At 33.0% G+C, this 72,089-nt stretch overlaps 2 protein-coding genes across 10 annotated transcripts; one reads left to right on the forward strand and one right to left on the reverse strand.

Annotated features, from left to right (window-relative positions):
- Positions 1 to 4,933: 4,933 nt before the first annotated feature.
- On the forward strand, positions 4,934 to 20,194 carry LOC121124449 (uncharacterized). 4 transcript variants are annotated; one of them, XM_071891002.1, is made up of 19 exons: positions 4,934 to 5,193; positions 5,256 to 5,439; positions 10,405 to 10,543; positions 12,111 to 12,474; positions 12,543 to 12,981; positions 13,051 to 13,110; positions 13,180 to 13,557; positions 13,611 to 14,045; positions 14,106 to 14,222; positions 14,286 to 14,636; positions 14,694 to 14,738; positions 14,805 to 15,263; positions 15,328 to 15,489; positions 15,556 to 16,095; positions 16,153 to 16,422; positions 16,482 to 17,262; positions 17,331 to 17,509; positions 17,575 to 17,790; positions 19,372 to 20,194. In XM_071891002.1, the coding sequence occupies exons 3-19, from the start codon at positions 10,441 to 10,443 to the stop codon at positions 19,513 to 19,515; spliced, it is 5,043 nt and encodes a 1,680-aa protein (XP_071747103.1). In that variant the 5' UTR covers positions 4,934 to 5,193; positions 5,256 to 5,439; positions 10,405 to 10,440; the 3' UTR covers positions 19,516 to 20,194. The 4 variants fall into 4 exon arrangements, with proteins under 4 accessions (XP_071747103.1, XP_071747104.1, XP_040575536.1 ...); XM_071891003.1 differs by having other exon boundaries at positions 4,934 to 5,134; XM_040719602.2 differs by lacking the exon at positions 4,934 to 5,193 and having other exon boundaries at positions 5,222 to 5,439.
- Positions 20,195 to 26,687: 6,493 nt separating this feature from the next.
- LOC121123933 (kinesin light chain 1) lies at positions 26,688 to 46,966 on the reverse strand. Of its 6 annotated transcripts, none has more exons than XM_040718999.2 (3): positions 46,656 to 46,858; positions 29,061 to 29,367; positions 26,688 to 29,004 (listed from the first exon to the last, which is right to left on the reverse strand). In XM_040718999.2, the coding sequence occupies exon 3, from the start codon at positions 28,892 to 28,894 to the stop codon at positions 28,106 to 28,108; it is 789 nt and encodes a 262-aa protein (XP_040574933.1). In that variant the 5' UTR covers positions 28,895 to 29,004; positions 29,061 to 29,367; positions 46,656 to 46,858; the 3' UTR covers positions 26,688 to 28,105. The 6 variants fall into 6 exon arrangements, with proteins under 6 accessions (XP_040574933.1, XP_040574932.1, XP_071746928.1 ...); XM_040718998.2 differs by adding an exon at positions 38,924 to 38,958 and having other exon boundaries at positions 26,688 to 29,367; XM_071890827.1 differs by lacking the exon at positions 46,656 to 46,858 and adding an exon at positions 29,612 to 29,734.
- Positions 46,967 to 72,089: the final 25,123 nt, after the last annotated feature.

Below are 72,089 nucleotides of genomic sequence, written 5' to 3' on the forward strand. Positions count from 1 at the left end.
ATAAGTGGCCCACTTTTTACAACCAGTAACCATCCGTTCAGACATGGATAGATTTTGTTGCGATTAAGCCCAGTGAGTTTTTATATTAGTTAATACATAGAGCTTCTTTTTTAATCCAGCCTTATTTAAGTAATTCCAAACGGTTTTTTTGTGCAAAACTATCTATCGGCTGGTTTCGAAAAATCGATCTTTCCGATCAGACTTATACAATGCTTTGTGATTACTAAAACTATCTATTAATTTTCTTTTTCTATTATTTCGATGTTTAATCCTAGTAATTTATTGTAAACAATTGTCTAAAGAAACAGTTGACAAACAATTACCAAAGTCAACCTAGAAATAAAAGTATCATAACCAACAACATGGATCAACACAGAGCCACAATTCTGGAGGTATCATTGAGTAAAAAATTACCATAAGAGATCTTTAAAGTGCTGGACTCTAACCGATTTACTGTGTAACCACGAGAGGCACACCAAAAGCTTCCACAATGTCCAAATCAAGACCAAAAGAATTTTTTGAGATGGTTCAATTGACCATTGAAGGCAGAAGAGGTAAGGTGACCGTCAATGCCAATGATAATGAATTGTTTGTTGAAGCAAGACTTAAACTCTTCGTCAGTGTTTGTAGCTATTGGATCGAGTATAGCGTGTGGACCGGTGCTAAATCTAAAAAATTTGGCCCTACTTTGGTATTTTTGGTCACCTCAAGGAGAGACTTTCAGGGGTCCAATATGCAAGAAAAGGTCAATTGAAAGCCCCCATCATCACTGCTGGAGCCAAACTAGAGCAAAGCTTTGTTAAGAACTGCTATGCAAAGCTACAAACCAGGCTGGAAGTGGGCATTAAGGTAAAATGCGGCTATATTTATTAGGAATATCAATAATTAGATGTACATTTTACAAATTTGATGATACAAAATGAATTACTCAAATCACATAGGGATTTTCAGTACTTATTAACTTGATAATATTCAAATATAACTGTTTATCATTGACATCAAGTAGTTTTTTTATGGATGTTTAGTTTTTTTAGGCATTTGATGGATTTTCTTCATTATTTTTTTTCGGAAGTTTATTTTAATTATTTCATTTGCAAGGATCAAATAATTTTCTTAGACTATTTTACTTTTCTCATCCTTAATCCATCAAAAAGAGAGTTAATTACACAAAAGTAATCATTCATGAGTGATTTTTAGTACTTATTAATTTAATTGTATGTAAATATCCCTGTCTGTTATCCTTCGGCATCTAATAGTTTCTATCAAAAAGACAAAACTGGAACCTGAGGAGTTAAAGAAACAAAATTTCCTCAGGTCCCTGAGAGCCCATGCAAGTGATCTCAGATTTTCACAATAGACTTTCCAAAGAACTACTAAAAAAGTGGGTGGAAAGAACCTTTTGAGGGTGGAGGGCCCCCTTTTGACACCGACAATGAAAGAAACCCATCTCCTCCGTTCCAAGACTGTCTTGAATGAGTCTTTTTAACTCTTTTTTGACACTTTGGCTCCCCCCTAAAGTGTTGATACCAACTCTCTCAACTACACCTTTTGAGTGCATGTAGAGGCGAAGGTAAGCAGTTGCAGTTTACGTCATGCAAACACCGAGACCCTCAATGCCACTGTCAGCCAGCACTAGGACGCCATGGCGGAGAACTAAATCCACAGCGGCTGCCAGGCCTTTCACCACCACCTGGTAGCCATCATTACCCTTAAAGGCGGCTACATTAATGATTAAAAGAGCTCAGACACATATTTATTTGTAATATTAATTTTGGTGAAATTCTATTGGTTATTAATAAATAAATTTTAAAATTCAATGTGTTCCAATCTTAATAGACCACTCAGTATTAGCCCCCAAAAATAGCGTCTCATGCAAGTACTAGCATAATTGAAAATGCTCTATTTAATACAAATATAAACTATGAGCCCCCAAAATGGCGTCGTCTTCGTCAATTATGATGGAATGATTGACGCCAGTGAAAATTCTCTATTAATTACAGATATCTACTATAATCCCGCAAGATGGCGTCTCCTTTGCTCAATTATGATGCAATCCATGACGTCAGTAAAAATACTTAACAACTATATGTATATTTTTGAATCAATCACTCCTTCCAAATCCCCTCACGTCATCGTATTGATTCTCACCAGTCCCCATTATTATTCATCATTCTGTCAAAGGAGCAAATTTTTAACACCCTCTCAAATTACGAAGAAATGCGATAAATAAATCCTTGACAAAATGCTTCTCCATAGTACTCACATTCATCATATATATATGAACACATATGATCTCTTGAGATGTGTTCACCACATGTGCAATAAGAGAGCAAAATAATCTTTTATTTTTTGCTCTGCCCTAGTTTAATTCTAATTATTTGTTTGAATCTATCATATGTATGTCGAAGCAATTCATACATATACAAAAATAGAAAATGAATCTTGTCAAAACGAGAAATTGATTCAATGACGTGTATTGGGTGTAAATAAATTTATGAAATGACTTTGTTTCGTACATGCGGATTATGTACGTATAGGGTTCGTTCTTTTGCAATGGATTTAAGCAATCTCACTTATTTTTGCCAATATGATGACACTTGATGTCCTTCAAATTTATATATGAGTTATATAAATAATCATATTAATACACTGTCCTTGGAACTTAGACATTGGAGCTCTGTAATTAAACATCCTTGCCAATCACGGCGATACCTCACTAATACAAATAACAATTTGTTGTAGGCTATCGATGTGTCTGCTTCTTTTTCTATTAACATTGATTGGGCCCAATTTGAAGTTCTATTGTTAAGATGTGAACTATTTTCTACAATGGTTCAATAGAGACGAATTAACTAACTGCCAACTGATTTTGGGCCTATTTTTCTGTCCTTTTTTTTTTTTTTTTGAAAGACAATGTTATGAGATACGGAGTGGTCCATTAAAATCTGAACACTTTGATTTTTAAACTACAACAAGTTATAATTTATTAATAAACAATAGAATTTCAACCAGCCACATGAATGAAATAAAGGCTTTAAATTATAGTTAAAATTCTTGGATCTATATCAACTTAATCCCCCCCCCCATTTGACCATAAAGCCCATAATTGTCTCATATATGTGTATTTAGTTCGGGGGTATATGTACTGCAGGGGGTATCCGCAGGGGATGGGCTAGAGGGCTGTAGCCCTTCCCCAAAATTAAATTTTTTTTGCTTTTTAATAGAAATTTTATATTTGATATTTAATCTAATTTTTCAAATTTTTCTCCACAAAAATAAATTTTCTTTGAATACCAATTAATTTTTCAAATTTTGCGTTAAAAAATAATATTACATTTTTTTTTCAAAATTTTTTTTTATTTGAAATATATTTTTTTGTAATTTTTGGCAAAAAAATTAATTTTTTGTGAACATCTGTAGATTTTCGAATTTATTTTATAATAAATTAAATTTTTTGTGAATAGCTGTGGACTTTTTATTCTTTTTTTTTTTTAATGTAATAATTGAAATTTTGTTTTTGAAAAATTTTATATTTGAAATATATTTTTGCAAATTTCTTTTGTGAACAGCTGTAGATTTTTGAATTTAATTTCACTAAATTATTTTCTTTTAATAACTGTGGATTTCTAATTTTTTTTTTAATATTTTAAATTTAATTTTTGGAAAATTTTGATTTTGATACATTTCTTGTAGATTTTCGAATTTTTTTTCCACTAAATTAAACTTTTTATGAATAACCATAGATTTTTGATTTTTTTTTCAAAAAATGTAACATTTGAAGTTAAATTTTTGAAATTTTTTAGATTAGAAATATATGTTTTGTAATTTAATTTTTCAAAAAAATTAAATTATTTGTGAACAGCTGTGGGCTTTCTAATTTTTACCCAAAAAACTTATTATTTTTTTTTTGAGAAAATAAAATTAATTTTGAATTTTTTTGATAAAAAATTCAAAAAATCAAGTGGAGTACATTTGTATTTTGGACGAATTATCTTCAATTTCTGTCGATAAATGATTATTGTTAACACTTTGTGTGTTCTGCAAATTGCATAACTCAAAGTGGTTAAAATAGATAAATGGATTGATTCATTTCATAATATGGTTAATCATATAATTATTTGTCAACTTTCTGTCTGTCTCTTTTTGAAACTGGACATCAGACGAATTATCTTGGGATTATATCAGCAAATTATTCTTATGAACTCATTTTGGTGTGTGGTAAATTGCACTATTTAAAGTAGCCAAAATGAATCGCCACAATAAAAGGAGGATAAATTCTTGGGGTCATTTGGAAGAACGGCAATGTCATGACCTACAATCTACTTTGAGAAGTTAGAGAGGAAGGTTTTTGACAATTCAACCAAAAGCATCGACTCCTAGAAGCCCTCAATTATCAATTACTTGGACAAACTCTCCCTTGCAGACGGGGTCAAGGCCTGCAAATCCTCCCGTATATAGCGAATGATTGAACAAAGATGGCGGTCACATTGAAATCTTAAATAATATTTTAAACCTCTACTTACTTCTTGATCAGGAATCAGTTAAAGGTGGTCCGGATTTACCGGAAGGATCCTGTATGTATTGTAATGGACCATATTGGGCCCATGTTAGTCTCTTCAATCAAATAAAGGTTATGAACAATTGTTATTATTCTTGGGTATTTGAATGATTAACACAAATTAGATTGCAAATCCTACAGTTACATGAAGTAAAATTGGGATTATGTTCTTTTCTTGATTTTTGTATTATATGTTATTTTTGGAGTGAATTTATTTCCCTTCAAAAAACTGTGATTCTCTTCTCAAAAGAGATCAAATATGATGTTGGTTCCCCTGTTCTGTTTATTTTTTTTCCCCCTTGGTTCTTCTTTTGGGGTATCTGTTCCCTTATGTAATTAATCTGACTTATGTTTAGTGATTTAATTAGTATCGCCATTAGTATCATGTGTATGAATAAGGAGATTTATATTTTTTTTAAATTAAAGATCAGTCATCTGGATGATTTGTTGATAAATAACTAGTACAGTCGACACATAAAATAACGCTCACTCTTCACCCAAAGAAACAAATTTAATTATTTTCTTAAGATATGTAAAGTGCAATAGATTGGCTTAGCTTCTACCAGATGTAATAAGGCAAGACAACAACGACGCTGTTTCAATTCTTCTTGTTATTATTTTTATTTGTTTTTGGGGTGCCTAGAAATCTATGTTTTAGGAGATGAGTTATCCAGTCATTTTTCGTATTTCTTTTCAGTTGGCCCCATGTTAGCCACCGGGGAAGGAGGAGAAGAGCTCTTGCTCCCGGAATTTATAGGGGCATTACAGAAAATCTATTAGTTAGAGATAGTGTGAAGCACCCTTCACATCTGTCCCCCACACAACGCCCCCTGCCTTTGCAAAAGGCTAGCCAATGTTGAAGAATGTCGGATACTGGACAGGTAAGTTCCTCATTCTCACAATATTATAATGTTTGTTGTGTCCACTTGAAGAATATTCTACTCAAATGTCGTGAGTCGATGCTGTGTCCACTCGAAGAATATTTGACTCAAATGTGGTGAGTCTATTTTCAAATTTGAAACAAATCGAGCGGGCGTAAGCGATGTTAGCACATCTATCATGCGTGTACACGCATGATAGATGTGCTAACATTCATGAATTAGCAAAGTTTGATGGAAATTGGACAACACATAGAAGTAGTTCAACGGCCTCAAAGTTTTGAAAATTGGCAACTTCTTTCTCAATTATTGGGATAACAGTTGACAATATATCTTTTATAATCTAGAAAAAGAAAAGAAAAAAGGTGTATTATGAACTGTTTCTATGATAATCGAGAAAAAAGAATTGGCAGTTTTAAAAACTTTGACCCCCTTGATCTACCTCTTTAAATTGTTCAATTTCCCTCAAACTTTCCCAAAAGGAAATGATTTTGACCCGTTGAGTTGGAAACTTAAACAAAATGAAACGGCCTAGTGTAACTGGAATTAATTCTGAAGAACTTTGCATATAACTTACAAAGGGGTTTCAAGAAGTTGATTCCTCAAGGTTAGAGAGGAGGATAAAATGATGAAGTCAGTGTTTTAGTATGGAGAGAAGTCGTACAATTACCTTAATATTCTTCATATATCTTAGAAATTGCATCTTATGACGAGTGAGGGAGCCATATTGAGGGATAATGTTTACCAACATCTCATGATAGATCCCAAGTATATTAGTTAGATCCCTTAAACCTCCTAGAACATGTCTTGTCTTAAAACTCCTTAAAAAAATCTATAAAAAGGGTGACTAAGGGCGTCCATAGTATTATATTTTGGGGGATGCTTTTTTTAGAAAAGACAAATAACCTTTTGGATTTCAATTTCAGTGTTATTTTTTGTGAAAAGTACAAATTTGACTGAATGACAATTTTTGCAAAGGCTTTTATATTTTCATTTTCTAAAAATATAATAACTTTATACAGAATTTAGGATTTGAGGGGGGGTGGGGGTAAAATAGAGGAATTTGATTTTCAACTTTTTGCTAATTTCGATTGATTGTAGTGTGAAATAGTTATACTTTGGTATAAAAATTATCTAAGCAAAAATGCATTTTAAGGGCGCACATCTCGTTCATATTATGAATTAGTTATTTGGCAGATATTTGATAAATATTTGTTTTACCTATGAAAAATGTTTATCAAGTCTTTTTCTAAAATTGTCCCATTGAGTAAATAAAGAGAAAATAGTTAGGAAAATTTGATGATCCGTGTATCCTTTTTTTACATTTTCGGAAAGGAAATATCCAAATTTCTGATGTAATTCTCTCTTTTTGCTACATACGGTAGCTTTAGAAAAAAAAACTTCATAAAAGTTTTTTTATGGGTGCGAACAATGTATATCATAGTTTATTTGTGTAAAATAATTATTGATGCTGTAATTTAATCTGAATTGACAAAGTACTTTTGTCTCCTTTCAAACTTGGAATGGGATGTTCCACGTAAAGATGACATTTTTGGAAAATGAAATTTTGCAAATACCAATCCGAAAAAAGTAAAAAAAAAAAAAAAAACTGGCCTAGGCTACAACCCTCCAAGCTCTCACTCCTAGAGATTTAGTAATTAGAATCACTAAATCTGGGCTGCAAAATATGTCATACCCCTATAAAGAATTTATCTCAACAAACGGATCCCATTAAAATCTTCAAAACCTAAACAACTAACCCTTATAAAATGAAGAAGTTTTTTTAGTTCAATTGTTTTTTATTTGTAGGAGATAAAACTCCATGATAAATTAAATTCTGGAAGCACAAAAATGATTAATTTGGCATTTCCTCTCCTCCAAACACAAAAGTGATTATAAATCACAAAATTATTCGACACTGAGAGTTGTTAAGCTTTAAGGATTATAATATCGAGGGTTGACGGCCAAATTGTCATAACTCTTATATTTACTTTAGATAATTATGCTTAGAAATCAGGACTCCGGAGTTGGTGTATGAAATGCCCGACAGTGACTCGCCTCCAGTATTTTGAATGTAGCCGACTCAGATTCCGACATGCACTATTTTTATATTATATATTTTATAGCCTATACAAGTACTAATGATACATTTGAGTCTAGAGACTATATACATAGATTTAATTTATAGTATTAGGTAGTTATTAGTTATATGTAGTAAATAATTGTCCCAGGCAATAAAGAAATAGTTGGAATATAATATAACTAAGAATTATTGGCAATATATTTATAAGTTTTTAAACATATTTGATTCACTCGTAACCGTGGAACTATAATATAATCAACCTCCCAGAGATGTTTGGGAATTTTGATTGTGAAGACTACAGAGTATTTTATGAAATTTGTTAAGTAAACTTATTAATGAGTTAACTTTCAAGTCTTATAAATTAATAGAACTTAAGTCCTATTATTTTATAAACATATAGAAAAAAAAAAAAACTTTACAAACTCTCAATGTAAGCCAAAATAACTTACAATTATAATAACTTTTGCAGCCAGCGTTGCTGATGATTTTTCGACTCCACAGCCCTGTTAGAAAATTCCTTTATTTCATTATAAATCATTGTGTTTTACAATTTTTACAATAAGATGCATCTGAGAAATTTTATTCAGCAGTCTTAATTCCTCTTTTTAAATACATATTAACTTCTAGGATGGGAAAATACACTAATATTTGTACCGTTTGAAGTACAACTTAACCCCCGATATTTTAATCTTCAAACCATAAGAGCTCTCCTTTCAAAGTAAAGAGGTGTCTTATTTGGGGGAGAGAACATGATTCATAAGTCATTTTTGTGCTTCTCGGATTTCATGAGTCATGGCATTTTATCTCCTACAAACACGGTACATTTTTTTATTATTTTTATTACAAAACCTCTTTATTTTGATGGATTATAACACCTTGTTGAAATAAATTCTTGATGCACGTATGATTGACTTTATTACCTCCAATTACTGATTTTTAATACTAAATCTTATCTAATGATGTTGTGGGTTTTGGAGCCACGATATCCTTAAGAGATGTTTCAATCAGTCAAAATTATGGTTTCCGTTTTCGTCATAAGATGCAATTTCTCAGATATATGAAGAATATTAAGGCTATTTTCACGACTTTTTCCAGGCCAGAACAATAAAACCATTCATTTTATGTCATAATTTATTAGATCCATTGTCAAAATTGAAAAATCAGTAATACGCTATAAAGTAAAAATTTGAGTTACGACAATTTGGCTATCAGATCACGATTTATGAGTTGTGTAAATATGATTTATGCAAGTCATTCAGCTTCATTTGAAGATATTAGTAGTTTGATAAAAAGTTAATCTATAGAATACGTCTAGACCTGGGACGTCTAACCCGTAGCCCACGTGCCGCATTCTGGCCCGTTTTATTTCTAAGTGCAGCCCACTACTCTTTCTCACTTGAAGTAGTAGTTTTTGTATCAAAATTGTCACAATATCATCAACACGCGTAGATTATTTATAATGCCTACAAAAATTGAAAAAAATATTTCCCAATTTATGGAATTATTGAAAAATGATTGCAAATAAATTTTATTGAGAAAACAGAGAAAAAATTTTGAGGAAAATTTTTATTTTTTCAAAGAATTAAATATATAATATATATATATATAACGCGGCGAAATTCGCTAATACAAAAATATCCTATGTGATGTATTATTTAATTAGCTGTCGATCACCTCATCTCACTTGATACGCCATGGGTATTTCATAATTTATTCTCTTTGGACGATATACGAACTAATAAGTTATTATCAAGGTTAGACCTTCATGTAATCGGTCTTGCTCAATCTGATGTATTGTACCGACTGCTGGGCCAAACAGGCCGATTTTTACAAAACACGCATCACCTTATAGTCTATAACGTCACTATATAATGTATTGTACCCATTGCTAATTTTTTTTTTTTAAATTGTCGTGGATTTTTTTACAATTTTCCAAACAAACTTTGTTTAAATTTTTTTTTTCAAAAAATTAAATTTTTTGCAAATAGCTGTGGATTTTTATTTTTTTTAAACCGTTGTATTTTTGATTTTTTTAAAGTGGTGTATTTTTGAAATTATTTCTCAAAAATTGAATTTTATATTGAATAACCGTGGATTTCTGATTTTTTTTTCTCCAAAAATTTTAATATTTGAAATTTAATTTTTTTCTTAATTTTTTTTTAATAATTATGGATTTTTGAAACTTTTTTCAAAAAAATGTAGTGTTTTCCATTTTTTTCCAAAAATTTAACATAAAAAATTTGATTTTTGTAATGTTCTTTTCAAAAAAAAAAAAAAAAATTAGGATTTATTTTGAATTAAAAAAATCCCCCCCCACAAATATATATATATATAATCCTGCGGACGCCCCTGAGTCCAAATTTTTCTATATGGCCGTCCAAACGGAACTTCTTAAAAGGACCGTATCAGTTCAGTCTATTAAAAAAACATCAAGATCTCTGGATCAGTCTGGGGGTTTCAGACCAAATCCCAATATTAGTAGCTAGATAAATTATTATCTAGCTTTTTTCTTTCTTTTTCTAATTCATTGACTCGATTCGACTCAAGTCGACACAACAGTACATTATTTATCTTTTGGTCAACTCAATTTGTACAATTTCCCCTCCCAACAACCTCAAAAATAAACAAAATGGCAGCCTTTTTAAAGAAGTTATTATTTTCGTAGTTGGGAGGGAGATAGTCTGAGGATTGATCCTATCATCAACCAATTGAAGACACCCCATTTTTTCATTTCAAATTATATACTTTTAACTTAAAGCAATACTAATTAAGCCATATTTCCCATATCTACTATTATTTTTTGTTTGGGAAAATTTTTTTACCTAACTAAAATATGTTAGAACAACAAGGATAATTTTCTTCTGATACTCAAATGTCCTTCTCAGATAAACAGATCAACCATCACATAAGGATCAATCAATATGAAAATGAAAAAGAATTCAGCATGTTGGCAACACCTAGCACAGCTCATTCTAACAACCTTCCTAGTTTTGATCAATGCTGGGAATGCCGCGAACATCGAAGGTAAGAAGTCATACTTACAGCACTCCAATTACATATTTATATCTAAAGGACTCTAGGGAACGAATGGACATGCCTATTAAAAAAATAGTTATCCTCTATTTTCTGATTGGTTTAAAAGTGTCAATTGTAGATTGCTCAAAATTTTGAGTATTTCCACTATATAAATTCCATTCTTTCACCCAATTTAAAAGATAATAAAATAATTTATTATAAAAAATCAATTTTATTATTTTCATGATTATTAAAACAATGCTTGTTAGTTTGTCAGGACTCTGTGCAATGCCGGATACTACCGTTAGTATATTTTTAAGTTTACTATTGATTTTATCACAAATGGAATCCAAAAGGGTCAAACAAATCAGTCTAAAATTTAGCAAGTAGACGTATAAAATGATCCTACCATGTTTTTTTTAAGGCTCCGAATACTATTTTTTTATAACTAGTGGTAATACCCGGCATTGACCAGATTTAGTAGGTGTCCACGAAGATACAAATTTTGCTTTAATAATATAAAAGGTAAATCCCCTACAAATCCCTGGTTTTACTCACTGGTTTTCATGACTACACTCACATGTAGCTACTCCCTAAAAACTTGGACATTGTCTCCTCAAAAATAAAACAATAATAGAAAAAAGTTAGAGATTTAAAAAAATGATTTGATGAGCCAGGGAGTACTTAAGCTAGTTGCTGAAGTTCATTTAAAGTCTTTTTTTTTTTTTTTTTAAACTTTTATAGAAAGTACATTTTTCTTTCTTTTTTAATATGAGTTGAACTCAACACCTGGTAGGTTTGATTCATTTTATACAGTCCTCTCTCTATCTTAAACTCCTTTTTTCCCTTTATACTGTATTGGTATATAATATCCATCAGGGAGCCCTATATACCGTTCATACTCTGATTTTTTCCCCCATTATGTATATAAATAACATACATATTTGATGGCTCATGCACACACCGGCTATATTTTCCTAGATTGATATTGCTTAGAACAAAAATATATTTGATATACATCAGGGAGCACTATTTGCAGTGCACCCTATGACTTTTTTGCAGACATTCTTACATACATAACAAAGGGCTGAAAAGTCATAAACGGATCACCTTATTTTTTTTTTAATTCACCTCATTTTTAGTGTATGGTGAACCTTCAAAAGACAGCTGTCAAAATTTAATGACAATTTGTTCATTACTTTATGAGTTAGTATAGTAAGTGTGACGAAACTTTGTAATTTCCAAAACAATTTCATATTTGTATTTTGCACTGCTTTTTGATGGGGATAAACAGAGTTGAAGCTATGCAAATGCTTGGAAAGCGAAATGGGGACTCCAGTGTTTTCATTGTTAATCCGGAGATTGTTAACCTATGTCACAGACAGATAGACTTTGCTTTATTAATAAAATAATATTTATTATTAAATTCTTCCTTTTTATTACGCAAGATTTCTAACTTTTCATCCTTCAATTTTTTTTTATTTGAGGCAGAATTTCGAATCTCCACTCTTTTCAAAGAGTCCTTGACCTTTACTTATCCCAAAAAGTATAAATTACATATATCTCTATTTTATAGGACTTACGGACTTGGTGGATATTCTGAATCTTCGCGACATCCCTCCAGGTATAACTGGAGCAACAGGGATGTGCGAAAAAAGACCAGATGGATCCACGGACAAGGCCTATAAAATCAACAAACGTAAGATTGCAAGCATTCCCACTGCTAACGTTTTTCAAGATGGATTTCCTTCCGACTTTTCTATCTTGACTACGTTTAGAGCAAATCAAAACTCGAGATCCATGCTCTTCACTCTCTACAGCTCGGAGGGTGAAGAAGTCATGTCTCTCAAAATTGCTAGGAGGCTTAGAATGACTTATATAGGCGAAAACGGACGTATAAAGAATCGAATTAAATTTGGAATGAATCTTGCTGATGGAAAGTAAGAGTACTCTTGAAATGATTCTTCATTTTATAACTGGGTTTTTTCTTTCTTCTTCTTAATGTTAGATGGCATCGTCTGGGCCTGAGTATCAAAGGAAATACAATCACTGCCCTTGCAGACTGTGGTCGACGACAACAAAATCAAGAAATCAAAAGACCTGATGGTGAAACCCTTTCTAACTCAGGGATCATACTTCTTGGACAACAAATCGATGATAACTCATTTTTCGAAGGAGAAATCCAACAGTTGTCTATCTTGAGTAATCCAGAAGCGGCTTATGATATTTGCAAATCGGAGTTCATGCCAGACTGTGACACAGATCTACCTCCGCATGTTCTTCAGAATGATGCTGATCCATACAGAGGTATCGATGAAGGAGATTTATTGAATAGAGAGGGACTAACACCTGAAGAATATCTTGAATTCACCGAGAGAGTTCGTGAAATCCCACCACCTCCCAGAGCACCCCTTACTCCTGTACCAGCAGTTCCTCAACCGGAGGAGGTATTAAATTCTTATTATTTCCAACTCTTGTAAATATATACTCCTTTTTTTACTTCTTACTGTACACAGTCTCCAGCTGAGGAAGAAGCACGTCCTACTTCACTACCAGCAGTTCCTCAACCAGAAGAGGTATTACACTCTGATTATTTCCAACTCTTGTAAATATATTCCCATTTTCTTACTTCTTGCTCACTACAGCCCCCAGTTGAAGATGACTATGATTATGTTTTAAACGAGAACGATAGTCGTGGTGGCAGAGGTAGTCCTGGTGATCCTGGTCAACCAGGACACCCAGGATTATCTGGAGAACCTGGAAGAGATGGATTGGATGGTATGCAAGGTATCCAAGGTCCACCTGGAAATGTTCTCATAATTCCAACAAGTATGGGGTCCACAAAAGGACCTGATAACTCATTGCAAGAAATGATTTCTCAGGCCATGACGAACTTAATTGGACCAAGAGGCCCTATGGGCCTCACAGGATTGCCTGGTCTAACAGGAATGATTGGGACATCTGGTATTAAAGGAGAAGAAGGTCAACAAGGAGATATGGGACCTCGTGGTATACGAGGAATGGTATATAACTCTTCATTTTAATAAATATATACTCATAATTGAACTGTATTAAGGTTGGTTCTCCTGGACTTGAAGGAAAAAGAGGAAGACCAGGGCGAGATGGCGAAAGAGGATTATCAGGACCAGTTGGACCAAAAGGAGAGTCAGGTATCAGAGGCCTTCCAGGACTTCCAGGAGATAAAGGAGATAGAGGATACAAGGGATCACAAGGTCAAAAGGGATCATCTGGACCTTCAGGATTAGCAGGAGATGATGGTCCACCTGGACTACCGGGTGTTCCTGGAGAAATGGGAGCGAGAGGATTTCCTGGTCCACGTGGATTTGCTGGACTACCAGGACCCCCTGGTATTCCTGGAACTGAAGGAGGACCTGGATTGAAAGGAAACGAAGGACCACCCGGACCACCAGGTCCATCTGGACAAACAGGAAATAAGGGACCCATTGGACCTCCAGGTCCTGTAGGACCCTTGGGACCACCAGGACAAGCAGTATGTTGAACCAAATATTTTCAATCAAATATATATTAAAATATATGCACCTATTTTAAGGGACCAAGAGGGAAACCTGGTCTCCCGGGTTTGCCCGGATCAGATGGTATGCCTGGTAACCCAGGAAATCCAGGAAACAGTGGATCAAAGGGATCTAAAGGACCTCCTGGCCATAATGTAAGTATAGACCACATAAATATGGAGATCCACATTGTAATATATTTAAAAAAAATGAATTAGGGGCCAGTTGGATTTCCCGGACCTCGTGGAGTAAAAGGAGATCGAGGAGAGAGAGGTATTCACGGAGAAACTGGAATGAAAGGAGAACAAGGAGTAGAGGGCCTAAAAGGAGATATGGGAGAAAAGGGAGATAGAGGAAATCCTGGAACAGTTGGTAAACCTGGATCTGAAGGACCACAAGGTGCAAAGGGAAGTGAAGGTCCAAGAGGAGAGGCTGGTGCTATTGGACCGTTTGGAGAGAAGGGAAAAATTGGACCTCCTGGTTTTGCTGGATATCCTGGTGGCCCAGGAGATAAGGGAGATAAGGGACAACAAGGAAGTGATGGAACACCTGGCCTAAAAGGAGAAAGAGTATGATCATATGTAGTCTCAATACATCATTTTTTAAATTTCAAAAAAAATTTTTAGGGAAGAGATGGACAACCAGGAGAAAGAGGACAGACTGGATCAAGAGTAAGTCCAACATCAAGTTTTTGAAGACATACCATTTTTGTCTATGTTGTTATTTTGTCATCACAGGGTTTCCGTGGCAAAAGAGGAAGGAGAGGAAGTCAAGGATTCACTGGGCCGAAAGGAGACACAGGACAACCTGGTCCTTCAGGTCCTGCTGGTGAGCCTGGTATGGATGGACCAGTAGGTCCTCGAGGCAATCCTGGAGAGCCTGGACTTCCTGGAATATCTGGTAAAGATGGAATTAAAGGCCCTCCTGGTGAAAGAGGAGCCCCTGGTGAACAAGGACCAACAGGTCCTACTGGACTTATAGGTCAAAGTGGTCCCCCTGGTCCTTCTGGAGATACTGGAGCAGTTGGTGAGCCTGGTAATCCCGGATCGCCTGGTGTTCCTGGGGAATCTGGTAGACCCGGTGAAACAGGTAAAGAAGGTCCCATTGGTGCTCCTGGACCCCAAGGAAAGACAGGAAAGCCTGGACCTCCTGGTATTCTTGGATTTGTTGGAGAAAGAGGACTTGCAGGACTTCCTGTGAGTTTATATTTATCATAATTCTATTGAATAAATATTTTAACATTTTTAACTTCGACCAAAGGGAATGCCTGGTTTGAAAGGAGAAACAGGACCTAAGGGTCCAAGTGGACCCCAAGGTGATAAAGGACAACAAGGAGATACTGGAAATGAGGGTCCTGCAGGGCAGCAAGGTCGTATTGGACCTCCTGGTGGTCCTGGAATACCTGGTGCTAAAGGTGGAATGGTAAAGATTCTTATAATTTTTTAGTCTTCGATAACTATTTTTTTTCTTTTTGAATTGAATACTTAGGGTATTCCTGGATTTCCTGGTCCTACAGGAAGAGATGGTGTGATTGGACCAAGAGGTTTACCTGGCCCTGCAGGACCATTAGGTGAACCTGGAGAGGACGGAGCTAAAGGAGAGATCGGCGGCTCTGGAGAAAAGGGGTTTAAAGGAGGGAAAGGATCCATGGGACCTCCAGGTCCTTTAGGCCCAAGAGGTCCTCTTGGTGCCAAAGGTTCTATTGGTCCAGTTGGTGAAAAGGGTCCTCCTGGTATGTTGGGAAGACAAGGAAGCAAAGGAGAAGAAGGACCTCGAGGTGTAACTGGACCTGCTGGCCAAATTGGTCTAACTGGAAAAAGAGGGGAATCTGGAATAAAGGGTGAAATGGGAGATCATGGTAAAGTTGGTTCTCCTGGTCCATCTGGACTTCCAGGTGATCCTGGTCCACCTGGTTCTAAAGGAGCAGATGGTATTCCTGGAGCTCCAGGGCCAGAAGGATCACAAGGAGAAAAAGGATCCAGTGGTGCGCCTGGGTTCCCAGGACCCCCTGGAACAGATGGAAAACATGTAATAATATTTTTTCTTTTCAAATATGTAAAATAATTAAGTAAATTCATTTTTCAGGGAATTCAAGGTCCTCTTGGGCCTAAAGGTGAAGACGGAAAGGCTGGAGCTCCTGGAAGTCCTGGAGCTCGTGGTATAATGGGCCCTGAAGGACCCAAAGGTAATCCTGGTGCTCCTGGATTCCCAGGTAACCCAGGAGAACAAGGGAAACAAGGAATTAAAGGAGAACCTGGAAGACCAGGAGAAGATGGAAAAGTTGGAGATGCAGGATCACCTGGTGAGCCTGGATTAAGAGGAGATGTTGGACCATCTGGATCTCCTGGAAAAGAAGTAAGTTTTATCTTAACTGACTTTAATGCCCAAAGTATTATTCCTTATTCAACTCTTAGGGACCGACTGGACCACCAGGAAAACAGGGAAATACTGGGTTACCTGGAGAGAAGGGAGATAGAGGTCCATTAGGACCCTTAGGAGAAACCGGGCCAGCTGGAGATCAAGGGCCTCCAGGTGTTGAAGGAGGACCGGGATTAAGAGGTTCTCCAGGTCCTGCTGGAGAGGTCGGATCTTCTGGAGAAATGGGCAAACCTGGTTTTCCTGGTAAACCTGGAGAAATAGGTCCAAGAGGCTTGAAAGGAAAGAGAGGAAGACGAGGAATCAAGGGTCATCGTGGATCTATTGGATTAAGTGGTGAAAAGGGAGATATGGGAGAAAAGGGTGAGCATGGTTCAAAAGGACCACAGGGTCCATCTGGTCTCAAAGGAGAAACTGGCGGTCCAGGCGCCATGGGATTAAAGGGTTCAGAAGGTCCTCCTGGTTTGCCAGGTCTAGAAGGACCCCCAGGACCTAAAGGTACAAGAGGTACTTCTGGTTTGAAAGGAGAAACTGGACCTGGTGGTCAGCCAGGTCCTCCTGGTCCCCCCGGAGAGCTTCCTCTTTTACCTCCAGATGTGCTATTCCAAAAAGATCAACCCATGCGGGGCAAGAGAGAAGTTCGAGGAGATCAATCACAGAAGACATATAATGATGACGATGTTGATCTGATCACCGTTTATACGGATGTCTATAACATGAGGATCGAATTGGAGAAAAGGAAAAAACCCATTGGAACACGAAATAGCCCTGCAAGATCCTGCAAAGACCTTCATCATGGTCATCCACAGCTCAAAGACGGTAAGAAATAAAATTTTCAAATGCGTTTATGGTATACATAATTTGTATTATACAATATTTTATTTCAGAATATTACTGGGTAGACCCTAATCTAGGTATGTCTGACGATTCAGTCAAAGTCTACTGTAACATGACTGCTGGCGGAGAGACTTGTGTTTACCCAGATATTCATGCAAGTAAAATGCCCAATATCCCTTGGCAAAGGAGTGGAAATGGATGGTACTCGACCCTTCGAGGAGGATTTAGGGTCTGTTCCTTATAAATCTTATGATTCAATAAGTCCTGACTAACCCTTGTTATTATATTGTTTAGATTACCTATGACTCTGTGGGTACTGTACAAATGCGATTCCTCCGTATATTAAGCGAAGAAGCCACACAAGAATTTAAATATACTTGTGTCAACTCCAACGCTTGGTTCGATAACAAATCCAAAACCTATCGACATTCCATCAAATTCCTAGGAGATAATACAGATGAAATATCTGCAATGAAAAATAAGCCTAAGGTTATGGAAGATGGTTGTCAGGTAAACAATTATTACTTATTAGTGTTAGATTCGATTAAAATTTTCGAATTCGAGTTCTACCTATATTGAGTCAAGCTCGTGTTAAGACAAAATACCAATTTTCGAGTTCTACAGAGTTTTTGAGAATTTCTTCAATTGTAATGTGATTTCTAAATTTTAACAAAGCGTTACCTCACTAATTTACAATGTAATTTACGTTAAGTTGTAGATTTTTCTGCTTCTTTTCCCATTATCAGTGTTTTTAATGTCGAATGGGTGAATTTGAATTAGATGTTCAACAATTTCCAAGAGTTATTCAATAATAATTCCATGTGTGAGAAGAATTAACTAGCTTGCAACTAATTTAGGATCTTTTTCTGTTTCTAATTGGAGGAAAAGTTGTGAGATACAGTAAAAGTAAGGACTCGTTAATAAAACAACTCATAAAATGGCTCAAAACTGAAGTAGACGCCGTCTTGGGGGTTCACAGTTGATATTTTTACTATATTAAATGGACAAATTTCCAATAAGTCTTTATGAAATTTCATAAAAAGGCCTTCTAAATAAATAAATATTATTACGTGCATTGAGTACTACTTGATGCTATTGATAAACAGTAATATTGGAATATAATCAAAGTAATATAGACTGTTGATCCTTATGAAATGTCTAAATTTGTACCATTTATTTTTGATAAGCGTATCCGATGATATGAGTACTATAATATATCAATTCAAAAAAGTAATAAAGTTCTTAGGAGCCCCGATTTTTAAGGTTAACTGAACCAAATAAAAATCGGCTATTTGGTAACACTGATCATAGAAGATACTGAGGCGTCATGAGTTGTAAATCATTTTTGAAGAAGAGTGTATAAGTATTCACGTTGTGAGAATAACCAAAAAAAGAAAGGGATTAGACTCCTAAAAACAAGTCTCACCAACTGAAATTGATTATATCAAAATTTGATTTAAAGTTTAAATACTGCACGATCAAATTAACTGAACTTGTATATACATAATATGTCAATGTAAAGCACTTGAAAAAAAAAAAAAAAAAGAAGATATTCGCCTCTAACTAAGGCCCTTCATTTTACTCGATTTTTAATGGTTATATACCTTTTTTATTAATTGTAATCAAAGTAAAGCAATAAATAATTCATTTTTCAAATCCTGAATGTTTCTATAAATTTTGATTCTCATCTATATAGTTCTTTCATGTCGAAATATGGCACTGAATCGTAGCTATACCTTAAAAGCTTGATTATTTTAAAAGGCTTTAAAGTCCAAACCTGTAGAGGTTGAAAGTTTTAATGGTCATTTTCGTATTTTGCGGCTTTAATAAGACTTATAAATGTGGTTATTCAGCCTCTGCGCAAAAATGTTGTTGCATGGTGTATTAATCATTACTCAAACGTATCATTTTTGATTATAATTCGAGATATAGTCCAATTTCCCACAAAAAACAATTAAAAAAATTGAATGAGTTCGAATAATCTGTATTCTTTTTCGAGTTTGATTAATACTCAAATCTAACACTAATACATATTAATTATATAATACAAATCATTTAATCATTTCTACTCTTCTTTTACCCTTTTTATAGTACAAGGGAAGAGAGTCTCAAACTATTTTCAATCTCTCAACAAAGAAATTGAACCAATTACCTATCTTGGACTTTTATCCAGTGGACTATGGACTACCACATCAAGCCTTTGGCTTTGAAGTCGGTCCAGTGTGCTTTAAATAACTATATAATAATTATCAAACCTTTATCTGTACATATTTGTTTAAGATTTTTTTTAGTATATTTTATATTTAGTGTCAAACAGCTCCATCAATCGACGAATTTATTATTTTTTATCCTTATATGTTATTATTATTTTTTAATTTCTACTCAATCAACCCTTTAAGTTTCTTTAATTCATTAATCTTTATGTATCTTTTTAATCACTTAGTTTCGTATATATCCCTTTTTTCAATATCCTTCAAATGGATCATTTTAAAAGCATAATTTATCGATACGATAGAAAGATATATTTCTTAAAAAATGACGTTGTTAAATAAACAGCTCTCAATCTTTTCCTTTACGGATGATAAATGAATATACTTTGACAAACTACGATCCGTAATCAGTATTTTCATATTCTAGTCTAATTAATTTATCATGTAGCTTTATTTCCCACAATTTTTACTATTTTTTACACCACTTATTGGATTTTAAACTTGTTTAATTCGTTTAATTTTTTTAGTATGTTTTCAGCTCATTACATGTTGTTATTTGATGTATAATTACTCGGTTTTTTTTTTCATCATATTGTTAGTACTTTTTTATAATTTTTTAATACATTAATTATTTCTCGTTTTATGTTCATTTTATGGTCCAGAAACAACAATACCAGTAAAAATATAAAAATATCATTATGATACACACTTTCTTTATTTATTTAGCCAATGTAATCGTTTACATGACTACGCATTTTTCAAATGAGTTTGACTAATAATGTTCAACTTAACTACGAATTAACATCCTATTTAGAGCCTTCTTGTGAAAAACTTTGTTAGTTTACAACCCCCTAATAAATTGAGCAAAATGCTAACAAATTATAATAGAATGGGAAGGCGGAGTTTAACTATGGAAATAACCACATCATTTTGTGTAGTTTATAATAAACTATTAAATGGATTAAAATATGTAGAAGGAATAATTAAATATCTATTAAAATAAAACAAGTACAAATCACGCAAGTTTCTTTTAATTTAGTATTCACACAACCTCTAACAGCATGAAAATTTAATAATTAATGAAGGTTGAGGAATTGAAATTAATTCGTATTTCGATGAATTAAAGCATAAACAATGCGTTACAAAAAACAAAAAACAAATCTAAGCTCTCTAGCTTACATATAAGTCGAGAAAATGATACTTTAACTTGATATACGAATTTCCGTTCGCGCACTCCAAGAAGTTGGGTGTTTCCAGGACCACCGTCTACACCGTCAGCAAGTCCGAAACGTTTGAGAGGAAGAAGGGCTCTACCAAAGAGGCAAAACTGGACCTGGATGAGTTAAATAAATCAGTTCAGAGCAATCCCCTCAAGTCCATAAGGACCCATGCAAGAGAAAGTGGGTGGAAAGAGTCTTGTGAGGGTGAAGAGGCCACTTAAGACACCAGCAATGATAGAAATCTTCTCCTTTGCAAGACTCTTTTGTACTCCTATTTGTCACTTTTGGCCTCCTACAACCCTGATGCTAACTCATTCAACTACAACTTTAGTGTACATGTCGAGAAGAAGAACTACAGTATCCATCATCCAAACACAGAGTCCCTCAAAGCCACTTTCAGCTAGCACTGGGACGCCATAACCAAGGACTAGATCTGCAGAGAGTGACATGCCTTCTGCCACCCCCAGGAAGTCATCATTGCCACTAAGGGAGGCTACATTAATGATTAAGAGAGCTCAGACATACATCTTATTTTGTTGAAATTATATTGTTAATTAATAAATTTTATCTTGTTGAAGTTTCAAATTCTATGTGTTCCAATTTTAATGGACCACTCTTTATATAAATACATCCTCCGCCCCCCTTCTCAAAACAGGCAAGAATCCAAGCAATGATTTAATAACGTCTGTAGACGTAAAACACTATGAATTTTGTATATAAATATATATATGACACTATTAAACGGCGTAGGAACATAAATTAGTTAATTAATGAATAAAAAAAGTACAAATCACGCAAGTTTCTTTTGATTTGACACTCACACAACCTCTTCCCTAAGGATATGACAGATCCTTTCCTCTCTCAAAGAAATAAGCAACCAAGTAATGATTTAATTAGACATGAAACAATATATATTTTGTATATATATATATAGGTGACACGTCATCTCTCTTTAATAATGTATCTACTTAATTAAAATGCATTCAATTTTTACTCCTCGAAAGAGTATAGTAACCGGATTGAAGTGAACTCCACCCTCAATATCATATATTGTGTATAACATAACTAGAAGAGTTTCAAAATTCATCATTCACCATATTTTATAAGTATGTAATTAAAGGAATACAAACACTTGTAATAGTATATTTCCGGCCATCCATGACAATAAGAGAGCGTATTCTACGAGTCTGTTAAGTGGATGGAGAGCATTTTATTCCACAAATTATGTTAGTGATAGGACGATTAATCCGAATCGGAGAATCGAGTGTTTAAAAAAAAATGAAAATCCGGAAAATAATGTTTAATACACGATTCCGAATCTTATTTAACTATTTATTACTTTTCAAAGTTATAAAAAAAAAAGTTAATCCCACCCACCTACAATTTAAGGAATTGTTTCTATTTACTAGAAAATGTAATATTTGAACAAAAATTCAAAAAAATTAATATTTGAAATTTAATCTTCTGTGAATAACTAGGTCTTTTATAAATTTTTTTCTAAAAATTTAAAATTTTTGAAAATATTTATAATATAAAATTAAAAAAAAAAAAAAATTCAGTAAAAATTTGTTGAAATAAAAATTAAAAATCTCCAGTTGTTCTCAATAGAACAAATTTTTTAGGAAAAAGTTATATAAATTTTTTTTTCAAAAAACTTACATTAGAATTTTTTTTCAAATAAATGTTTATATAATTTGTTGAAACAAAATTAAAAATCTCCAGCTGTTCTCAATAGAATAAATTTTATTTCAAAAAATTATATAATTTTTTTCAAAAAAGTTTTTATATCATTTTTGAAATAAAATTTATTCTTTTAAGAACAGCTGGAGATTTTTGAATGTTTGTTTCAAAAAATTTTTTAATAAAACTTTTTTCAGAAAAATTTTATATTATAATTTTTTCAAAAAAAACTTTTTTTGAGAACAGCTGAGAATTTCTGTATTTTTTTCCAAAATATTTAATATTATGGAAAAAAATATTATTTTTTTGAACAGCTGTGGATTTAGAAAGTTTTTCTGCGACAAAATTAATTTTTTGTGAATAGCTGTGGATTTTGGAATCTTTTTCCAAATAAAAATCCAAGCCCCCCAATATAATCCTGTGGACACCCCAGATAGTAAAATGATATTTTATAACTATTATTTAAAATATTAAAGAATTGCCATCAGAATCGTGAATTTTTACTAGAATCACATCGGAATCGGTGTCAGATTTTTTTTGGCATCGTTCCATCACGACATTTTTTGTATGGTGTGTTAACACAAACACAATTTTGAACAAAGGTCAAGTAAAACGAGTTTTTTTTATTCATATACATTTGTAGATGTATAAAACATGACCAGCCAGTATGCTAATATAAAAGAAACCAAAAATGAACCTGGTCACCCTGACAATTCGAAGAATCTTTGGGAAGAGGACAGCTTCGCTGTCATTACGTTTGATTATATCAGCTGCAAGTGGACGTGAGAGGAAGGAAATCAACACAAGCTTCAATCAGTAGATAGACAGGACATATAGATAGAATTGCTCCCATGACAATACTCAATTCTAATCCCGAGTCCAATAAGGGCTTGCACTTATAATCATTGCTGTTAACACGGAGAATTTTGGGGATGCTACTAGTAAAGAAACTGAGAATCAAACCATGGTAGTAACCCTTACAATTTGAAAAATGTTTTGGAGTAGAGCAGCTTCGCTGTTATGACATTTCATTTGTCACAGCTTCACGCAGCTGTTACGAATGGGAGAAGGAAATAAATACCTTACTTAAATGTAAATTCTTAATTCTACTCAGAGTCCAACAACAAGGGCTTCCGCGAGATTATAATTGGGGGATTGTTTTTTTTTCTTTGAAAAAGTCAGAAAATTAGAAAAATTATTTTTTTGAATTTTTTTTTTGTATAAATCCACAGTTATTTACAAAATATTAAATTTTTTGGAAAAAAAAATTCAAAATCCGTAGCAATTCTCAAAAAATTTTAAAGACTCGAGGCTGCTTATAAAAAAATTAAATATTATATTTTTTGGAGAAAAATTCAAAAATCCATAGGAATTCAGAAAAAATAAAAAAATTTGGAAAAAATTTAGAAATCCAAAGCTATTCTCAAAAAATTAAATTTTTGGGGAAAAAAATTCAGAGCTGTTGCAAAAACTAAATTTCTTTGGAAAATAATTTCCAAAATTAAATTTCAAATTTTGTAAAATTAATTTTAAATACTAAATTTTATGGGAAAAATTTCAAAATCCATAGCTAATTCCAAAAAAAATTTTTTTTAACCATTTAATTAAATTTCAAATACTATATTTTCTAGTAAGGATAAAAAAATCCTTAATGTGGGGGGAGGGCTAAAGCCCCTCTAGCCTTCTGCCTGGGGCGCCCCTGAATAAGGACTTACCATTATAACTCCCAACGATAGAGTTACTTAGTTATTAATTAATAATGAGATGTTCTGTCTTCTAGACTTAAATAATAATGATAATAACTATTGTTTAAAATCTTTATTCGAATTTTTGGACTTTATAAGGCCCAGAGAAGGCCTTTCAAATAAAAGGAAAAATGTCTAAATACTTCATACATACTGACGCCCAATACAATTTCATGAATATTATTCAGTCAACTGTACAGAGTACGACAGGAAAATTTTCAGCGTCACTAAAATTAAGTTTTTTGCGCTAATTAAGGTTTCCGGTAACATCTCTAGCAAATTTTCCGATACTAGCATGGTTTTTCATGCTCATTTTTTTAATTTGATCAAAGGTGGACGAAAAAACAGTAACAATAATCTAAACGGCAAAGGGGTTCGGATCTTCTCGACGTGAATGTTGATCCAAAAAGAATTTCAGACATTGTTTTGAACTGCAGAAACGACAGATTTATAGCAGCATTACCTGAGGAACTCCATGGAGCCTTCAGGACAAAGTGTCTGGCCCAAACAATGCGCTTGGGAGCCGTGGCCTCTGATGGGAAGAAAATGGATCCCTTCTTCTTCAAGCCCAATGAGAAAATCGGGCTGAGGCCTATATAAGATCCTGAGGTGGAAAATCTTTCCCTGGCTAAAGGCTTGCTATTTCGAGAAAAACTATGTGTGAACCCAAGACGATGCCCCCAGCCATACGGCCTTGAATACACATAATTTATGCAAGGAGCACTTTGCTGACATCTGGCCCTCTTCCAGGCCTGATGCCAATCCCCTCAACTTCAGTGTGTAGAGCGTCTTAGAGAGCAAGGCTGGGAAGAAATCACACACAGAAATATGCAGGAGCTCAAGGCTAACATCAAGAAATAATGGGCCAACATGCCCGTCTATTATATTGTGGCAAACTCTGTAGAGGTTGAAGGAGGCCATCTTGAATAATTCTTGCCAAAATTGATTGCTAAAAGTTTTTTCAATAACATTTTCATGATACTTTTCAAATAATAAGTTATTAAGGTCTTGATTTTACTTCTTCATTGCGGAAAAGTTCCCTGTCGCACTCTGTAGGATTTAAACTAATCAAATTTATGGACTGAGTTGAGATATCTAAGAACCCTCATCATCCCTTTGAAATACATGAAATCGATCAAAATACTTAATTCTTTCTACTTTAAGGACAATTTGCGGCGGGGTAGCCAAAGGATTCATCAGTATAATTTGTAAATAAAAAAGGACACTGCAAATTCGTAGAAGAATACAACATAATATTCTGAGGTGGTCTAGATACGTACGTAACAAAAATAAATATTTATTTCTCTTTAGTAGAAAAAGTCTCAGTCCGGTCCAGTTCAGTCCTAATACTGGTAAAGTTAGGTCCTTGATGACTATACTTTCTTCTTTGCATAATCAGTTGTAGGCCAGTAACAATATTCAATAAATCGATTAATTGCTCCGATAAATTAAAATGAGCGATAACATTTTTCCGGCTACAATATATTCTATCTACACGGTTCATAGTAACTGGATATCAAAAGTTTTAAATCCAGTTTTAATATTTCTTGCCTAGAATCTTAAGAAGCTACATATTTGCGTATGACCTGTTGAGGCATCCGCTTTCAGTATTTTTTTTTTTTTTTTTGCAAAAAAGTCCTAATTTACAATTTTCCCTGTCTGCCTGAGCCTAATGCTTATTCTTTGATGAAGTTTACTCGGATTTGCATTCTTTTTATTTAGTGTTTAAATTGTATTGATTGTTTTTGGTCATGTTTGGTTAATTAATTTGGATATTTTAAATGTTTTCCAGATGGCCAGTGTTCTTTAAAAATTAAAGTTGATTGATCTTCGAAAGGCTGTTCTTGGAATATTATTGCTTATAATTTCCAGGGCAATTAATCGCATAGAAAAATGTGTAATCGTGACAGGCCTAATCAGTTCTAATACTGAGAGTCCCAAGGGCTGCACCGAATAAATATGGACTTGCACACCACAAATAATAATTAATTGAAAAATACAATATATGTGACGTGTCAACATAAAAGCAGGCAGGGATAAACAAGAAAAAATTGAGGAAAAGTGAAATATATTTTTCTCAAGCTAGTTTACTCCATAATAAAGGATCAATATATAATTGTTTAGAGACCTCTTATAACAGCAAAAGGTTATTTATGCCTATGGGGTTATTATAGCTAAGGTCTTAGAAGTAACATTCTTTTACAATTACAGAGAATCTACATATTCCTCTGCTTTACAAAGTATATTGTATTTAGGTCACAGCTAATAAAACTTCCACCAATCGAATCAAATATAAATAGTCAATATAATTACAAGAATAAAACATCAATTATTTTAGCTTAACGATCAATTTCTAGAGCAACTATGTTACCATTGGGTTTACAGGCCTGATATATAATGAAGGAATCTAATTTGTTTATTTATAGCATATATAGTAGGATGATTACGATAAGAAAGAGAGGGATTTTTACATTCTGGAGATAGATCTAATAGAGCATGATATGGACAATCTCCTACGGTCTGTCGAATATATCTCATAGAGATGACGTATGTATATTTTTCCATGTTGCTTTTATTAATAATGATCGTCTTGTTAAAATTATGACAAATATTAATAATATTGAATTGAATATATAAAGACAATGACTAAAATTGAATAAAACTTTTTTTTAAATTTTTTTTTTTTTTTTTGTAGAAAATGGATATTAGGATAATATGTAGGGATTTTTGTATGTAACTAATAAGGTAAGGTGGAGGCATTTGTAAGCAAAAATAATGATACGGTAAAACAAACAACACACACTGAAGGGATACTCTCCTCTGTAGGATGATAATGACACTCACACAAATATATAGAAAATAATTAAAAGTAAGTATAGCATATGTAATTAATTATTAATTTGATTTATAATTCAATTGATGAGGAGGATGTTTGATAGGAAAGAAGAAAGGAAATCATCGTTCATCCTTCCTTTCGACGACGTCAACATCAACCTCACAATCCTATGATTTATTATTATATTATTTTAAAATTATCAATGTTCTTCAAAACGTTTAGTAATTGCACAAAGTGTGTTGCAGATTTCTTCTTCAGTAGGGTTTGTGGATTTTCACAATAATGATTATAATTAGCGCTTTGTTTTCTTCACTTTATATTATTTTCAACAATTCTGAATCCTTATTTCTGGCACTAAAGTAAACGTATTAGTAGAGTAGAAATCCTCTAAAATAAACACACTTAATAATATATAATTAAATAGTTCTTCCTCATCTTTATTTTTTTCTTTCTTCTAATTAATTATTATTTATTGACTAGCTTTTTATATATTTATTTTCGTGTTCATCACTCAAAGTCACTAAGCACACACTATAGATAACGATCTGCGACTAGAAGAAGATTATGAAGAAAAACTCCCCAACTTCCTGGGTTTTTGCATTCCGTCGAACCGAAAGGAAACTATACTTTGAGTACATCTAATAATATGTATATAGTTCGGTGAAGATGAGCAGCAATGGGGAAGGAGATGATGATACAACAGCGAGACACTCTTTTCATTCAACTCTGGCAAGTTGAGAGAGAGAGATAGTTTTTGAGATTGGCATGCAAATGTTTGTTGAATATTATATGTTTAGTAGACGGATTTTTCATTACGAGTCGTGTGGTGTGGTTGAGTGCATAATATATGTATGTAGTCCTTGGATTGTTTTTAAAACAATACAAGCGGGAAAAAAAGACAAGTTTTCGAATGTCTAAAATCACACAGGAAAAAGAAAAGAAAAAGGTGAAAAACTTAGGACCTCATTTCATAATTGGATTTATATATATATATATATATAAAACGCAATCAAAGAAAAGCCACCATGAGCGAATATAATGACTATGACATCATCATACATAACAATATATCCGATTCACTCATCCATCGTCCAAAAAAAAATGAACTTTTTTTTAGAGATGACGGGATTTTTGTCATCTCGAAGGGATTTTAGAGGTTGGAGCGTTGAGCTTAAAGTAGGATCTCTTGTTACGAGCATGCGACTCTGCCTTTTCTTTGATTTCCTTCTTTTCCATAACAGATTTGTACGCATTGACTTTAGTTCTCCAAGCCCCGATTGGAAGGCGAGACGGAGCAGGTGAGGAAGATCGAGAGGTTTTGTTACTCGTACTCATAATAGTGTTGTTATTGTTATGATTAGAATCTAAGGCACTGTTAATGGCCTTTTCCTCTTCAACCCGCCAAGCTCCAACGGGAATCTTGGACGGGGTAATGGGACGAAGATTTGACTCAGACATATTACGAATTTCATCATTAAACTGCATCTCTCGTCGTTCTATATGAAGTTCCTCAATTTCTTCATAGGCCTCTTTGAGCTTCCTTTGTGTTTCTGTAAGTTCTTCTCGAAGCCAGTCGTTCTCATCCGTTATTCGACCCATTTCTAGGCGTAAAACGGATCGATCAGACTCTATACGTTGAAAATGTTCACTCAGTCCTATGAGAACACTGGACTCCTCTATTCCGATTTCTAATTTCTCTATAGAATCATTCACAGTTCGAAGACGTTGCTCAAGTGCCCTATCATTGTCATTCACTACACCGGTGTTTGTGTTCTTAACATTCTCAAATTCTTCTCTCAAAGGGCCCACTATGTTAAAATGATCGTCTCGTAAACTACGGAGACCATTACGGACTATTTTGGTCTCGTCCACGATTTTATCTTGAGTTAGGCTCGTCCCGCCTAATTCCGTGTTTTCGATCATTCTTATATTATTTCTCCTGCTTGTTGTGTAAGGATGTGTTAATGATGAGTTGGACTTGTTCACGGACACACTTACACACACTTTTTTTGCCAGAAAACTATTCTTCACTTCTATTTATTTAGATGAAAAGGAGTAAATGACACTTTTATAATATGGAACAATGTACCAATAATGAATCAATCCGGGTCCTCCCAGAATCTCATTCTACACTACACTGATAATTTTTTTTGGTTTCATGATTCACACGCTCCCTCAAAGATCGCACCCATCATCGTCGTTCCCTAGCAGTAGTTCTTTCCCCCAAAAACGAAGCGCGCTCAAAAATTCTTTAATCAAACAATTATTAAAGAAGACTTTTCAAGAGACGACTCTCAATGATGGTAGTAAGTAGTACTTTTCAGGGTCAAGACGTCGTCGTTCTCGAAGGTCAAGCTTACTATGTGCTAGATCACGTAAATAGGTCCAACACACACCTGAAACAAGAGAAATTAAAATACAGTTATACTACAAACATATTAAATTATGCATAATAGAGGCAGATTTACTTATAGGGAGGTTCAGAATGAAGAAATAACAGGATAATTATTAAAAAAATACGGTTTCGTAGAAGTTATTTGTTAATAATATCCACAATTAAAATAATTGCTAATCTTCAATAAACATCTGATGCAGTACTATTCGAACGTTCTATTAATGACTAATTATAAAATAACGTACAAGATAATATCATAAGAAATAGACAAGCCAGAGAGGAAATACTTTGGGGCTATTACTGACGTCACGCTTGTTTACCCAACATCACGTGTGACTACTATGTATACCGGGTGGTCCATCGAAATCTGAACACTCTCTTATTCAATAATTAATGAAGTTTGAGTGATTGAAATTAATTCATATTTCGATATATCAAAGTATAAACAATTAGTTACGAGACACAACAAACCTGAGCTCTCTAGCTTACATACAAATTCAAAAAAATGACACTTGAACGTGATCCACGAATTTCAATTCGCTCACGTTGGAGAGGAAAAACGGGAGTGGCAAAAAGCTCAAACTGGATCCGTAGGAGTTAAAGAAAATAGCTCATGCCAATCCCTACATTTCATGAGGGCCCAAGCAAGAAATCTCGGGGTTTCATACCAGACTGTCGAGACACCTATAAAAAGTTGGTGGACAGAGCCTTGTGAGGGTGGAGAGGCCAATTTTGACACAAGCAATGAAAGAAACCCCATCTTCTCCGTTACAAGACTCTTTTTCGACACTTTCGCCCCGATGCCAACCACCTCTACTACACCTTTTGGGAGCATGTCAAGGGGAAGGCCTGCCATACAAACATCGAGGCCCTCAAAGCCACTGTCAGCTAGCATTGGGATGCCATGACAAAGAAGTACATCCGTAGTTGGTGCCAGTCCTTCTGCCACAGCATAAAAGCCATTGATGCCGCCAAGGGCGGATTCATTAATGATTAAATTAGCTTAGACACACCTCTATGCATAGTATTAATTTTGTTGAAATATTATCGTTAATTAATAAATGATATCTTGTTGAAGTTTAAAATTCAAAGTGTTCAGATTTTATTGTACCACTCGGTATAAATCCAAAATAGTAGCATTTCCTCAAGAGAGTTAGAGCCCATTTTGTAGCGGCCTTCTATATACTCCCCAGTGCGACCATTATACTATAAGATGCGAGTCATTAATTACCGTGATTAAAAAGGAGTATTTACCGTTGTAAATTTATATATTTATTTAGGTATCACATATTAGGTACATATATAGAATAAGGAAGCTGGCCCATGAGGATTTGTACGCTTCTGATGCGTATGATGAGTCATACTTTACGCACTGCGTCAGTTTAAAAAAAAAAAGGAGGCAACGCATTCTGCAACAAGAAATTATAAGGGGCATACTATTGTTAATACATACATAAAATCTTAGTCAGGGCTACAAATTATATACATACATGATAGATTCAAACAAGTTCTCTAATAGGTAGTTTTTTTAAGCTTTACATACGAACAATGTTGTACATTCATAATATGATGGGATATTATTATATGCCACGGGTTTCAAACATTCATGATGAATCAAAGGTTGGAACAAACATATATACACACGGGACCTTACAAAGGCTACAAACAATTGAATAAGAAGTAGAGTCCTATAAAACAATAAAGTGATAACGAATACATGTATTGTGTACACAGTACATGTTAGAATTTTGTAGGGCCGAGTAGTTGCTACTCAAAAAATAAAAACAGCCTACGTGTAACGAGTATAAATAATGCAATGATTGAAATTCTATTACAGGGTTGATATATTTAAATAATATTAGATTTAACTTCTAATTATTCTAAACTAAAAATTGACAAATGTGAGCCGTCAACACTCAAGTAAGTTGGAACGACGTTCTCATAACTGAGTGTGATATTCTTGGATAAACTAGAGTGTATAATTTCTATCTATCTTTTGGGCGTGTAGCAAATATCGGTTAAAGTAGTTTATATTCATTTATTCACAATAAAAAAAATGATAAATTATAGTTAATAAAAGGACAAATCCGGCCCAATATAAGTATCTTAAATCTAATAAAGGATGTAAACTATACATAAAATTTTGGAGTATCTTAATCCATCCCACAAATTTGAATACTATGCCCATAATTGACACAAATATGTCGTTGAAATATTGGGCTGTATGATGTATATGTGAAGTGAAAAGATAACTTGGGATTCTCTCCTATTCTTCATTTTTGTATATCATTGTTTTTATATGAACGAACCACAAATGATAAGAATTCCGGTTCACAGTAATGTTCAAATGCCCACAGGTATATTAATTGTAAATAGGAAATTTAATAGAGAATTTTCATTGACGTCGCAATTCTTGTGGCTTAATATTTTTAGTAAATAAAATGAACACATTTGCCCAACACAGGCCTGTATTGAATATTACTAAATTAAGAAAAACGTGATTTTTATGGAATCAAGTAAGGACAACTTCAAACCAATTTGTGAATTGTTTAAATACTATAAATGGCTATATTTTCGATACAATATCAGGGGCGTCTGCAGGGTGTGGGCTGGAGGGGCTGTAGCTCCCCCAAAATTAAGATTTTTTCTTTTTAATAGAAAAAAAAAAAATTGAAATATTATATTTTTTGGAAAAAAAAATTAATACTTAGTTTAATTATCTGTGAATAACTCTGAATTTTTGATTTTTATTTCCGAAAAATCTAATTTTCGAAATTTTTTGTAAACAGCTCTGAATTTTTGAAATTTTTTGGTAACAGCTCTGAATTTCTTGGTACCAGCTCTGAATTTTTGAAATTTTTGGTACCAGCTTTGAATTTTTTTGTTAACAGCTCTGAATATTTGAAATTTTAAGTGAATAATCATGGATTTTTGGAATTTTTTTCCAAAAAATTAAATATTGCAATTTAAAAAAAAAAAAAAAATTAATTTAATAAAAACCTATCCCCTCCCAAAATCCTGCAGACGCCCTGAATATGTCCTCATGTACAAGCAATGGCAGTCTCGATACGCAGGTGAACAAATTAGAAGTTCTTGAAAATAAAGGCTATGTCTACACTGTCATGATGGCCAGTTGGAGCAAACATTCTTATCCAAGACTAGTCAATTTGGTCTTGTTTATTTCCTTCTCCCTTTTTTCAGCTGATTGTGGCTGATCTCCTCCAAAACTTGCCTCAAATTGTCCGGGTTACCTTGTTGATTTTCAGTTTCTTTTTTTTAATGTGACCATTTTACACAGGATTTTCATCACTGTATATTACGACCTATTAAACATGCTCAACCCACTGTTTTATTTATTATTTATGCAATATCTCGCAGAGCCCTTGAAAGTGCTGTAATCCTGATTTTTTTTTATTGCGGGTAGGAGCTTGGCTGGAGTGACTATGGAGGACTCAACATCCATAGACTAATAAATACTAATACTTATTGGTGCCTTGGTAATTACGACCTTGCTTGACGATGTACTGGGGGGTAACACCACTGATCTAGTTTTCCCTATGAAATTACTAGATTTGTACGACAAATGCTGTTTTGAATCGATTAGGGTCGAGAAAAGTAGGATTTTTGGAAGAAAAATATCTGATTCTCTCAACTGTAATATTTAATTGATTGTCCACGCTATATGGATAAGAATATATTATGATGTAATAACATATTTCTAATACATATTAGGGTCTGATTTATATATATATATAGACTAGAAATGACTAACAAAGTAGTCTCTATAGAAATACAATTATTTCAATTAACTTAATCTGCCTGGCCAGTCTTTTAATCTTCAAGAGATATATTTTTGATGGACAGTAAGGGTTTAAAAGTCATTTTATTTGTCAGCTCCATTTTGAAATGGAGGTTCAACGATACTTCTGAAAAGCACACAAAATATACAGTCTTACTTGTCGATGTTTCTGCCTTTTTCTCCTAATCAGTGTTTTCCTGAACATTGATTGCTTTAATTAAAATGAGCCCTCTTTCAGTTGTGAGCTTTTATTGAATTATAATCCCGTATTTGGGGAGATGAATTGGCTAACTACCAACTAATTTCAGGCCTTTTTTCACCTCTAAAATTTTGAAAGAACGCATTCCCAATAAGATTAAAATCCCCCACTTGGCAAAAGATGAGAGTTAATTCTTAATTGGGAGTATTTACTTAGTTAAAAGCAAGTAGTTTAATGTAATGAAACTACATGGTTTTTTTTTAATATAAATAAATACTAGCATTCTATTTTTTTTTTCATGCTTTGGAGTAGAATATTTTAGATTTAAGAGGCTCAGTGATCCATAATTAGCATGAAGCATGTCCTGCCAGTATGTAAAATTCAAGAAACCGAACGTGAACATGGTAAACCTGACAATTTGAAGAATGTTTGGGAGGAAAGTGGGTTAGCTATCATGAAGTTTTTATTAGATCAGCTGCAAGCACCCGTGAGAGGAATGAAATAAACACAAATTAGTACATGCACAAGTTATTAAATTTATACATTTGTTCCTTATTCAATCATTATTTATAAAAACTGGAGTCTAATACAATTTTGTCAGTCCTAGGACCTATCCTTATTGACCGTGTATGGTAACATCTGAAATGACGTATTTACTAACGATTTCAGTTCTGCTGTTGAATTTTTATCATAATCTCTTTCAAAGAGACAAGATACCTGAAGATTAAAGTACGAGATGCCTGGCTAGAACATATAATTCTTAAGTTTTGAATACTTATTGAATACTACATTCATAGTTGAAAAGAGCTGACTAATTACTAACTGATTTTGTGCATTTTTTTAAGGAGATAATATCTCAATATTGAGTAACTACGTGTGAGCACGCTCATAAATATATTAATACAATAAAGTTTTTTCTGTTCTACGTCGGACAATAACTCAGACTCATACCGTATACTATATACTTGTACAAAACAGGACCGTGTGCTTAATATACCCCCTACACAATATGTACAATTCAAGATACTAACAAGAAGAGAACGCTTAGAGGAGTACAGCAACGTAAGGAGTTATCATGGCGGAAGTGTCAACATTAAAATTTATTATCAATAATGATATAATTGTGGTCAGAGAAAAAAAAATTGAACAAAAACTACCAGGAATTATAATATATGTATATTTAATTGTCTTACATAAATAACAACATTTGGTTTACCTCTTTCTTGACTATGTAAAGCACTAGTGTTAGGGTCTGGTTTGAAAATCTTATCTAAGACCTTATAATTTTAGCCAGAGTCCCTTATTTCGGTATTATTTCAGGTAATTATATTTATTGTAACACACAACCTTTCGCCCCCCCCCACAAACAAAAAACCCCCGTAGAAATGGGCTCAAAATCATTTTTTCTTTCCTAATATGATGCACACGTTCAATACCACATGATGGAATCGCCATGGATGATCATCCGCAACGCGCTCAGGAGAAATTATTCTCCTTAATTCAATGTGCGTTCGCGCTCAGGCGATTCCTAAAGAAAGAAATATATTTTATGTATATGGATTTCCCCAAAATATTCCTAGATCAGATGGAGTGAATATAATACCATAATGTTTACTTATACTTCATCAGTGCCAAAATGCTGCAAAATCCATTTGAGGATTCATTAATATGACTGTATTATTATTTTCTGAGATAATAAAATACGTATATCCTAAATATCAGGGTGCATTATACAGAGTGCAACCTGTATACACGCTAAATACTTTAGGCAAAACGCCTACAATAGTTTATTATTTGATACTACAGGCGTGCGCGTCTAAAACTGAACACTTCTTTAAATTTTACACCATGCACATATTCGTGATTTTATAGAGTTCAAACCGGTTTATACTTCGAGGCAAGGGTCTAAACTAGTTATAAACTAAACTCCAGCAAAATTTAAATAGCAACAGTGAAATAACAGCCGATAATATGGAGAGACTGGAGAGACGTCGAGTCGCAATTTTGGAACTTACCGCGCGGGGTAAAACTCCCACTGAAATTGCCAAGGTTCTGAACTGCCGCCGCACTACCGTTCAAGGCGTGGTAGCCAAAGTAACTCCTCCTGAGGTGACCAATAGATCTAAGTCAAGGCCTCGAAGGTCAGACGAAATGGTTGCTGCCGTGAAAAAGTATGTCGAGGACAAGAGAGGTAACGTCACCGTCAGCGGCCTCTCCAGGGAGTTAACGTCAGCAGAAGGACCATGGACCAGCTGGTTAAGAAAGATCTTGGTCTTAAGGTCTACAAGAGAACCCCTCGTCAAGCCCTCAAGCCTGTAGACAAGGAAACACTTCAAATCGGGTCTCCAGCCTTCTTCGATCGGTATTCTTGGCCGCCTCACTCGCCTGAGTGTTTGGGCGTCTAAAGGGGATGCAGTCGGGAGTCCAATACAAGTCCAAGGACCAGCTGAAGTCTGCCTTCAAGAATGCCTGAGCCAACCTCGACCAGAGCTTCATCGCCAAGGCATACAGCAAGTTCCGGTCCAGGCTGGAGTTGGTAGTGGAGAACATGGGCGATCATATGGAATAGACATGTGTCAAAGACTCTCATCTTTTGTGTTAAATAAATTAATTCGTCGACCACTTAAAAAATTACAGAATTATTTAACTATTTTTAAAAATTTCAGAGTGTTCAGTTTTAGACGCGCATACATGTATGATCATTTCATTTTGATCTTAGTATTGTTGTAGATGTGGGCCATCAAATTAAATAAGATTATGTACCAATCTTTCATCAAAATTAAGAAAAATAGTAATTTGCCTCTAGCGTTGTTACTTTTACTATATCTCGCAACCTTTCCTCCGTAAATTAAAAGAAAGAAAGGACCAAAATTAGTTGGTAAAAACATAGTATCGTGACTCATTGCAAGATATTATTTTTAAATGTTTCTTTAATTGGTCAGATAGAGTTCCACCGGTTATATATAAGTAAACATTATAGTATTCAATTTACTCAATCTTACTGAAGAATTGTCTTTGAAGTCCATATACGTGCGTACATTGAGTTCAAGAGTACATTTCTCCCAAGCGCGTGGTCTCAATATATAGTGCGATTTTTTCCAATCTTAATCTATGGAAAAATTTTCTCTTCTATCCGCCTTATTTATGATTTATACGTATTTGATTTATGCAACACACTTTACTTTATATGACCTCTTTTTACGTCGAGGTTTCCAGTTTTACAAACACAACTGACGTTATTAACATCCCCACTGCAATGAAAAATGTCAAAAATCTTATTTTCTCACTAAAAAATGTCTAAAATCATCATTACTGATGTACATGAATATATATTCTTTTAGAGGCTATATACTTTCTGTCAAAAAAGTACTGTACATTATAAATTTAAAATGCCTGCGCTGAAGAGATTTAAGGTGGGTCTATGATTATGACATCCAAACAAACCAACAATCATCAGAATGGAGGTAGAAAAACGAGCCAAAATCGAAAAACAACAACTCTGGAGTCGATCAAAGGTCAAGGTGATGATCATTGTTTGTTCCACCAAAGGGACAACCGGTCAATAAGGAGTACTATTTTTGGGTACTAAGGTGAGAAAACCCACAAAATTTAAATTTCAGTTAATAGCTATGTTTTTTTTTTGAATTTTTCTCCAATAAATGTAATATTTGAACTATAATTTTTGATTCTTGTTTCAAAAAATGTAAATTTCTTTGAACTGTTGATTTTTGAAATTTTTCCAGAACAGCTTTGAATTTTAAATTTTTTTTTCTAAAAATTTAATATTTGAAATATGTTATGTTTTGTGAATAAGTGTGAATTTTCGACTTTTTTTTTTTTAAATAAGTTATTTTCGATACAATTTAGTTTTTTGTGAATGGCTGTGGATTTTTGAACCTAAAAAAATTTTGTCAACAAAAATTGACTGGTCAAATGTAATCGTTGATTTTTTTTTTTTTTTTTTTTACTTTAAATTTCCCCCCCCCTCATCCGCCCCAAAATAAATGTATGTATATAATCTTGCAGACACCCCTCAAACCACTAAGATATCGGTCCATATCAGTCTAGAAAAATAACTCAACACCGAACCGAAAAAAAAAACCTAAGATCGGTTATGGAGCGAGTCTCAACACTAGTAGGTACTATTATAACCTATCATTTGTTGTTTCTTTATTTGGTTATTTCCTTAAATGGTGATTGGATTTAAAAAATATATATCTCTCTACTCTGTGGATAAGTCGATTTCAAGGTTTAATATTTGCTTTAGAGCCCTTTATATTTATATATCAATTTCTTTTATGGTAAAAATTTTTAAAATATATAAATAGCATATTTATATATACATAAAATTTATAAATGAAAAACATTAACACAATAATATATAACGAGATATAGTAATCCAAAACCCATTCTCCGCTCCCTTAAATGATTCCTCATGCATGACCTTAAAATCTGCGAAATCTAATAATTCAATAATAGACTTCCGTGAAGAAGAAACAAAAAAAAACACACAGCACACATCTTTGTTAGTCCACAAGGTTTAAAAAATAATATAAGTAGTAGTGATGGGACGATTAATCGGGGCCGGGTTTGACATCGGGGAAAATAATATTTAATTTGCAATTCTAATTCTTATTAATTACTGGAGTTTAACAACTCTTCTAATTTCTGAAAAAGAAAATTATGAAAATTTCAAAAATATATTGGTATTCAGAAATAAGTTTTTCTTTTTTTCAAAAATTTGAATAATTAAATTATATTTAAAAAATTATTTTTTATCAAAATTTAATTTTTGAACTTTTTTTTTTGCCAAAATTTTTTAATTTAGTCGGAATAATTATGTATTTTGGATTTTTTTCCCCCAAAAAGTTTAATATTTGTAATGTTTTACTAAAAAAGTTTATTTTTTTGTGAATAGCTGTGACATTTTGAACTTTTTTTTTTGTGAATAGTGGATTTTTGAAATATTTTTAAATATTAAATTGTCAATTTGAATTTTTTTTTTTTTTTCATAAAAATTTAATTTTTGAAATTTTCTTTCAAAAATAGTTAGTTTTTTTGTAAACAGCAGTGGATTATAGAAATTTTTTCCCAAAAACTTTAACTTTTTGTTAATAGCTGTGGATTTTTCGAAACTTTTTGTGACCAGCTGAGGATTTTTGAATTTTTTTTTGAACAACTGTGGATTTTAGGAATTTTTTTTCAAAATTTTTTAATTTTTGGTGTGTAGTTGTGGATTTTTGAAATATTTTTAAATATCAAATTGTCCATTTGAATTCTTCTTTCATAAAATTTATTATCTAATTTTTTTTTAAATTCCAAGAATCAAGCCCCCTAAATTATAATCCTGTGGACAGCCCTGATGGTATTTTTTAACTGTTATTTAAAATATGAAAGAATTGGAATTGGAAATTTATACTATATAGAAATGCATCGGAATTTGTATTTTTTTAAATCGTCTCATCACTAATAAGTAGTAGTCATCGAAAGTATTTTACAACACAATTTGGGCATTTTTGTACATTTAATAAAAAGGAAAGATGAATAACATCGAATTACCTCAAGACGCAATGTTTTGGGCAAGTGAAACAAGCCTAAAACGTAAATATACTCTCATTATAAGTTATATCCCACGGCAAATATTATTTATATGAAAAGACGGTCAAATCCAAGGCTATAACCTGTTTAAAAATATATAAAACACATATATATATATTAGGTATATGCCATAAATATATTACAAGCAGAATTTATGAATTGCAATGTTATGTGTATTTCCCTAAGATTGAAATAAAGGAACACACATAATTCTCGTCTGGAAAATAAAGTGTAGAAGATCAAATGTGTTAAATACTATTATAAAACACTTAGTGAATTGGAAATTTACACAAACAAACATGATCAATAATTACATGTACATAGAAATTGAGTTAACAATGTGAAAAACTACGTTTTCATCCAACTTATTAACACATATGGTACGTCAACATAAAAACAATATTGAACAAAAAAGAAAAACTTCCCAACTTGCATACAAAATAAAGGTCAATATTTTATAGACATATGTGTGGCGATAACATAAAAGCAAACTGGAACATAAGTTTTTTACTTCAATGAACAAGTGAAGAGGATTTTTTACTGAGTCAAATACAATATTAAAACACTGAAAAGCTGTCCAACAAGTTATTAATATGATGGATATTTGTTTCAATTTGTACATGAACATATTAATTAGAAGCTCAGTCCATTTTGATCGTTCGGGATTTGAACTTTAAATCAAATTTTGATATCATCAATATAATCCATTTCAGTTAATGAGGCTAGTTCTTGAACAGCGAATTCCTTTCTTCTTTGTTTTATTCTCGCAAAAACTCTTCTATGAAAATAATTTTCACGTCATGACGTCTCAGAATCTTTTATGATCAGTGTTAGTAAATATCTGATTTTTATCAAGTTCAATTAACCTTAAAAACTGCGGCTCTTAAAAACTTAATCACTTTTTTAAATTCATATAAATTATAGTAATCATATCAACAGATATATTTATCATACTGTCTCAATAATGAGAAAAAGTATCATAGCTTACTTTTATGTTATAGGCACACATATTTGAGTCTATTATAGGCTTACTATTTAAATTTCTGGAATGATTTAAGATATCCCAGAATTTTCGCTAGAGCTTTATTTGATTTAAAATACTTATATAGACCCTGAATCTATCAATTTCTTAGTCTTGTATTGTGACTATCGTTTTTAAATGTAATTTGTAGCATACTTAAAGTGTTCATAAGAATGATTTGTTGATAAATAATGACGAATATTCGTATAAGCTTTCTTTAGTGTTCAGGGCCCACATGTTTAGTTTATTGAAAAGAAAAGATCAGGGACTTAGATGATATAATAATAAGAAAAGATAGTAGTAAAGTTATATAGTTTTTTTGAACATATCAAACGATTTAATCTGTAATGAATTGAGTATATATATATATGTATCGGGTGGTACATTGAAATCTGAACTCTTACTAATTCAATAATTAATGAAGATTGAGTGATTGAAATTAAATTATATTTTGGCATATTAAAGCATAAAAAATTAGTCTCAAAAGATAACAAACCTGAACTCCCTAGCTTACGTACAAGTCGAGAAAATTACACTTGATAGAGGAATTTCTTTGTCTCCAAAACCACTGTCTATGTCGTCAGTAGGTCCGAAACATTAGAGAGGAAAAAGGACTATGTCAAAATGGTCAATTTGTACCCGGAGGAGTAAAAGAAAACACCCCAGACCAATTCCTCAAGTCCAAAGCTGTCCAGAGAGCGCTATCCAAAAAGTGAAAAGTGGATGGAAATAACCTAGTGGGGGAGGGGGAGCCCACTTTTCACACCTACAAGACATTTTTTGAACTACTATCTGACACTATTACCCCCCTACACCCCTGATGCCAACCCCCTCGACTACATCTTTTGGCTGCATGTCGAGGGGAGGGCTTGGAGTGTCCGTCATCCAAAAATCGAGGCCCTCAAGCCAGCACTGGACGCCATGGCAGAGGACAACATCCACAGTGAGTGCTCGGCCGCTAAGGGTGGCTACATTGATGATTAAGAGAGCTCAGACACACATCTAATTATATTATTAATTTTGTTAACATTCTATTGTTAATTAATAAATTATATCTGGTCAAAGTTTAAAATTCTGTACATGCCGTAATTTGTATAAGCAATTTGTACAATTTGCAGCCAATGATGATTAATTTTAAATGAAGGATTTACAGTACTTTCGATAAGGATAATGCAATATTTGAATATCCAATGAATTATCCATAATTGTTAATGGTATGATTTTAGACTCTTCAATGACGCGAATATCAGAATTCTGTAGCACATTATACGGTTCAAATCCCCAAAGTTATATTATACAATATAACCGTGTAATTTGAATAGATCAAAATGAAATGATAACTTATCACTGAATAGAAGATCATTAGAATTACTCATTTAGTAATCAAATAATCCATTTTAAGACGAATAAATTGTATCTTGTACAATTTGCTTAAGCAAGTCGCAACTTGCACAAACATCGCAACTTGTACACAATATATATATATATATATTAAAATTAAAGATTATATAACATATTTCGACAGCTACATTTATATCAATAGAGCATAATGCAGTAAGTTTTGTCGTAATATTACTAATTATTTTATGGAGTCCTTAGTTTTTATCATATACGTTATGCAAACAAAAAAAAGGGATTGTTTTGTGGTATATACAATACAACAACATCAATTTGGAAGAAACAAGCAGGTACTTCTGGAAAAGAAATATTTATATACAACCAAAAGTATAAAGAATTCAGTGCCTTATAGTGTAAAGTAAATGAAATATGTCCTAAAAAGCGGGAGTGGTTTTTTCTAGTTGATGATTTGAAAAAGTTTTTTTATTTATCAAAGCTGTTATAATTATAATTTAACTCTTGAAGACTGAATATCCAAGTATAGAGTAATAACAACTGTGTGTCCTCATGAAAGACGCAGATTAACAATGAGAGTTTGCTCAGGAAGTGTAAGTCCTCGTTGGACAAACTAAGAGTATAATTGGGGATATATATTGGAGTAATTCTTGCTTATATCCTTCTCCCCCCCTCTCCCCATCACAGCTGCTTGTAGATGATCAAATGAAAGGTCATGACAGTTAATTTTTACTCTAATGGGAGCAAGACTTATTGTACTTCTGAATTAAGACCCTTATTAATACCAGCTGCCTGTTATATGATTTGAGGGGAGAAAATGAATTGCTACTTAATAACCTTCCACATTTAAAATAGGAAAAATTAAAATTATATATAAATTCACATATATTTATTTTATCGTACGTTTTTAAAACAATTTAAAGTAAAGAGAGGTGGAGAATGCTTACTTCAGAGGGAGAAGTGAACACCCTCCAACGACCAATTGAATAATGAGCAAAAAAGAAGACAAGAGCGCCCACAACAACCTTTAACCTCTTCTAATTTAAAAAAAATAGTGTTTTCTTTACAGAAATGACATCCCTGGTTATATGTAAGTGTAAGTCCTTGGACTTGGAGTAGAGTTGAGGATCGACATGGGAATAATTACTACCTATATCATTGATAGATACCGAGTGGGATTTGTGTTTCTCATAGCCACTTCCCTATCGATCCTCCAGTCTACTCTGAGTACAACAAGGACTTATAACTCCACAACAAAACTTTAGTTACTTTTCGTCTTTCAGCTTCTAGTGGTTACTTTATATTTATATGTTCTCTCTTCAAGAGTAATTTTAACACCTTTGGAAAATAAAAAAATCATGTCAAAAAGAGGGCTACCTTACATTTTCATATTTTTTAAACCTATACTCACAGGATATTATAACACTTTTATGAGGTTATGTAAGACAGAATTGGATAGATCAATATAATATATTATGCACGATGAAATAAAAGCTTTTTAAAATACGGAAAATCCCTCAGAACTTTTTTTTATAAAAAAGGCCTCGGTGTTGGGATGACAAACACTGTATTCCTTCCCCTGGACATGCACACAAAAGGTGTAGTCAAGGGGGTTGGCGTCAGAGCTCTAGAGGGGCAAAAATAGTTCTAAAGAACTCAAAAGAGTTTTGCAACGGAGGGGATGGGTTCTTTTATTACTGGTTCCAAAGGTGAACTCTCCAACTTTGAGATCTCCTGCATGGGCCCTCATGAACTTGAAGAGATTGTCCTGGGCTGTTTTCTTTATCTCCTACGTATCCAGTTTAGCCTCTTTGACAGAGCCCTTCTTCCTCTCCAACATTTCGGACTTGCTAACGACGTAGACAGTGGTTCTGGTGACGCCCATTGTTTGGAGTACACGAATAGAAATTCGTCGATCACGTTCAAATGTCCTTTTCTCGACTTGTACCTAAGCTAGAGAGCTCAGATTCATCTTGTTTTGTATCTAATTTTGTATGCTTTAACGTTTCGAAATACCATTTAATTTAAATTGATCAACCTTCATTAATGAATGAATTAGTAAGTGTTCCAATTTCAATGGACCACCTTGTATGTATTATAAAATGCAACCAAGGGATAATCCCTTCTAAAATGATTTTTTTAAGCGACATATATGTACATGTTATGAATAGGATATACCAAATTAAAAAAAAATCACGTATCCATATATTGTTGTCGATATTGCAATTAAAATGAGAGATACAAGTACAACTTGGAGGGATGACAAAATATCTGTGAGTACATAGATGTTCCTTACATCTAAAACAACAAATGATGGATAAAAACGATATTATAACATAAATATAAAATAAAATGTGTTCAGTACAACTACGTAGATCGTTTCGTATACAAATGTAGGCTAAAGAGGAGTTATATAACAATAATAGACTTTAAAAAAACATTTGTTAATAACTGAGAAGTAAGTATGGACTAACATGGCTTATTATGCTATAAAAACAGCATATACATATACTTAATAAATACACATTTGAAGTAGTGATTATAAATGGAATTGGTTGTTATTTCAGATGGAGTCTCTGTCTTGACAACTTTTTATTAGAATAAAAATTCCTTTTCAGCAATAATATGTAGAAGGTGGGAGAAAGAAACAGTCCTTAGGGAAGATCTTCTTTTAAATATTATGAAGATTTTATATATTAACTATGTGGCTCCTCAAAATAATAGCAAACTAAACTGTTTTTTCTCAAGCTTGAGTGTAGATGAAAATCATTAATTTAAGTAGAGCCGAGTAGTTTGAAATTAAAAAAACCTACCTTTACTACTACCTTCTCCACCTGAAGAAATCAATCTACCCTATCCTTGGTATAAATTGTTTTAAAAAGGCATAATAAAATAAACACATTCGAATTTAAATATAATTATGATATTTTCACTGCACTAATCCTATTTTAAATGTAAATTTTATCCTCTTTAGAGCAGTAACTAATTTTCAACCCCCCAATAATATAACGGGCAGCTGATATTAACAAATGTCGTCTAAAATCAGGTGTACCATATGTCGCACTCTCGCCTTTTCTCGTACTCTTTTTGTCATTACAAACTACAAGTTTTTTTATCTTTCCTCTACAGAATAAATGATGTTTTCCAGATTTGCTTGCTTTGATTAATTAGGTATGAACTCTATTGTTATGCAGACAAAGTAACTTAGACATAATACCCACTGATTAGCTACTTAGTTCCTCTAAATAGCTTTTACAATCACAAAAACGGTTGTTGTTCACATGTGGATAGTAATGTATTACAAATTAAGGGATGTACCTAACTATAAATATAAGGGGTAGTATAAAGAAATCTATTATTTCTAATGGAATTAATGATTATATCCTTGGTAGTCGTAACAGTGCTTACATGAGGATCGGGCTCGACGATTTTCGTTATTTTATGAACATTTTCGACAATTGGTCTTCCAGAGTGTGGCGCATCTTTGACATCAAAATAACCGGAACGGGATCCACGAAACCAAAATTGCACGTGATTGGCTTTTACAATATCAGGACACTATTCATATTTTCAACCATTTGGCTTGCTGCATGTAAAATATGGCGTATTTTCTCTTCGTTGGTGTTCATCTTTGTGAAGACCGCTCAAACAATACTGTGTCAAACAATCACAATAGTGTCTGAAAAGTCTTTTTAGTGCGAAATCTTTTCTTCCTTACGCCTTATAGAGTAAACCGATCATATACAACGAATAGCTATCTTTTGGAAAATAATGGATTTTTTTTACTAGACCTATTATATCGATAATCCATGGAATATTCCATTATTGTAAAATCTGCATCACAAATCTACTGTCAATTCTTTATTACATTTTCTGTTTCCAACTTGCCCAAAATCGCAACTTGTACACATCGTATATATATTTATTTTTATTCATTACAAAGTACTTATTTTATTTGGAAAAACTAAAGAACTGTACTGTTAGCTTTTCCTATTGGACCCATTCAAGTCCCGGATCCTTTCTATCCAATAAATTAAAGATGCAACCCCTGAGCACAAAAATAAGCAAGAATAATTTATCACAATATTGAGTGAGGATTATAATAGTTTTTCTTCCACGAATATTATTCAATTTCTATTCACAAATGATTCATATTAACCCTTTGGTTGTACCGCACATTGCCCTTAAAGACACCAAATTGATAGTCACAATAAAATAATGAGACATGGATGGTTTTTATGCTTATATGGGCCATAGGGGACCCAATTTAAGTCTCTTAAATCAAATAAAGGTTCCAAACTATAGTTAAAAATTTTATGTATCATAATTCATCCCAGTATGTTAAATAATAAGCCTATATTTGACTCAAATATGTATATGAAATATTGGACTGTATATATATACATATATAACATCTACTGCGTCAATACATAAGCAAGCTGATGTGATCAAAATAGAATTTGGATTACCTACATAACCGACGAATAACCGTCGATTTCTATCAACACATGCTTTGAGTGTGACACATATTGCTCTAAACGTAGGCAAAATTGATCCTCACAGTAAAATGATGAAAATTGATAGATTGTATGTATTTGAAAATGGTCATATCTGGGTCAATATAAGTCTCTTTAAGCAAATAAAGGTTTCAAACTATAAGTAAAATTCTTCTATATCTACATGCATTCCAGTTATTTGAATACTAAGCATATGATTGACTTAAAAATATAGCGTTGAAATACTGGGCTGTAGCGTGTAAAATATCCGGAATCGAAATTTTCTACTTTAGTTCAAGATTGTTTTTATGTTAAAGGACGACGCATTTAGCAATCGCTCCTATTATTTTATATATTATGTACATAGTCCTTAATCTATCTAAAAATATCATAAACGATTCAAGGATTGATAATGAAGACAAATATTTAATTTGGAATAGATTAAAATGGAGGGATTATCATTTATATTTTTATTCATGATATCATATACATGGACTGAGTCAAGTATGGAGGTTATAAAAAGGACTTGGGCAATGCATACTATTTATATGAAATCCCCTCTTCAATCCTTCCTTTTATGAATTGAAGAAATAATAATTGCAAAAAACAGAGGGGGCTAGAGTTACTGGAAAAGGGTTCCTCCCTAGATTTATAAATATTTGTTCCACCATTAAACCCTTCAGAAATGCACTTCCCCAACTGCGAAAAAATACTTGTACGAATTTTGATTCCTAGATGGCGCACATATCACATTCAAATCTTCCAATCAGAGATTCTAATTATTAATACTCTACCCCTATTGGGTAATTAGCTTCATACTTACTAAAAGGATCTTAGGTTGGATGTAAATGACGTCACTGGTCCACTTTATGGGAGAGTCTGGAAAATAAAAGATGTACACAGAGAGAGAGTTCACTGGAAAACTATTCAATATAATACAAATAAGAGTTCATGACACAGGTCGAGGATTCGATGCAGTCGTAAGGGAAAAATTACTCCGCAAGTATCGAGAAAGAGATGTTCACTGCTCTCAATATGTTTTTTTAAATTTTAATTTTTTTCCCTCTCCTACACCGCGCGCCCACTTGCTTTGCTCCTTTACTACCCTAGTCTACGCAGTATAATATTTACTCCGAAAAAGAAACTTGAAGAGCAGGCGCTCTTTCTCTTCCACTCATACTTTTCTTTTCTCCCTTTATTTTTCCACTGCGAAAAAATAAGGGCGGATGACAAAAAGCAACTTATCGATCTCTTAACATATTACATAAACCTTATATTTATATGCTTTTGAGGCAGAAGTTTCTGCAAATAATTATGCCTCGTCCCCCCTACCCATTCACTCGCTGTAGATGATTTGAAAGCTTCTCTCTGGGACGACAGACGTCTATTAGAAAAGAAAAGAATCCTCAAAATAGAAAGCCTCTCTCCCCCCTTCTTCTTCATAAACCGGTTTTGGAATCAAATGGAAGAATAATCATCCCGGTTTTTAATTTGATTTATAGATCATTTTAACTCACGTCATAAATTGCATTAATATTAAATGAGACGCCATCTTTGGGGGCTCAAAGTTGATCGTTGTACTAGATAAAATGAACGAATTTACAATAAATCTTGATGTAACTCCATAAAATGTCTGTAATAATAAAAAAATGACTTAATCCCTGCATTGAATACTACTGTTGGGTCGGTCTAAAAAGACTGCCGTTCTGTCAATCCGGTCCTAATTAATTTTGGCGAGTCATAGTACCGGTCTTTGTTGCTCTTACTTTAGCCAAACGGACACTTTTAAATAAATAATATATTTGATGATTAATTATCGATGCTACAATACTATGTAATTATGATTCCCATTCATGATATTCCAATTTTAAAAGATAAATTGTTCAATTATTTGCCACGAATTACAATGATTGAGTGTTGATTACTAATTGATACATTACATTATAAAAATGCTTCAACTGTTAGTTTGAACCGCTATTAGGACCCTTGTCAGGGCAGCTGCAGGATTATATTCGGGGAGGGGGAGGGCTTGATTTTGGACTAGCTAGGATTGAAGAATATAACGACACAGAATAGAATTAATTATAGATAAACTGTGCTGTGGTCTCACACCTCCTACTTGAAACTTTAGATATCTTGTCTCTTCGAAAGAACTTATAATACAACTTGAACAGTTGAAATAACGTAGTAAGTAACTACGTCATTTTAGTGGTAAAATTTCCGTTCGACAAGATGACCGTTCAGCAATGTGTCCATTTGGCAAAGTGTCTCTTAAAGTGGTAATTCGAATATGTGCTCATTCGGGAAAAAGGATTTTGGACAACTGTCCTAATAACATTTTTTTAATGAATTTTAGGGTCCGATGTTCCATAAAACTAGGCCATGGAGAGATACACTTTTTTCTAATAGGTGGTAATGTTTAAGTCCTTTTATTTGTATGCCCCATTGTGGCATACAATGGTTCACTAATTTCCTCAATATTAACAAAAGAAGGGATTTTGTTCTTATACAAAAACATAAACATAATTGTTTTGCCCCCCAAAATGATCGATATCAACAATGTTCTATACTATATAATCAGATCCTATTTATGAGCGTTTTTAATTTCATTTTGACAATAAAATTTAAAAATAAATAAATAAAATTATCATGCCAGCCCAACTCGACGATTTCCAATATTTATCGACATATTTGATGATTGACCTACTTGAACGTGCCTCATCTTTGACGTTCATATTACCAGAACGTAATCCTTGGATCCACTGCTTTGCTGTTGCATTACATACTGTATTGGGTCCATAAAAAGAACAATTTTTCGGGCGTCTTCTCCGCCTGTTCACCTTGGCTGTAGTGATGCTGAAAAATGTCTCGAATTCTGCCTTTGTTTACTTCCATTTTAGAACGCCGTCATACACAACTGGTTTCACGAAACACAAAGCTGTAAATGAACATTTTTAAGTGTACGCTTCACTTTTAAGCATACTTTATTTCTGCAATGTATTAATAGTGAAATATAGGTCACTAAAGACATCTAGCAAATAATAGTCAAAACTTTTTACTTGACCTAATATAAACATTACTTAAAAGGATCACTTCACGCTTTATTCTTTTTTTTTGAATTTTCCCGCGGACTTAATAATGGTGAAAGGAAAAGGAGAAGAAATAAAAGAAAGGGAAGGGAAAAAGAAAGAATTGATTAAATTGGCACTGCCTATAATATAAATCTTTTTTTAAATGTGAGAAATTGTATATTGATATACATTTACAAATAAATGTATATCAATATACTTCACTCCTTCTCAGATCTGGGACATACTTTTATATATATTTATAAAATATGAGGATATATGAACACTTGAGAGAGAAATTTATATGTGATAAGGTCGTCCATGTTGTCATATAATTATTCTGCTCCTCTTTATTTGGTGAAAATAGAGCTATGGCACACTTGATAGTAATCAAACATTTGCGTACTTTTCTCTTTAAAAAATGTATTTAACAGAAATGTCCTTATTTTTATTCGTATACCGCAACCTTTCCTCCGTACAGAAACAAGGGAAACCCGATCCTAAATCAGTTGGTAGTAAGACAAAATTCATTTTTCATTGTTTAATAATTATTGGAAATTGTCCAAGCTTAAAAAAGATGAAAATAAATTAACAAGGGGCTTAATTCAGGGGCGTACACAGGATTATATTTTGAGAGGATTGACTTTTGGAACTTTTTTGAAAAAATCATCAAGTTTTTTTTATTTTTTGAAAAAAAAAAGTTAAAAATTTCTGGCTGTTCACATACAATTAATTTTTTTGGAAGAAAAATCACAAAAATCCATAGTTATTCGGAGATAATTAAATTTTTTGGATAATAAATGTGAAAAGTTAAATTATTTGGAATAAAATTTAAAACATTAAATTTTGTAGAAAATAATTTAAAACATTAAATTTTGTAGAAAAAAATTTAAAACATTAAATTTTGTAGAAAAAAATTTAAAACATTAAATTTTGTAGAAAAAAATTTAAAACATTAAATTTTGTAGAAAAAAATTTAAAACAAAATTTAAAACATTAAATTTTGTACAAAAAAATTTAAAAATCCATAGATATTCACAAAAAAATAATAAAAATCCATAGATATTCACAAAAAAATGATAAAAATCCATAGTTATTCAAAGTAAATTATAATTTTTGGAAAATAAAATTTGAAAAGTTAAATTTTTGGAATAATATTTAAAACATTAAATTTTTGAGAAACAAATTTCAAAAATCCATAGTTATTGAGAGGAATTTAAAATATAGTTATAAACAAATTACGTTATTATTCGATTTTTTTTTCAAAAATCTATAGCTATCCAGAGAAAATTAAATTTTTTTGGACCTTTAATTTGAAAAATTAATTTTTTTTGGTGATGGTGGTGAGGGCTACAGCGCCTCAAGCCACCCCCTTTGGACGCCCCTGTAATTAAGGTATGTGTATCATATTTATGGCTCAGTTATCAAACAGAAAGGAGCTTCTTACTTGGATTAAATCGGATGATTGTAACACTTCTTATAAATTATTGAAAAAAATCGAAACATAGGAAATAATTTTTTGCCCAACTTATTGCAAAGTATATTTATATCTCTAGGAGTGACCTTGAATCGATCCTACGCTCATTGAGTTGGCGAAAATAATTTCTTCCACGCGAATGTTGCTCCACAAACGATTTATTTAGTTATAAAAATTAAACTTTATTTTAAAATCAAAAGTTGTGTTATTATTTTTTTATAAAAAGAAGATATTTGAGTTTTTGTTTAGAAATTAAGGATTAAAAAAATTGAAAGTAATGAGTGAAAAAAACGAAGGTTTTTTTACATCAAATAATTACACATCTAAAATTAGATTTGTAATTTGTCGAAAAAACACATCGATGAGGCAATCCTTTTGCAACAATGGAAGGTCCTCCTAAGTAAGACATTCGCATTTTTGTTTTGTTTAATGATCCATACGTAATTGATCATATATTTCCTATTGCATTCATCAAGTTTTGAGCCAAAAAGTTGTCAAACTCCACAAATGGACTATTACAATAGTTATATTTCAAAAATGTGATACGTATAGGCATAGATGTTAAAAACATGATATTAGACGAGCACGACAACTTTTGTAGTTGTAACCTAAATAGGGTTAATGGAATCGCCTAAGCTCATGGACAATGTGTGCTCAGGATAAGTTATTCTCTTGATTTCAATGTGTGTACATTAACACCCAGGCGATTCCTAGAGATATAAATATACTTTATGAATAACGATTTCGCCAAAAAAGATTCTTAGTTTGATGGAGTAAATGTCATACTATAATAGGGCTATTAATTTTCTAAACCAGTCATTATTATTTTTTAATTATTGAAGAGAGAACATCAAGGAATAAAAAATGCATGAGCTCATGTGTAATAAAGAGTTATCATTACAGGGCCGTTCAGGTTAATCCGGACCATCCTTAACTACACCTTGATCAATAAGGAAAGAATTTAACTCCGTTATTTCAATTTTATATTGAGAGGTTGAGCCGTAGCTTTAAGTTAGGTACACAACTTGTAATTCAAAACAGGTATTTACGAAGGAGGAGACCCGGAGGTACACCCTCATCGAATTGGCTTGCACGGGAACAGCTTAGCGTACATCAAGAAGATGCTCAGATATCCAAGAAGCACGTTCTACGACGTCTACAACCGCAGGATGAGCAAATAAGAGGAAAGCAAACACATTTCGGTGTGATATGGCACACACTCCCAGATTCCTCGTAGGGCTGTAACGGTCCGTGATTACATCTCCTCCGATGAATGTTCCAAGTAAGGAGTGCAAGTGTCTCCAGGCCAATAAACACTGCGGATAGTGAAGTGATAATGCAAAATCGTCATGTGCCATACCCTGAGATAGAGGCATCCTTCGGAATTTCTGTCAGAACCATACATTCGATATTCCATGTACACCTGGCCGTAAAAAAGGTCTGTTCTCGTTGGATCCTGCACAATTTGACAAGCGCTCAAAAGAAGGCTCGTGTCGATTGTTGCAAAGTAATGCTGAAAAATATGTTCGAGGTACTTCAAAAGACGTTTATGAGATCGTCACAGGTGACGAATCATGGATCTATGCGTATGAGTCCGAAAAAAACAACAATTGACCGTGTGGGTCTTCGAAGACGAGCCAAATCTAACGAAAATTGTTCGTGGAAGACGCACTTCGAAGCAAATGGTTGCCTGTTTCTGCGGTAAAACTGGTTATGTGGCAACTGTTCCACTTGAACATCGTAGGACGGTCAATTCTGAATGGCACATCACAATTTGTTTGCCTGAAGTTTTCGGAGAAATTCGAAAATGAACAAGAAAAGACAAATCATTGTTCACCATGACAATGTAAGCTCTCAAACACCGGCTCTAACTAGCGTCAAACGTCGAAATGTTGCGTACAGCCCTGACTTGTCACCTAATGAATTCTTTTTGTTCCTGCACAGCAAGAAAAAAAAATGCCTGGTAAACGATTTTCGTCGCCAGAAGATGCTGTTGAAGCGTTTAAAAAACATGTTTTGGAGGTGTCTCTATCGGAGGGGAAAAAGAGCTTCGATAATTGGTTTGAGAGCATGCAAAAGTGTATAAATCAAACTGGAGAATACTTTGAAAAACGATAAAACCATTTCTGATCATAAATATTCGCATTTTCATTGAGCCATGAACGCCCCCTGCTGATCGATAAATGCCTTGAAGTCATCCAAATTTCGGTGAGGGGTAGTACAGGCTCTCTTCTCCACTAGGGATCAAATAGTATAGTCAAAGAAGAACACTCTGGAGAGGAGGGCGGCCAAACCGACAACGGCTAGAAAGCCTTGAAATTGGTGGTACACCACTCCTGCGACTTCTTGGTGGTGGGACCCAGTGGTGCGTCTTGCCTCTATAAATATTTTTGACATTCTTGTAATTGGCATCAATCCAAGGCTTCATGACCGTCTACAAGACCTTCACCTTTTGTCCAATTTTGAGTACCGTGGGGAACTGTTAACGAGGAAAGACCTTCCTCTCTGAGGCTACGACGCTGAGCACCATGATGTATTTAAGATATTTAATCATATTGATTGGAGGGACTTTAAGGAGTATCTCAGCTAGGTAACAGTCATTCTTATACAGACAAATAATCCAAAACTTCTTTTCTGAAAAGATGTGAACTGTTAACCCATTATGATTTAACCTAGTCAACAATTTGGGCCTCTCTTGAACCAGTTGGCTTTACTTACAGTTGAAAGCAGTTGTCAATGACGTGTACATCAAAAGAGGCACTTCCCCAAATCTTTCACATAACTTATAACAGTCCACTCATTGATATTGAGAGCTTTGGTATACTACGTCATCAACTTTACTAGGCTTTTGGGGATTGTCAATTTGGAGTCAATGTCCTCCATCATCAATATTTTTAGGCATCTTCTGCTGCCAAGGGACCTCTCAAGGCTCTGAACGGAATCCACCATGCTTTTAATCTTATAAACAAGACTCTGGGAGCACACTACGACCTTCATGATGTCCTTGACACTCACTTGGGCGTGCAGCAAATTATACATTCTTAGCCTTTTTGCCTCCAAGCTGACAAATGTTGATTTTATAAAGGTTCACCATTATTATTTAATAACTGGAGTAGTCCTACTTTTAATAACACAACCTCGTATTTTCAAATATTCACCCAAAAGTAATCCAGATTGATTTAAAGTCTAGTCCATGAATTTTCCTTGTACACTCTCGATCTGACACAGATATATTTTCTTTTATTTTGATATACATTTAGTATTAATTATATTAAGAGACAACTCTTCAGGGATTGGATGAAGGGTCTCTTTTTAATAGCTAATAAAAAAATGTAATTACATAATTCAATTAGATGAAGTTGAACAACCGTTTTATAGGTATATATTATTGTAAGTAAATAAATGTATTTTGTATAGATTTGTCAATGCAGGAATCTTTTGCAATAACGACAAATACATAAAATAACAATCTTGGCCCACGCAGGCCTATTAATTAGTACATAGTCCTATTATATAATAAATACCTTCGGTTTTTTATATTGCGTATTCCAACTAAAGACAAAGTAAATATTTCTTAATAAGTATCTATAAATTAATGTAATAAATTATTATTCTACACCTTTGTTTGTGACTTGTAATTAACCCCCAAATTAAGGAATTTTTGCTTTTTACTAGAAAATTAAATATTTGAATTTTTTTTTTCAAAAATATAATATTAGTAATTATTTCAACTGTGTTTCCAAAAAATATGATATTTGAATTTTTTTCCAAAAATTTAATTTTTTTGAGAATAACTATGAATTTTTTTTCAAAAAATTAAATTTCTTGTAGAGGTTTGTCGATTGTTTTCAAAAAGCTTATTTTTTTATGAATTTTTGAAAGTTTTTTCTATTTTTTTTCTGATTACCTTTTGATTTTGAATTTTATTTGAAAATTTTTGAAATTACTTTATACTTTTTGAGAATAACAATATATTTTTCAAATTTTGTCCCAAAAAAACGCTTTGGATTTTTAAAATTAAATTTTTTTTTTTTGAATTACTGTGATTTTTGAGATTTTTTTCCCTAAAATTTAATATTTGAAATTTTTTTGTGAAGTGTTTTGTGACTTTTTTTCTTAAATATTCTTTGTTTGAGAAAAGTTATGAATTTTTAAGAGTTTATTAATAGCTGTTGATTTTTGAAAAGACTTGATATTTGAAATTTAATTTTTGAAATATTCTATCCTTTTTGGAAAAAGCTATGTATTTTTGAAATTTAAAAAAAAAAAATTTTTTTTTATTATTTGAAATTAATTTTTTAAAATTTTTGTGAAACGCTATGTATTTAAAAAAAAATCTAAAAAATTTACTTTTTTGTTAATTGCTATTAATTTTTGATTTTTTTTCGAAAAGATTTTAATTTTGTGATTTTTTTTTCAAAAAATTACAATATTACAAAAATTTTTGATTTTTTTTTCAAAAGATTTTAATTTTACTTCCCGCCTATTTTTGTGTTCGGTTTTTCTTTTTGAAGCAATCTACAAAGTAATATAAGATCCCTTTATTCAAGAATATCTTTTAAGGTACTCAAGACAGCTTTAGGGCGTACAATCAAACTCAATTTGATATGTGTACATGATTTTACATTTTACAGAGATCTGAAAAAAATAAAGAAATGTTGCTTTGAGTTCACGCTTCATACTCTATACTTTTATTAATTTAGTCACATCTTATTGAATATAAAAAAAAACCCTTAGAATTAGAACAAATAATAATAAAAACCACAGTAAAACCCCTTTTGAAGGAACACCAACTAAATATAGTACAATGAATAAGTAAAAATACTCTATAGGGAGTGTTTGAGGTACAAAAATCAATCCAACAAATTTGCAAAAACTTTCAAAGTATATTTTTACTTTCATTTGAATATAGGAAATATTGGGATCTTGGAAAGTAAGAGTAAAATGACATCAAATTATAGTTATCATTGGCTGCTAACAGTGGCTTAGAGGGGCTTTATTTTTGGATTATGGACACACTGCATGCATTCATCTCCATTTGCATCCAAAAAGTCAGCTCTCTAGTTGGCCAAAAGTGTCAAAAAAGAGTTCAAAAGAGCTCAAAAGACTAATTCAAAAGAGTGCTGGAACGGAGAAGATGGGTTTCTTTCATTGCTGGTATCAAAAGTGGCCTCTCCTCTCCTCGAAAGGCTCTTTCCACCCACTTTTTTCATAACTCTCTGTGTAGTCTCGTGAGAAACTCCCGGACCTCGAGAAACGGCCCTCATGGACTTGAAAGGATTGGTTTTGACTGTATTCTTTAACTCGTCCATGTCCAGTTTGGCCTTTGTGAAAGGGCTCTTCTTCTTCTCCAACGTTTCGGACTTGCTGACGGCGTAGAATGTGCTCCTGGAGACGCCCTAGGAGGGCGCAAATGGAAATTCGCTGATCACGTTCAAGTAGGGTAAAGAGCTCACCTTTGTTTTGTTTTCTAACTAATTTTTTATTCTGCAATATACTTTTAATCACTCAATCTTCACACATTATTGAACTATTTAAGTGTTCAAATTTCAATGAACCATCCATTCGGTATTGTCGAAAATCGATCCACTATGCATAAAAAGTATCCTTACATTTCGTACATGAAAATAGGTAATTAGCTTTTGAAAAGATATGAATGGAAGACATTTATGGATCAATGGCATCAAATGTATCCCATTGGACTTCAATTAACTTTATATTTGATCTCATTTAATTGTAATGAACTATTTAAATGCATTATATTAAAGTTTATTGAATAAAATTAGGAGTTTATAGAATAAATGTTCTTTTTAAGCTCTGTATGTAAATATTCTTATGGCTTAACTTTTTAAGGGAATTCTTAAATAAACATAACAAAATGTAATATTAACAACTATTCTGTTTAAAAATAATGATTTAATGTCATGATTCATGATAGAATAACAAAGTTGTAGATAAGGAACATATTTATTATCCTATTATTTACGCTGTTGTTAATTTTTTGTCTGTCCACTCATTCCCTGTTAATTCTTTATGTACAACTCTGAGGATTTGTTACAGTGTAATTCCACCTGATATATTCTTGATTAAGGCCTGTAACACCCCAAATTAAAGAATAATTGGGGCAAATTATGTCCATATAATTAATTTTTTGTAAATAGTTATAGATTTTTGAATTTATTTTTCCTAAAAAATTAATATTTGAAATTTAATTTCTGAAATTTTTTACAAGGAATTTAATTTTTCAAATAAAAAAAAAAAAAAAATATATATATATTTGAAATTTATGGATTTTTGAATTTTTTTCTAAAAAATTTAATTTTCTGTGACTAGCTATATTTTTCTGAATTTTTTTTCAAGAAAATTAAAATTTTTGGGGATAATTACGGTTTTTTCAAATTTTTTTCCAAAAATTTAATTTTTGAAGTTTTTTTTTAAAAACAATTTACTATTTATGGAATTACTATAAAATAAAAAAATAATTTTTCCAGTTTTTTTATTATATAAAATTTGATGTTTATAAATTTTTGGGTTTTTTTCAAAAAAAAAATTTCTTATGAATAAGTATTCTTGTATTAAATTTAAAAAAAATTAAATTTTTGGATTTTTTTCAAAAAATGCCAGAAACCAAGCACGGCCTAGTCTCAATAAAAAAAAAAAAAAACTACAGACCTGTTGCTAGATATGGAGCGGAATTTGTGTTCCAATCTCTCATATCCCAGCAGCTTGTAGCTGATCTAATGAAACGTCATGTCAACAAAGGTACTCTTCTTCCAAAGCTTTTTCAAATTGTCAGGGGGACCATGTTCATTTTCAGTTTTGTTTTAAACATACCAGCATTTCTTATTATATAAATCGTTATGTAGAGATGTATAAAATATGCCCTAGAATGCGGATGCCTGTTTATTTCCTTAAGATGTTATGATTATTATTTAGTTATTGAAGAGATAACATCCAAGTATAAAGTAATAAGTATGCTCAGGAAAAATGAGATTAAATATGAGAGTTTGCTCGGGAGATACAAGCGCAAGCCCTTGCTGGATTCAGAATCAGAGGTATTCCAGCATTTACAGGATTGATCATATATAGTGGAATACATTTTATCATTTTCAATCCGGAAGGACATTGATGCAAAATCACGGAGGAAGACAATTAAGACAGTTTATTTCTGAGCAGAGCAAGATAAGAAGGTTTGAAAGAGTAGAGATGATTCTAAATTTTCTCAAGGCATGCAAAAATTTGTGCAAAGTTTCGCTCTGTTCAGAGATTTTTTTAAACTGTTCATGCCACTTTTAATGAGCAGAACAGCCGCTACATCACAACCCAACGTCCAGACAATATCTCCGCTTCAGTGAGACATGTCTTCAGAAAAAAAACTCCAGTGGCGAGTAGAAGCAAAGTCTGCCCCCCCATTTTCCTGGAGATGAACAAGAGGCTCAGTGCACATGCTTAAATACAAATCCTGGATAGGAAAATTCTACCTTGGGGCAGAGAAAGGTACAGGGATAATTTTTTACTCAAGATGCCTCCTCTTTTGACACGAACCCTTGGACTACTATATCCAGGCATGTGTGGAGGAGAGGTTGTGTGCTACTCGTCTACCTAGTGTCCAGTGTTCCACCTAGAAGGAGTGGACCAAGATGAGTCTGACTACATAGTCTACGTCTGCAAGGGATTCAGGCCTCGTATTGAGAATATTATTAGAGCTGAGGGCTCAGACATTGAATATAAGTTGTACCAATCACTATTTTCAGATGATTTTGTTATATAAATATCCTCACAGAACCTCTCGTTTAAATTTTACTACTGAAAATAATAAAAAATGTATACCAATAGATAAGATCAACCCTGCATTTCCTTTCTAGATACGGAGTTGGATTTGTGTTTCTTTCCTTCGTTTTGCAGGTCCTTTCATTTTTCTTTTACATAGATACAGATAGATTGTGTAATTATTTGAATTTATCATCAGAAGGATTTAAAATATATCCTGGAATAACTAATGCGTGTGCTCAAGAATGACGGAAAGTAACAATTAGGTGTTGCTCCTCGGTAGTTATACGTGTAAGTATTTGTTGGACCCGGAATGGAATTGAGTATCGACATCAAATTAATTCTAGTATGTGTCTCCTTGCTTTAAACAAAGTGGGATCTCTATTTTTGTCCTTATACAGACAGACATAGATATAAACTTTGCTCTATTAATATAAATCAGTAGTTTTCAAAGTGGACTTTAACGGGTGAGTTATGTATCTATATATTTGCTGATGGACACAGAAGATTATAGAAATATATGATGGAGGAGCCTATTAGCATATAGCTTTTACTGTTGTCCACAGAACAGTCTTCTTCCTTTCTCCTCCATGTATTTCTTTCTTCCTGCGGATTAGCCCAATTTTTCCTTTGTTAGAAAAAGTTTCGGTTCAAACTACCAATTTTATCAATATTTTTAGGATCAGTATAAAAATAAGGTCAAATTTATGGGGAAAGGGATTTGATTAGTTGTCAGTATATAGTCCACTGTCCCCAGCTTCCTTTTTTTCTTTATAATTATCCGACGTGGATTTTTGAGAAGGCATATTTTATGCACACATCACTATACAAACTACGTAATCGTATAATGAAGGTTCTCCTCTCTCTTTAAGAAAAAGGAGAAATAGAAAAAATAAAGGTACCAATCTTAGCTCTTTTTTTATATTATATAGATAGGTATACATACATTGCTTTTTTTAATGCTTTATATCTAAGTATATGTATATTGTATACACATCTTATTATATAAAGACGAAGTTATTGGAAAGAGAAAAAAGAACAAGAAATGAAATACACAGAAAAAGTAGGTTAAAAACTGCTTTTTTATTTTATTTGATGGTTCATTCTTCCCCCATTTAGAAGGGGAAAAAATGCTGTTGAAGACTACTAATCCATGTTTGGAAACAAGGGAAAAAAAAATTCTAAGCATGTATGAACGTACATAAAATCATTCTTTTACAATAAAAAAAAAAGAATAACATCCAAATTTATGCTTTTTTACTTCAGCTATGTATACAACATAAGGGTCCATGATTCATGTACATATTTGAGGCAATTTTAGTGCTATAGTGTTTGTGCAATGTTTATGAGATGTATGGCTTTAAATAATGAAGTTTATATACTTAGAAATATAATAGGTATGCATTATACTTTAATTCCTTATTATATATTGTACTTGTGAAGTATTATTCGAAGAGGTCTTTGGGCCTTAGAAACGGAGTAGAGTTGAAACTGTCTTTTGGACCTGCACTTCACATGTCAAACTCGAGGTATTTTGTGATATTGTGCAGGTTTCTTGATCGGTGGTTGATTCAAACTACATTCAAACCACATACTACTGTGTCGTGTTGATAAATGAGCATTAATAAAAATAAAAGTATTTTTCTGCAAAAGAATGCTAATAAATTTACCTAAACATGTGTGCGCGTCTAATACTGAACACACTCCTTTTAATTTTATGTGATGCACATATTCGTAATTTTATTGACTTGAAACCGGTTTATACTTCGAGGGTAGGGTATTGACTAGTTATAATCAAAACTCCAGCAAAATCTAAAGAGCAACAGCTAAACAACAGCCGATAATATGGAGAGACGTCGAGTCGACATTTTGGAACTTTCCGCGCTGGGAAAAACTCCCACTGAAATTGCCAAGGTTATGAACTACAGCCACACCACCGTTTACAGCGTGGTAGCTAAAGGGACTCCTGAGGCGACCACAAGATCTAAGTCAAGGCTTCGAAGGTCAGACGGAAAGGGTTGCTGCCGTGAAAAAGTATGCCGAGGACAAGAGAGGCAAGGTCACCGTCAGCAGCCTCTCCTGGGAGTTCAACGTCAGCAGAAGGACAATGGACCGGCTAATTAAGAAAGATCTTGGCCTTAAGGTCTACAAGAGAAGCCCTCAAGCCTGTAAACAAGAAAAACGCCTCGCAAGGTCGAAGATTCTTCTCAACAAGCTTAAGAAAAAGCCAGCCGATGTCGTGATTGTTCGCCGCTTGCCTTCGCAGTGTTTGGCGTTTAAAGGGAATGCTGTTGGGAGTCCAATACAAGTCCAAGGACCAGTTGAAGTCTGCCCTCAAGAATGCCTGAGCCAACCTTGACCAGAGCTTCATCGCCAAGTCATGCAGCAAGTTCCGGTTCAGGCTGGAGTTGGTAGTGGAGAACATGGGCGGCCATATTAATAGACATGGGTCAAAGACTCTCATCTTTCATGTTAAATAAATTAATTCGTCGACCACTTTAAAAATTACAGAATTATTTAACTATTTTTAAAAATTTCAGAGTGTTCAGTTTTAGACGATCACACATGTATAACAGTTTATCAAATTTATTTAATATCCTTTTTCGGCTAAATGGACGTTCAGAAAAATGTTCGTTCGAAAAATTGTTCTTCGGTCAAATGTTCTAGAACCAGTTTTTACAAGAAATAGTACACGGTATTGTGAGGAAGTTATTCTGCGTCGGAGAACAGACAAACCTTGCACTATAAAGATTTGTTTTATTATTAATATGGAAGATAACTCCCCCACAAAATTTGTAGTGTTATTCTCTATTTTTCATGAAAAGACACACTAGTTACTACATTATACTTAGATGTTCTCTCCTCAACAAAAAACAAAAAAAAACAACAACACACACACATAATATAGATAATAGTTTATAAAACCCACAGTTTATCAGGCCACATCTACGCTAACATATGGCTAAGGATTTACAACCCAAACAATGTATCTTCTCAAGCTAACAAATAACAGTTTTAAAGCATTAAAAAGGATTAAGTAACTTCCCTATACTTTTTACAAAGGAAGTTACATCATTTAAATAAATATTCGATAGGAGTAAAATTTATGAATAATGCTAAAGATAATTTGTCAACAAAAATTACAAAATATTTTATGTAACATAATATGTATTCCACTATTCAATGCGAAAGAATCGTTTTCTGTCACGATTTGGGTGGGAAACAAACAAAGAAGGGTGAATGTCCCTTCAACCCCCTTCTTTCATCATTTATTTCTATGTTTATTATGAATATAAATTATCTTTATGATTACCAATTAATATGAATTAAAAATCTCTCCTTATTTGTTCTTCTACAGAGTGTGACAGGGAAATTTTATCCTATCAAGAAGCAAAATCAAAACTGTCATAACTTTTTTTAAAAGAAAAGTATAATGAAATATGTTATTGAAAAAACTTTTAGCAATCAATCTAGGCAAGAATGATTCCATATAGCCGCCTCTATCACAGCCACAAAATAATCGGCGGACATGTTAGCCCATTGCTTCATGATGCTGGCCTTGAACTTCTACACATTTTGTCCCATTCTTGTTCTCTAAGATGCTCCACACACTGAAGTCGAGGGGATTGGCATCAGGCCTAGAAGAAGGCCAGAAAGGTCTTATCCCAGAAGTCGGGAAAGTGCTCCTTGCAGAAGTTCAGTGTCTTCATGACCGTATGGCTGGGGGCACCGTATTAGGTCTACACATAGTTGTTCCCAGGATAGTTAGTCTCAGGCAGGGCAAGATTGCCCACCCAGGACCATAGAGTAGGCCTCATATAATTAGAATAAAACTTTTTTTTAAATGTTGACAAATTTTGTATTATATTCATAGCTAATAATTTTTATATTTTTACAATGTCATTCAATTTAATTTATTTATTCGGCGGGAGGGGGCTCATAGTGAATGCAAAAGATGATTAAATTGCAATACAAAAATTCCTTTTCCTCTCTTACTTAAAAGCCACAAATATGCATGAATCAAGAAGTTAATGATGACCTTCTTTTATTTTTTTTATAGGTAGAGAGAATGAATAATTTAATTCACAAGGACATTCAGCATCTTTTGCCAATGGGTCATTACTTATGAGCATAAAGTAATGGACTTGAATTACTATAAGTATCAATGAGCATCTGTAAATTCAATCTTCAATAATTATGATATAATCTATGTAATGGGAGGAGAAACCATGGTGGTACCGAGTAGGTATTCTTTGACGAGTTATATTACAACTTTACAGATGAGGATTACTTATTGCTAGTGTTAGTAGTAAATCATAAATATTGTCGTATCAAATAACATCGGCGACCGCAGGATTATATTATTATAATTGTAATGATAATAATTTTTTTGAGGGGCTTTTGGTTTTAATGAAAAAAATCCGGAAATTTTAATTTCCGGATTTAAAATTCAAAAACTCACGGGTACTTACAAAATAAATTAAGTTAATGAAAAAAAAATTTAAAATATTAAACTGTCCACAAAAATTTCCAAAATCCTCCACTATTCCCCCAAAAATTGAAATAATTATTTTTTTGGAATATTTTATTCTAAAATCTTCAGCTGCTCACAAAAATTATTAAAAAAATGTGTTTTATTTTATTGAGGGGTGGGGGACAAGCCGTTGTGTTTTTTTTATTACAATTTTGATACGACAGTTTTTTTTTATGTAAATGCCAAAATTAACAATTTTTTTTTAGAGAAGTTAAAAAACTTTTGTTTTGAACTTAAGAGCATAAATTTTCTAGAAGAGACTAAATTTGAATGAATAGCAAAAAGATTAATTGGTTTTATTTCTCCAAAAATAGGACATTCGTAAATTTTTTAGACAAGAGGAAATTTTTAGATAACTTTTTTTTTTTTTTTTTTTTGTTAAAGACCAATAGGCATATAAATATTTATAATTCTGAATACAACGAACATTCTGCCTTATTATAATAAATTCTCTAAACATATCCTACCAGGGAAAAATAACATTAAAAGTAAAAAGAACACAAAAAATTATAGCTTTATTTTCATTTTTATAATCAAATATTTAAGTGTCCGAATTAAAAACAATGTCAGAGAAATTTGTCAAAACGTCGAGTTCTTTATCGAATACACCTTCCAAATTTCATGTTACAACTGAAAGAATAAATTATCACCCGCACTTTGCTAATGATGGCCTCCACCTGGGAAGATTCGTATCCGTGACCACTACTCAATCAGTTTTTGAGATCGTGACATGTAGATTTTCTTTTAATTTTAGTTCACACATTCGTACCAAAGGACTCATCTTATCACACTCGTAGAGAATGTGCAATTTATACTCTCATCCTTATTATTCAATTTGCTCATATAAATGGATAAGATAATGATTTTATAGCTTAGATAAAGTAAAAGAGGTTGAATAAGTATTTTGTGTAGATGTCAGACCTCAGGAGAACTTCTTTGTCCAAACGTTTGGTTAGTAGTGTTTCCGTTGAGGGTTCTCTCTGATTTAGTAGTTCCATCCTTATTAGTCTATTTTTAATTAACTTGCGAGCTATGGAAAAAGGATTTGGTGTTCCAAAGGTATAGTATCTTTATGCTTGAGGACAAGTGAAGTAGTCCTCATTGTGATAACTTTAAAAACTCCGCACAAGTAGGCCCCTTACCCATATGACTCCGGTGCCACTGACTTACACTTATAACACCCCAACCGATACTCAATGTCTACGCACTAACGGTTACTTCATACTTAGATATTCTCTCTTCAATAATTAAAGAACAATGATAAGAGCTCATAAACACAGAAGAACTCTTCAGGTTCACAACTAGAAAACAATCTAAAATACATTTAGACTTGTTGGACTTAGAGTAGCATTGGGGATCGAGGTTGGAATAATTCTTGCCAATGCCCTTCTTAATTCCTTCTCCTCCTCGTCAAAGCTACTTGTATGTAGTTATTCTTATGAAAAATCATAATGCTGCTCTTCATCAAAACATTAATTAAATTCGTCAGGTTACCCAGTTGATTTTCGGGGTTTTCAATCGAAAATAAAAACAGTTTTCATCACTACTTATAACACTGCAACCAATTTTCATTGTTACGATCTTGCACGCGTGTAGGTCATATTTTCTACCATCCTAATATTTTCCAATGATGGCGTCATTTAGCAAATATTTTCCCAAGGATGGCGTCATTTAGCAAATATTTTTCCAAGGATGGCGTCATTTAGCAAATATTATTCTATTGGACAGGGTTATGCATATTTGATTCGGAGTTATCTTTAAGATTTAGAATGAGACCGGACATGTCAGAGGTACATTCATATAATTTCATACAATGAAACAAGTTCAAAAAATAAGTATGAAGAGTATTCGGCCCTGAATCGATTCTAATCAAAAGTGATTTAAGCGTCTCTTCACTTATTTATTTAAAATGATTAGGGTGTTAATTAAATCAAAGTCATGAATGACCTTGGAATTCCCCTGCAACGTTTGTTTATGTAAGTAGGTAAACAGTTTTTATTTTGTAAAAACAACATCATCCTACTTGTCATCATTAGAGATACCTCATTGAACGATTAAGTTCGCGGGCATTTTTTGGATCAACCACTAATAGGATTTTAGATTTTTTTTTGAAATTCAATATCGAAACTTTTAGAATTTTTTTAACAATCCAAAGCATTTCATAGAAATTTAATTTAAAAAAAACAAAAAATTCATGTAGTCATCTTTTTCGAAAAAATTTATAAAATCCACAGCTATCCAAAAAAATTAAACTTTTCTGAATTTTTTTTAAAAATTAAGAGCTTTTTTAAACAAATTTAGTTTCAAATATAATTTTTTTGGAAAAAAAAATTGAAAAATCCACTGTTACTCCCAAAAAATTTAATTTATCTAGTTTTTTTGTTTGCAAAAATCGTTAGATATTCATAAAAAAATTCAAAAATAGCTTTTCACAGAAAATTAAATTTTGTTTTGAAAAAAATATTCAAAAATTCCTTAACTTGGAGGGGGTCCACAGCCTGTCCAGCACACCACTTGTGGACTCCTCTGATACCCATTGGACGATTCAGTCCTTGAGTATGTTGAGGAGAGATATCCATCTCTAATAGTTGGTAATTATTAGAGATGGGGTTCGGTCAGAAAATCCGAAACCGGTCTGAGCGCTAACAATTATTGAATAATAATTATAGAATTGGCTAACCTACGAATTGATTTTCGGCCTTTTTTCTGTGTTATTTTTCGTATTAAAGATTGTGCAATGCAATAAACGTAACAAAATGGAGTGTTTACCCAGTTTGCTATGAAGCAAAAAAGACTACTGACCTTCTGGCTTGGAGTTGCAGGCTGTATATACAACTTATGAGGGGATCTCATATGTACTGCAGGATAATTTTGGAGCAATTACTGGTAGAGATGAATTTTTTAAGACACTATTGTTAAAACGGTCAACGCCATTATTACAAAAACTCAACAATTAATATATGTAAAAAGCACAAAGAAAGTCTTAAACCTTACAAACGTCATCCCCATTATTGATTTATATATCAAAGTCAATAAAGATATAGACTAGTTCTTCTTTTAACTGAAGATTATGACACTAACGATATTTACTTTTTAATTATTCTTTTGCTTGTTTCCTTTGTTATTTTAAGTTTGAAAAGTTTCTTATTTTGACCGTTGTTTTTTTAAAGATTAAAATCTTATGTTTTATGCGATGTGCTAAGCTTTTGATTTTGTCGAAAAGTTTATATTTGGTTATGAATAAAGTTACGTCATGTGGCAAAAAAGTAACGTCATGGAGACAATGTTTTCATTGGATCAAACTCATTCGGTTCTTTACCGAAGTTTGGTTTGGATTGGTCTTAAAAAGAAATACGTTTGAATCAATCTCATTTAAGATACCGTCAAGAGAGATTCTATAGACGAATTTTGGATGACCGGATGTGTTTTTCAAAATTGTGAGCATGAGTAAAATAGCATCATATGGAGTTTAATGTGAGACAAAAATCATACTTTTAAAGTTCATAAGTAAGCCAGATAGGGAAGAAAATAGGTCCACGATTTTTAAAATTTTGGTCTACGGTCTGAGATGATGGTTTGGACGGAAATATCGGGTCAGAAAAATAACAATGTCTTGAAATGAGTCTTAACACTAATTGATTTGTTCTCTAACTGCTGCATGTAGGGTATTTAATGTTTTTGGAACGGTCCTAAAGAATAATTATGTCTAGATCAGAACGGAAAGAAAAATTATGTCGAGATCAGACCAAAATAAAAATTATGTTTGGATGGATCTTCTCAAAAATCGACTTTATTTAATATTAGGTGTAGGCTGATTCTATTGATGAACTGTTGATGACGTTATGTGAGTTTTGTAATTGTGGACATCCACCATGACGTCATCTGAAGTTAAATGTGTTGCATAAAACATATTTGTACAACTCCTAAATCTGGAGGATAAAGGAGAAGATCGGTCCATAGATTTCTACCAAAAAAAAGGTTTTCGTTTTGGAAACGATTAAATTTCATTCTACGGTCTGAGATCGCGGTCTGGATAGAAATAGTGGATCAAACTGATCTTCCAAAAGACTTAAAATCAGTTGGTAGTATTCCTAACTATGGAATAATTACTCAATTATTGTTTGAACACTTTTTACAGCTCAAAAAGAGCTGATTAGAATTCAGCCAATCCACGTTATGAATAACACTGACTTAGGGACTGTTTAGCGTTAAAAGTTTTGCATCAATCAAGAACTAGAGTCGAAAAAATGGGTCTAAATATTGAGACAGATAAACTAAACGCACATTTGAAAACGATTAAATTTCTGTCTACAGTATGAAAGTGTGTTCTGGACTGAAAGTGTATATGTTATAAATTTGCTCACACGTCATACTTGGAGACAGCGACTTTTTGAGATATTCGTACAATTCGAATTTTGGAGAATCATGATAGTATATGGAAGGTCTCATTATGTAGTGTAGGTCATGAGTCGTGAACATTCTTTTTTGACGTAGTTATGAACTAACTTGGCTTAAACTTTAATCCAAATATATAGTAAATTTGATTTCTTCCTACACAGTGGACTTAAACTCAAAATTAGGCTAATTAATTATAACAACATTAGATTTGCGGATCAACAAGATATAATTTATGATTATTATAGAATGAAATATTATAATTTCATATTTTATTCAAACCTCAATAAAATATTAATTACTTTTAACAAAGTTAAGTTTTGGTACTAAATATGTACTCATGGACTTTAATGAGATTGAGCTTGATATATGGGATATCAGCTGATATTATATTTCTAGAAATGCGAATGCCTTAAATTGAAAAAAGGGTAATAAACAAATTAATCAAATTCACCAAGGCTTGATTAAACAAATAGTTCCAAGAAAATACATTTCTGCAACAAAAAAGAGTTGCATTCATTCTGAAATATGTTTTAGGAGCATATTAATGCTTCTTCTACCATTTTATTCTATTTTAAACAGAGCACTTCAATCAAATTTAGGATGTAGAAAATCCTAGTTCACAAACGAATCGTTACAGACCCCTACAACTTTTTCTTGTATCTACCACATACCATTACAATGTAATTACAGGAAGAACTTTATAGGTATCTTGGAGAGAAACTTATATGTCATGAAAACCATTAACTTTTGAAACAGAAAATTACTATAAACATATACCGGTAGTTGCATAAATACGCGGACTATTTGTGGCAAATAATTAAATGTGTAATAACATTCATATGACGTATTTTTTTTGAGAATTATATAATAGATAATTTATTCTGGTATAAAATTTAATATAATTACTGAATATAACCGCCATCAGCTGCTATGACACCTTCCAAGCGCCTGTGGAAGGCCTTGCACACATTGATGACGTAATGGTCTTCCATGGCTGCCCATTGCTCATTGACACTGGCCTTTAATGATCCCAAATTCGGGTGGCGGGTAGCACAGGCCTTTTTCTCAATTTGCCACCACACACTGTAGTCAAGGGGATTCAAATCAGGTGATTGAGGTGGGCAAATATTTTTGTTCCAAAATGGCATGTTGGCAGCGAGCCAATCCTGAGGTATGGGCAGGTATGAGCAGGTCTTTCATATCTTTTCCCTCCTTGACAAGCCTCTGGACCTTGAACACAGTGGTTTTGGATAGTCCAGTGTCCTTGATTATCTCCTTGACAGACCTACCAGCGCGGAGGAGAGTGCCAACCATATGACGTTTGTCCTCGTCATTCATTGTAAACGACTTTGTTTGATGCAAGTAAGAAAAACAAAAGCAAAGCCAAAAGAATTACCGAGTTACTTGTGCTGGAATTTTTATTTCCAGTCACGGAACCACGAGATATAAGCGTTTAAAAATTAGTCTGCGTATTTATGCAACTACCGGTATAGGCTGTAATTACTGATTTGATATTTGATTAAACCAGTATTTTTCAGAAAAAAACAACATCATCATCTGATGGGGAGAAAGGAAAAAAAGAAGAAGAAGAAACAGGCCGCAAAAGGAAATAAACGCACATCCATTGTCGTATATAGCAAGGATATACCGGTAGTTGCATAAATACGCGGTCTATTTGTGGCAAATAATTAAATGTGTAATAAAATTCATATGACGTATTTTTTTGAGAATTATATAATAGATAATTTATTCTGGTATAAAATTTAATATAATTACTGAATATAACCGCCATCAGCTGCTATGACACCTTCCAAGCGCCTGTGGAAGGCCTTGCACACATTGATGACGTAATGGTCTTCCATGGCTGCCCATTGCTCATTGACACTGGCCTTTAATGAGTCCCAAATTCGGGTGGCGGGTAGTGCAGGCCTTCTTCTCAATTCGCCACCACACACTGTAGTCAAGGGGATTCAAATCAGGTGATTGAGGTGACCAAATATTTTTGTTCCAAAATGGCATGTTGGCAGCGAGCCAATCCTGAAGGTATGAGCAGGTCTTTCATATCTTTTCCCTCCTTGACAAGCCTCTGGACCTTGAACACAGTGGTCTTGGATAGTCCAGTGTCCTTGATTATCTCCTTGACAGACCTACCGGCGCGGAGGAGAGTGGCAACCATATGACGTTTGGCCTCGTCATTCATTGTAAACGACTTTGTTTGATGCGAGTAAGAAAAACAAAAACAAAGCCAAAAGATTTACCGAGTTACTTGTTCTAGAATTTTTTATTTATTTTCACGGAACCTCAAGATATAAGCGTTTAAAAACTAGTCTGCGTATTTATGCACCTACCGGTATGTATACATAGAAATATATAGTACAAACTCGAATGATTTACCTAATCCAACTTGGCAAATAATTAAAGCAATTATGATCGATTGAGGGATGGGAGGATTGCATTTCAATTATGTGCTGTTATTGTCACCAATTTGGAGTAGAAAAAGTAAGCATGACGAGTTGGCAAACTTATACAATCCATCCAACCGAAATTTAGGTTTAAATTCAGGGACATCTCCAGGATTATATATATATTATATAGGAGAGGGGTTTTGGTTTAAAAAAAATAGCAAAAATCCATAGTACTTCTCAAAAAATCTGAAAAAGCTAATTTTTTGAAAAAAAATTTGAAAAATTCACAGTTATTCACAAAAAGTTTCGAAAATCAACAGCTATTCACAAGAAAATAATTTACTTTTTTTGAACAATTTCAAAAATTAAATTTTTTAGAAAATATTTGAAAAATTAAATTTTGTGGAAAATATTTGGAAAATTATATTTCAAATATTACATTTTTTATGGAAAAAATTCAAAAATCCATAGCTATTTAAGAATAATATAATTTTTTTTTTGAAAATAAATCTTTAAAATAATTTTTTACTCTTATTTGAGCGTGAAAATTTTTAATTCTAACACAAAAATTTTGAGTAAAAAACAAAATTCCTTTTTTTTCTGTGGGGGGAGGGAGGCTATACCCCTCCAACCAACCACCCCTCTGTGGACGCCCCTAAAATTGGTTTGTAAGAAATCATTTAAGATCCAACCGAAATAAATTAGATCGTAACGGAGTCTCATCGCTAGTATTTATATTATGTTATATACTTAGATAAACCTACTTTTGAAATAGTCACAGATGTGTAGATATTTTATAAACACCTACGAGAGTGCTTGCTTCAGGCCATACCCAGGAGGACCACCATGAGTACTATTGAGATAATAGTACGCACATTCATAGAGGAGTACAATTGCAACACAATTACTTGTGTCTGCTATTTAAAAAAAAAAAAAATTGATTTAAAGATTATAGTAATTTGTAGCTTTACAACTAACCCGTAGACTCAGTTATTTCAATTTGAAAGTGAGAGGTTTAGCGTTATCTTTAAGCTAGTTTTGCAGCTTTTAATTTAAAATAAGTATTTACGATGAAGAGACCCGGAGGAACACTATCATCGAATTTGCTGTTAAGAGACACAGTACAGCATACATCAAGAAGATGCTCGGGTATCCACAGAGGACAATGTAAGACGTCTAAAACCACCGGAAGAAGGAGGGGATTATAGGAGTTAAGTCCACAAGTCCCAAAATGATAAAAAACGGATATCCAGATTCTCCGTAGGCCGAAAACGGTCCGTGGGAGCTAAATAAGTCGTGTAAAAGTCTTAAGACCATAATTACTGACCTGAGGATGAAGTTATAACCCCGCTCTAAAAGATATATCCTTCCAAACAAAAATGAAGGCTCTCCGGGCCGCCCAAGAAAGAAAATTGCTGAAAGATTTGAATTCCCATCGGTAAGCAAACCATCAATTAATTCGCATGAGATACAATGGACAACATCCAGAACGACGGATCATTGGTCAAAGAGATAATAAATATTCCCACGTCTTTAAAACCCAGTTTGCGGGCATCATCATGATTCTTTGGGTATTTGGGAGCAATACAATGTCATGCCCCCATCTTCTTTGAGCCAAAAGAGAGAGAGAGTGGGTGATCACAGGTACTGTGAACTCCTGTCTGACCAAATGATACCTTGCGTGAGACCAAGGGTATCGAGTTCCTGTTTCAACAAGACATGATTTTGACACCCTAAGATGCCCTCCTTATCAATCCTGTGGATTACTTCATTTAAGGGGAGTTAAAAAGGAATTTATCTCCAAATTCAAGCAACAACATCGACTCCTTGAGGACCTCCATCATCAAGTACTGGGACAAAGTCTCCAGCGTTTGGAAGTAGACCCCGTATCTAGTGAATGATTGTCGAAGAAGGCAAACACAGTCAATGATTTTTTTCTTTTTGTATTATTCGAACTTGAAAATATAGTTTCAGACCCCTACTTTTTCCTCCTTATTGATCAGAATGCAGTTAAAAGCGGTCCAGATTTACCTGAACGCCCCTGTAGCTTGTAGTTTTATAACTTTCCCGTAGGCAGAGACATTGCCAAAAGTTAATTCTCAGTTGGTGAAGATATTTTTTTAACAGAGTTAGAAAGTTGGGTAAAGGGTTACCCCTATAATAAAACCAATTTTAAGACAGTTTTAGTTTTCTAACATTTAAAAAATAAAAATTTAACAGTGGAAGTGGATTCTGTCTAGACCCGAGTACGAAAGCCCGCAGTCCAAACTTCACAGCCGGACATTATTTTTAATGTTAAATAATTCCTTTACAAATGATAGATTACATCGTTTTCGATTTTTCTACTAGAATATTTTTTTGTTTGGAACAAAATTTAAAGAGAAATTAGGTGTAAAAAAATGATTCCTTCTAAAAAAAACAGAAGGTCAGTTGACCAATTGTTGCGGTGTAGCCAAAAATTGGCAACTTTTTTTCAAATTATTTAAAAAAACCAAAAAAACATTTGATATAATACTTAATCAATTAGTTATTAAATTCTGATTTTTTAAATAAATTTAGCTCTCATATATATTTGAATACTTTTAATGTATAGATTATCATATTT

The sequence above is a fragment of the Lepeophtheirus salmonis genome, chromosome 9 (genome assembly GCF_016086655.4).
Source record: "Lepeophtheirus salmonis chromosome 9, UVic_Lsal_1.4, whole genome shotgun sequence".
NCBI lineage: Eukaryota > Metazoa > Arthropoda > Copepoda > Siphonostomatoida > Caligidae > Lepeophtheirus > Lepeophtheirus salmonis.

Bases quoted from the DNA above. Each gene is read 5' to 3' on its own strand.
- LOC121123933 (XM_040718995.2), bottom strand. From the start codon at position 28,894: ATGATCGAAAACACGGAATTAGGCGGGACGAGCCTAACTCAAGATAAA.
- LOC121124449 (XM_071891002.1), top strand. From the start codon at position 10,441: ATGAAAATGAAAAAGAATTCAGCATGTTGGCAACACCTAGCACAGCTC. The intron at 17,510-17,574 runs GTCTGTTCCTTA...TATATTGTTTAG, and splicing joins CCCTTCGAGGAGGATTTAGG to ATTACCTATGACTCTGTGGG. The intron at 17,791-19,371 runs GTAAACAATTAT...CCCTTTTTATAG, and splicing joins TTATGGAAGATGGTTGTCAG to TACAAGGGAAGAGAGTCTCA.